We start from the raw sequence: 72,089 nt of genomic DNA on the forward strand, positions 1-72,089 counted from the left end.
TCCATTTATTCCTGGGTGCAATATAAGAGTGAAAACAAGAATTAGGAAAATTGAGAAAAAATTTCATAAAGACTGATTACCTTAATTTGGAAAAAGGTAACTATCTCCTTGCTTTAGAAGGAAGTTAATCATCATGGCAGCTAATCTCCAGTCATCTCTCAATCTTCATGTCACCAGAGGGAAGGAAGCAAGCTGCTGGCGCACACTTCTTTTCCTAACACCGAGCTCTGCCCACGCTGCCATCACACGCCCTGAGGCGTTCAATCTGCCACCATGGCATCTGCCTACCTGCCCCATGCCAGATTTTGGGAGAATGAGGCTGAGCAGGTTAAGTGAGCTAACGCAAACAGATGAACAGTACAAATAGTGCTCAGTAGCTACAGCTAATTATAACTTGTCAGACAAAAACTAGATGCAGTAGAAGTTTTATGAATTGGTTGAAATTCAACAAAAAGGTTTGTTTGAGTTTCCTGATTTCAAAGGTTAAAGGTTCCAAGGACAGCTTTGCCCCATTTTCTCTGTTGGGATCATGGATCCAAGGCCTTCCAGCACCTACAGATACCTGCCATAGGATGGGAGATGGGAACTGGTTCGCAGCTCCCTTCTATGCCGAGACTCCCCAGGACCTCTAGGGACACAGCGAGCACTTTGACTCCTGCAGAAATCTCAGCTCCAGCAACTTCACAGTCCAAATTACCAGCTGCACAGACAGATCCTTCATAATCCCACCCCACTGAGTTCCCAGGCTTCTAACTGTACAGTTGTTGGCACAAACCCCCTGAGATCACAACCCTTGAGCCACCTAAATGTTACCACCAGGGGCTAGAAGTGTCATGGCTTTCAGGTTCCACAGACACCAGAGTATCAAAATTGCACACTGATATAAGTGAAACATCACCATCATTTCTTTACATACCTTTTTCTGTCTCCAGATTTCTAACTAAATGGAGGAGAACACCAGGTATCGCGTAGCTTAGAAACAGACCACATAATAAAGAATTAAACTATGCACAGAGTAATACTAGCAAGGCAACAGAGAGGAGAATTTACTTGTATAATATATGACCACATTTAGATGTTTGAGGACAACCCCTGTAAGCAATTTTGTTTCACGTTGTGAATAGCTTGGTTATTTCTAGCTTGCAAAAAGTACAAGTGGTTGCCTCCCCATTAATGCCCTGTCATGGTTCTTGTGCCCAACATTACAGCCGTAACCGTGGGACCAACCTTTTACAGCCCCTTCAAGATAAGTCTTAGGCTATGTTTACATCAGCAAGAAGCATGACATGAGAATGTGACTTGTAGGGCATGACATTTGGCGCTAAGAATCCAGTTTTCACTCCGAATGCATTTCAAAGGTCCATACTTCAAAGAAAATCTTACCTGGTCCGGTGGGCTGAGCACTTGCCAAGTAGCCAAGAAACACAGGACGCATCCTGCAGTTTATCAGCAAATCACCTCATTTATGCACTGACACCATCATGTGATGCAAACTGAAGTGTGAAAAGTGGGGAAGACTCCAATTTATTTCAAGAGCACTCAACCCATCCAAGATAAAAATGGCAGTGTAGGTGCACCTTGTCCTCCCAACAGCTTTCCACACCACCAGCATCCCTCATCACTGTGGGAACATGCAGGGCTGGGCTAAGATCCATTCAGATAACCCTCACTCCAAGTAAAGTCAGTTTAATTCTTTTCAGGCTTCAGCATCTATCCTCCTATATGTATAAGTAAGCAACAGTCATTAATTTACACACATTTTAGTTAAGCAGGCCAAGAAATGCTCAAACTGTCATCCCCTAAAGGCCTTTTCTCTCTCCATTGCAACAGTGGTCAAATTTTAGTTATATATGATGAAAATCCAGACTGGGTAAGAAAAGTTTTCCCCGATTTTTTTTTTACTTGATGACAAAGTACCCTAAAGCTCCTCAGAGACTTGCACAACACAAGACTACTGAAAAGAATAAACCATGTCCTCTCATATTTTCTTTTCATTCTAAAAATGAATCAGAAGAATGTTAACTGCTTAGTGTTGCAAGAGCCTGAAGCCACGCTCCTATACATGCAACAAGATTGTTTTCACATGCCAATCCAATACCACCTTTGATTTATTGATGCTTACATCTTTTTTACTATCAGGAGCTACAAAACACAGAAAAAATTTATACTAAGCCAAATAATTTGGCTATCAAGAAAGTACAATGCATTCTAGAATGACACCAGAACCCTAACATTTACAAGTATTTTCAACAACGAAAACACTTCATGAAATTCCAAGTTCATCAGTTACTACACATTTGTTATTAAAAAAAAAAAACCAACTTGATCTCTGATCACAGAATTCTGTCTACAGCCTTAACATTGATGTTTTACAGCTCAACTAATAATCTTAAGTGTATCAGTTTTCATTAGAGGAGTGTTCATTTTCTTTTCCTTTTCTCATGTCCAGACTTTTTAATGTAGTCTCTAACAAGAGAGAAGTCCCACACCCCGCAAAAAACCCCACGCATTTGCACACATTTTTAACACTGTTTCAAGACCTGGTATATATTTTAGTACCGATAATCAGCATTTTTCAGGCTATTGCATTTCCCACAGAATGCCACGTCAAAGCTTTATTAATTTGTCTGGAGACATATAGGGACTGCTTGCTTTTCTTGGAAAGTGACAACACTGATAAGCCACTAAAAGAAAAGAACATTTTTTCTAGGCTAATTATAACATGGAATTAATATCCTTTAATAACATTCTTTATTATGAGAATAAATACATGAAACAAATGCAATATATTAGCCACATTTCCTCATATACATTCAGAATACAACAGGAAGCTAGTAGCCATAATCATCAGAACTAATTGAACAAACAAATTTTTACTAAGCCAACAACACTGGAGAAGAGCTGGAAAGTTTATGCACTAGTATCAGGCAAAGAACATGTGATTTCAGCGTTTCCTTGACAGTAATTTAAAGACAAACATGTTGTAGTTATAAATATGAACTGATGGAAGTGTTCAGCTCCGTGCGGTGGCCGTTTGAGGTTGTTCTGACTGCAACTGCTTTCCAAGGTATTCCCTGAAATAGAACAAAAAAATACATTGAGAAACATTCTGGAATGCGGGGAGTAGGATAGTGGTGGGAAGTCTGAAGTAGAGAAAAGAGGAAAAAGCCTTAAGTTTAGAATTATTCCTTGAAATAATGTCTACTAATATTTTACAGTCAACTGGAGCTACTATGAGAGTACCTAAGCTTTAGGTAGCCACCATCTATCCCTCTGAAAATGAGGTTCCAACAAAACTGTTTGGAAAAAGAAAAAGCCGAGTCATAATATTTAGAAGTCCTGGCAACTGTTACAGAATACCCACAAAGCCCAGAGATTTTGCTTGCTGAATAAACATTTTAGAAACTGTGTCAAAGTATTTGAAAGGATCTCTTCCTATAACCCAGCTGCATGAGCACAAGTAATACTGATGGACATACTGGCAATTTAACCCATAGGCCAGCAAAATAGACACTGACTGAAGAACTATATGTTCAAGGTACATTCCCATCTTTCACTGTTTCCTATAAAAGCCCAACACTTCACGGAAACACCAATATGCCGAAAGAGGTCTTTAGTAATATCTGGGTTGTTGCTTGTTACAGAAAATAAACTTCAAGAATTGTACCACTGTATCATCTGAGAGAGAGGGTTTAGGACCTGTGAAACGTAGGCGTTCTTTTTCCATTGTTGATCATACACTTAGCAGCACAGTTTGTCTCACTCCACAGGTATTGCAACCTACTCAGGTTAAACATTAGAAGCCGTTCAGAGAAATGATGTTCAGAATGAAACCTTTTTTAAAAAAAACACCATAACTCAAGAGTATGCACTTTTGCTTTATTTAAAAAAAAAAAACCAAACCCACAGTTCTTACTGCACATTTCAAAAACTAGTTTTCAGCTTAGCGTCCTGTTGAACAGCTATTCCCTATGCATCACAATTCCTATTGCACAATGAAGTTTAGCATCACAACTGTACTGCCCAACAGAACTTTTCTCATTTTTATAGTTAAGTATCTAGAAAAGCAAAATTTCTATAATGTTAACTTCAAACTTAACTAGCAATGAAAATAACATATAGTTTATATGCTGAGCTATACGTTATGGTTTAGCGCCTTCCTTCACAGCTTTATCGGGGGTTGCTGCAGGATCACAGTATTTTAATGCTTGGTCTATACTCAATAGGTATGACTCGAACATAATAGGTAGGTTACCACCCTCAAAGTAGAGGCTCCTGATGGCAAAGAAGGAAAGGAGCTGCTCTCTTGTGGTTTTGCAGGACTCAAAATTGTTCCACCAAAATAAACAAGATTTGACAACCATCCAAAAAAACACAAACAGCTTTTTTTCTGTTTTTCATGCCCGTATGCATGTACTGATTCTAGTGTTTCTTGTCTAACATCCAGCCTTGAAAGCAACTGCCGCTTGCTGCATACACAGCTGTGCTCACAAGCCTGCGAAGTTATTTATTCTTAAAGCGCACATGAACCATTTTGAATGTGAAATTCCTATGCAATTACTTAGAAGTAGGAAAATCAATCAAGCTAACAATCCGTAACAGTACAACTATCACATAGCTTACACTGGTTCAGATGCATGCTCAAGGCTTACTAAAGTCTAACCATAATACAGTGTATTCAGCAAAAATCTCCGAGACGGCAGAGCAGTAGCATATTTTGTAGGTACTTACTGCATTAACAGACACATTAAACTTGTAAGGATAACACAGTAGATGGGACAGTACCTTCCCTACAGAACCTTTTATTTTGGTCATTCATTTGCAGGTGTGAGGTTCAAGTCCAGGGACAAGGAAAAGCTCTTATCCTGTTTCCCCACACAGAAATGAGTGTCCGCAGTTACTGCTCTATGCTGCCACGCTGCAAACCCAGGTGAAAAGCCCACGCTGTCCCTACCTCATCGCTTCTTCAGCCACCACCAAGGGCCACTGAAATGCAAAAAACTTGTCCCACCTGCTGCTACAAGTAACAGTTAATTTTCTTTTTGGTTATGGTTTCCAACTGAGTGCCACTGGTTAACCAAGGACAAGTTCTTGCATGGTCTGTACCGGATGATGAGCGGGATTGGTAAAAGACTGACAGGAGGGACCGACCTTCTCAACATAAAGCTTTCACATGCAGCCTTAGGAGAGAAGTCTGATAGGTTATTCTGCCAGGCCTTCACTCACTTCTCCATCCCATCTTCCACTAAAACCCAAATTACTAAGAGTAGCTTCAGTAGGCTCCTGTTCTCCCTCTGTTAATATACGTACTAAAAGGACAAGATGACTCAAGTATGTTTTTTAAATCCTGGTATTTCATCATAGCAGAAGGTTAAGTAGTACTGTCAGATTCAGTCTTCACACATAAATTGGATGCAGATGTCCATCATTATGCTATTACAAACCAAGCATCTAAGATTTTTTTATTTATCCTGCACTGTTATTTAGTTAAATCTTACAAGAAAACCTGGGATTTTAGAATTACTGTTTACCCCACAAAATTAAAACTACCTTTAAGAATGCAAGCATTCAACACATTGCACTGTAAGAGCATGTATGATGAAAGAAGGATAGATCTTGTCACCAAGATAACAAATCACTGCAGAAAATATTCAAAACAGTATCTGACAGATTAGAGATGCATGCTACAATGGAAAGTAATGAGGTATTAGTCTTCATTTTTAAAATTACAAGCTATAAACACATTAATTGGACCACTTTTCCTTATTTTAAACTTATTTTGTTAGTCTTTCCTTCATAAGTGAAGATGACGACCACCTTTACTGTAACAAAGGCATTGTGGGTGGTCTTTTGCAAGTATATCAAGTTTCTAAGGTGGCTAAACTCAGAAGCAAGAGTATACAACATACAAGCGTCGCCACTACTAGCAGAGATTCATGCAGGCCTGATCAGTTCATATTGGAGACTAAGACAAAACACATCCTGCTATCATTTATTCGACATAGCTGAGCTTTGGGGCCTACATACCCATTGTCTTTCAATACACAATCTTACAAGAAAGACCATTCTTCCCTTCTAACCGGGCCAAGCAGATATGCAGGGTGTCACTCAATATGCATTCTACAAGGTGTACAAAATTCAAGTACAAAGTTGTGGAAAAGGAGCAAAATACTGTCCTGGCCAACAACAAATTCAGTCACCAATTCTTTCCACTGGAAAGCTGCCTTTTACCTTGAGTAGGCATTGTATTATTGTATATAATATTTCAAAAGCCAGTCAGAAGTAGTAAACATTTTCTCAATATAAATACACCAGCTGTCCAGCCATTATATAAGGCTCATTTTTCTTCTAAATCATTTAAGGGGATGAAGGGAAATGAAACTCTATGCACCAGTAGTATTAAGCATCTCTCTATATAATGCTTTATTTCTTAACTGCTTTCCAGAAAGGGAAGGAAAGTTACCACATGCTTAATGGTGTTTCCTCAAGCCAATAAGCATCTGGAAGAGTCTGTGCTCTCCCACATAAATAGACTTAAAATTAAGCACGTCATTTTGGTATACTCCCCATACTGGGATTGGAGAGGTGAACTCCATGAATATTTTTAAGGTACCTTGCAACAGTTCCTAGTAGCAGTAACTTGGAATCAGCACTAGAAACCATACAACAAAGAGCAAGAATGCAAATTTGTCCTCCAGCATTAGTAATCAAGATGTAAAGTTCATTAAGCAAAGGCCCAAGTACCTAGGAAGTTCAAATTTGCAAGTCTTGCAAAGTTTAGAACCAGAAGCTCCACTTTGACCATCTTCCTCACACTAGAACAGAAAGGCCTTTATAAAGGTCAGTTTTAGCCCCCTTCTGACTTCCTTCAACATAAAACTATCCTTATTACAAAGCTGGTCCAGATAAGCTTGCATTTACAGTTAATTGCATTCAAACATGAAACAACTGATGCAGTATAAATTTACAGGTGCTCAAAATATTACCACTACACTGCAGAAAAGCACCAAAAACATGCAAGTTTAGTATATCACTTCTGAGAGTAAATACCAAGTCCTCCATTTCTCAACTACAGCTCAGATCAACAAAACTTCAAACACCACATTTTCTCACTTCTTTGGTCATTCGGAAGTCTGACAGTGAGGCATAAGTAATTTTCATTTGCAAATTAATCTTTTCATTCATATTAGAATAACTAAGTGAGATTCCTTTCACACTAGCAATTTCCCCTTTTTCAGGCTTAATCTTTGGACACACATTTTCTGCAGTATCCAAAATGCTTTTTCCAAGAAGAAAAGGAAACTTGGAGGTGAATACACGACTTTGTTTCATCTCAAATCCTTATTCCAATTTGTTACTTCGTTCAGTTTAATTTAATTGGCTGTGCTGGCATATGAGATACACTGACACCCTCAAGCTGAGATATACTTAAGTGCCACAGTAATTGCAACAAAAACTTAAAGGTCATTTAGGAAAAGGCACAAGAAACTGATCCAACCTGCAAGCCATCAAATTCAGCAAGAATTAAATAAGGAGATAATTGCAAACTAGCACAAGACCTTAACTGAAAATTCTATACTAATTTTCAGATTGAGCAAAGGACCATTGTCAACAACAAACCAACTATGATAGACAGTGAAAGTTTTAAGGTTTCAACAGATTTCTAGAGGTCACATGCTAAAAGAAACAAGCCTTGCAGTTTAAGAACTACTACTTTTAGTGTTATACTCCAAATTCTAGTGCAGTTAGATTTACCTGTCCTTTAAGGAAAACGGAAAATTCTTTTTGGCAGGCAAGGGAAGAGAGGTAGACGAAGCATAGAAGAAAGGAAGGATGGAATTTTCCTATTCTCTCTTTGCTAACAACATTTACCTAAACTCTTTCTCAAATTCAATTTATTAAAGAATTATGTTACCCCAAAAAAATTTGACCACCTTGAACATCTGTAATTTCTAGTTTGTTTTAGCAGATTTCGTTTCCCAAAAGGCAGAATACTTTCCTTTGACAAAGAACAATATCAAAGTATTGATTTTATTTTTCTCTATCTAAAGATAAACCTACAGTCACACGCTTTTGAAAGTGGAAATGAAAAGCTCGTTCTAAGGCAATTTTTCCCTTTATGCAAGAGTACAGACGCATAATAAAACTACAATAAAAAGTCTGCCACATGACTTAAGCAACTCAAAAGACATTGCCAACATACATTGTTAAAGACAAATCGTAAAGATACAATTTAGATTAGATATTAAGAAGAAATTTTTTGCTCTGAGGGTGGTGAGGCACTGGAACAGGTTGCCCAGGGAAGTTGTGGATGCCCCATCCCTGGAAGTGTTCAAGGCCAGGCTGGATGGGGCTTTGAGCAGCCTGGTCTAGTGGGAGGTGTCCCTGCCCATGGCAGGGGGGTTGGAACTAGATGATCTTTAAGGTCCCTTCCAACCCAAACCATTCTATGATTCTCTGAAACAAGTTCGAAGGACATGCAGCAGATGGAATAGATTGGAGAGATCTGACATCTTTATGTTGTGTTTCTACTATGGTTATAAGAACCTGGATTTGTTGACAAAGAGACACTGCAAGAACCTCCTTTTCATTCAGCAGTTTCCCTTCAGAGGGGTTTTGTCCATTTTTGGGAAGATTAATTCTAGTCTTCTGGTTCACAATTTTACATGCAAGCTATAAAGAAACAGCAGATCAATGAGTTCCTATTACAAGGCTGTTACTCAAAGATTTTTATTAGATTTTAAAAGAAAAATCCATGAAAGTCTATATGCCTTTTCTATTATGGAGACAAGTTATAAGTCATTTTTCACTTATAAGATGCGTTATGAGCTAACACTGAGACAGAGGCATTCTGAGAATCAACTTGGGGGTGTTAGTTGACTGCCAGCTGAATATGAGCCAGCAGTGTGCCCAGGTGGCCAAGAAGGCCAACAGCACCCTGGCCTGTATCAGGAACAGGGTGGCCAGCAGGAGTAGGGAAGTGATCGTCCCCCTGTACTCGGCACTGGTGAGGCCCCACCTCGAGTACTGTGTCCAGTTTTGGGCCCCTCACCACAAAAAAGGCACTGAGGTGCTGGAGCAGGTCCAGAGAAGGGCAAAGCAGCTGGTGAGGGGTCTGGAGAGAAAAAAAAAAAAAAATCTTATGAGGAGTCTGCAGGGGCTGGGATTGTTTAGCCTGGAGAAAAGGAAGCTGAGGGGAGACCTTATCACTCTCTACAACTACCTGAAAGGAGGTTGTAGCAAGGTGGGGGTTGGTCTCTTCTCCCAAGTAACAGGCGATCGGACAAGAGGAAACTGCCTCAAGTAGTGCCGGGGGGGTGGGGTGGGGGGTTTAGACTGGATATTGGGAAAAATTTATGCACTGAAAGGGTTATTAAGCATTTGAACAGGCTGTCCAGGAAGTGGCAGAGTCCCCATCCCTGGAGGTATTTAAAAGATGGGTAGACATAGTGCTTAGAGATATGGTTTAGTGATGGTTTTTGTCAGAGTTACGTTGATGGTTGGATTAGATGATCTAAAAGGTCCCTTCCAACCTAGGCAATTCTATGATTCTAACTTAACTGAACCATGCAACTTGGTCTAAAAGTGGTTTTATACTGAATCAGAAGATTTAGTTGCCACAATGAACAGGAAACAAAATGCTTTCAATACTTAAGAGCTTTTAAGTTTGCACAGAATATTTCAGAATGACTGATATAGATCAAGTTTAACTGACTTTTACTTTCAGGAAATCCAATCTCTAAAGTAACGCTAATCAGAAGTGAAACTACCATGAAGTTACTTCTTTGGTGACATACTTTTTCAGCATAGCACATGAAAATGAACAATTTATTTGAAAAAAGAAAATGCAAACTGAGCAGGATGTTTGATACTTGCAAAATATTTGCTCCACACTAACAGAAGCTCCAGAAATATTAAAGTGTGTTTTAAAAACAGTGTAGATCTCATGACAGAGAACACGATCCGAGTGTGAAATCCCAGAGAGCATACACACAATACAAACCACAGTCCCTACTTGTATGGAATGAAGCTTTACAAGAATATATATTTATGTTCAAATAAAGAGATGGAGCACTCATACTAGATATCAAGCGTGCCTACAACTAATTAGATTTTTGCCTAACTTGTCTCATTCTAGCTAGGAACTGTCCTCTTAAAAAAAAAATATATATTTTTTTATCAGGAACACAATATATCTTCTCAGACTTTTCAGTTAGTTAACTTCTGTTAACTACTAAAAAGGAATTGTATTGATGATGAAAGCTAAGAAACAGGGTAAATACATACAGTGGATTGCATTATCATGTAGGCATTGTTTCCTAGATTTATGCCTACTATATTAAGCATTACACATCTGAGCACTGGGATGGGGGGGGAAAAAAAAAAAGGGGGGGGAGGCAGCGCAGCAAACTTCATGGCTGCCAGTTAACTGTCATTACACCTTCACTTCTCACTACGGAAAGCAAGCAGCACACAGAAGCTATCTTAGGAGACACATGAGCTTCAGAGAACAAAGTTTACACCAAAGAAGAAGAGTGACAAATGCTGAATATTCCATGCTAACTCTATAGATGAACAACAGGTTCTAAATACAGCATACTGAAAATCCTAGGCAGTTTCATATTTTTTAACATCTCTCTGCTTTACCAGTCATTTTAAAAGATGGAAAGCAAGTAATTTTGTCTGGAATGTGCACTGTGAAAGCCATATGCATCTGTTTGCATATTCAAAGCTTATCTGCATTTATTGCTTCATTCAGTATGCCGTTTATTAATTTTACTTCCAATACCATACTTGATCATGCATCGATGACGCATCCTAACTCCCATTGTTTAGCATCCTGCAACACACTCATACTCTCCATGTTGGTATCAATTAATTGAATAGCAATTTATTTTAAAAGTCTGCCTATTTAAAGAAGGTTTATAGCTCTGAGCCTGCACAGTTCAAAGGACCCTGGGGAGATGAGGCATCATACCTGAACCCAGAGATGCAACCCCTACAGCACCTTACTACTAAGGCACAAGCAGAAATACGGAGCAACACAGACCAGTAGTTCAGTCAGTGGGAGCAAATGCCAAAAGATGCCACAAGTTCTGCCATGACCCTGACTCAGCCATCGGAAAAATAAACAAGTTTGCAGCGAGATCTACCCTGGTGTCAGTGGCTCTTGTATGAATACTGAAGAACTTTTGACCTATAGAGGTAAAACCACTGCTTTTTACTTTACATTTGCATGAACAAAGAGGACACATGATCCACCTGTGCACATCTCAGCTAAACTGGATGTTTTAACAACATCTCCTCTGACCTATGGTCTCCAACTCCCAACAGCACTGCTGCTAACAGAGCAAGAAAAAAAAAAAAGTAATATGCTGCACTTACTACATTGAGTCATGAGCAAACTTCCCTGGCCGTAAACCAGCTAGAAGACAAACAAGTGGTGGAAACTAATGCACTGTGTTCTAGATTACCAGTAGGGTCATAAATTACATATTAAATGCAGAACATCTAGAATTCACCTAGCTCTTCATCAAGCTCTTATTTTAGTGAACTAATAGAAGGTTGGAATTAACCCCTTTAGCATGAAGCCAGGAGACTATACATTCACAAATCTTAAAAGACAGAAGATTATTCCCACTGCTCAACTTCAGACACTGAAGCTGCTCTGCACTGCCCTGAAAAACAATCTGCTTCTCTCCATTGTTCATACAACGGAGGCACAGACGGTGGGATGGAGTGCACCATCAGCAAGTCTGACAGCAACATCAAGCTCTGTGGTGGTTTGACATGCTGGAGGGAAGGGATGCCATCCACAGGGACCTTGACAGGCTTGAGAGGTGGGCCCATGTGAACCTCATGAAGTTCAACAAGGCCAAGCGCAAGGTGCTGCACTTGGGCTGAGGCAATCCCAAGCACAAATACAGGCTGGGTGGAGAATGGATTGAGAGCAGCCCTGAGGAGAAGGACTTGGGAGTGTTGGTGGATGAGACGCTCAACATGAGCCAGCAATGTGCGCTTGCAGCCCAGAAAACCAACTGTATCCTGCGCTGCATCAAGAGCACTGTGGCCAGCAGGTTGAGAGAGGGGATTCTCAGCACAAGGACATGGACCTCCTGGAATGGGTCTAGGGGAGGGCCACAAAGATGATCAGAGGGCTGGAGCACCTCTGCTATGAGGACAGGCTGAGAGTTGGGGTTGTTCAGCCTCGAGAAGAGAAGGCTCCAGGGAGACCTTATAGCAGCCGTCCAGTACCTAAAGAGGGCCTAAAGGAAAGATGGGGAGGGACTCTTTATCAGGGAGTGTAGTGATAGGATGAGGGGTAACAGCTTCAAACTGAATGAGGCTAAATTTAGACTGGATATCAGGAAGAAATTCTTTACTGTGAGGGTGGTGAGGCACTGGAACAGGTTGCCCAGGGAAGCTGTGAACACCCCATCCCTGGAAGTGTTCAAGGCCAGGCTGGATGGGGCTTTGAGCAGCCTGGTCTAGTGGGAGGTGTCCCTGCCCATGGCAGGGGGGTTGGAACTGGATGATCTTTAAGGTCCCTTCCAACCTAAACCATTCTGTGATTCCCCCCCGCATTCTGCTCTTGTGAGACCCCACCTGGAGTACTACATCCAGCTCTGAGGCCCCCCAACACAACAACCTGTTGGAGCAGGTCCAGAGGAGGGCCACAAAGATGATCAGAGAGCTGGAGCACCTCTCCTATGAGGACAGGCTGAGAGAACTGGCGTTGTTCAGCCTGGAGAAGAGAAGGCTCCAGGAGTCCTTACTGCAGCCTTCCAGTACCTAAAGGGGGCCTACAGGAAAGATGGAGAGGGACTCTTTATCAGGGAGCATAGTGATAGGACGAGGCGGGTAACAGTTTTAAACTGAAAGAGGGGAGACTTAGATTAGATATCAGGAAGAAATTCCTTACTCCGAGGGTGGAACATGTTGCCCAGGGAAGCTGTGGATACTCCATCCCTGGAAGTGTTCAAGGCCAGGCTGGATGGGGCTTTGAGCAGCCTGGTCTAGTGGGAGGTGTCCCTGCCCATGGCAGGGGGGTTGGAACTAGATGATCTTTAAGGCCTCTTCCAACCCAAACCATTCTATGATTCATATAAGGTACTTGGGCTTCTAACCGTAGGTGCTTTGAGTCACACCATGCCAGCCCTGAAGTTCAGTAAAATTTTGTACTGTGAAGCACAAAGGCACATGCTTTATCTGTAGAGATTAACATATTGGGTTTCTTTAAAGTGATATGTAAGTGCTGTCAGTGTAGAACTTAGTGATTTGATTCTTTTAAAGTCTGCATCATTAAAAACATTGCTCCAACCAGCATTACGTTCCCAAAACCATTTCCTAATATTAAAACGGTCAAGGTGGGTATTGCCACTGAACAGCAAAGACAAAGAATAAGAAGATGATGTTTCTCATACATAGTTAAAACACAAATTAAACAGGACATACAAAAAAACATGCACCATCGTTGCCATGCCAAACTCCCCTATCTGCCAATAACATCAGCATGGGGTGCCACGAGTGATATAGTTAGTTCAAGTGAGATTAAAACACAGGATAAATTACCATTTAAAGATATTAAGTGATGCTAAAACGATACCTTCTCTCCCTGCTTCATCATGCGCATGATCATTTAACATGCAAATGTAGCTGGAATATTTCACCTGAACTTACCTCATCTGAAAAGCTGACAGCAGTAACTGCTTTTGCCAACCTAGTTTTACCATTAAACGAAATGCCTGACAGTCTGATTCCCCCCCATTTATCCCTGACTTAAAAACCCCTAAGGAAAAGCCAGTTGAGCAGCCTGTAATGAACTATTACTGTAATGAACTATTACTTAGGAGTTAACTGTCTCCAAGTTGAGTTATTAGCAGTCTAATGACACAACTGTATTTTAAGCAGAATGCCACTTCAGCTGCCCCATGACTCTCCCTTGGTTCAGGTACCACAAGTTTTCCTTACTCTGCTGCTTCAGGCACCTCAACCCAGCAGAGCAAGCCCTTATTTTCTTATCCTTCTCTTGGTTAGCCTCCAGATCAAGGAAAAGCCTGACTACCTCTGTCATGCCTGTGTCACAGATAGTAATGGAGAGTTGTTCCATGTCAATTAAATTCAAGGAAAAAAACAAAAACAAAGGGGGAAAATGCTTATTGTTTCCCCAGCTCTGAAGCGCAAGTTAAGCAAAACCATGAAGTTGCTGAGTAATCCATCTTATAGTAAAGCAAAGCTAAATAAGTAGGCACTTGAACTGCACAGTGCAGCAGTCAGGGGACTCTGCTTTCTCTTCTCCCCACACAAGCTATGAAACGGAAGAGCTCCTGACACACCTCAAACGCCAGATCTATACAAAGACAGATCGAGCTTCCCACATACAAATGATACGTCATTTCCTTAGCTCAAGCTACCTGATGTCCATTCCAGGGGGGAACACTACTTTGGCAAATATGAGCCAAGGACAATGTGTCCCAGAGGTTTGTTCCAGTAAGAATTAAACAAGAACATATTCTCTGAAGATGACAATATGAATCTGAAAATGGCAGTAACTTAAACAGATCCTTTTTATTGACACCTCTAAATATCTGAAACTAGATGTAATTGCAATCTCTCTGTCTCACGTCTAAAGGTTCACAAACTGTGAAAAGCAGGCACAGAAATGTTCATGACATTAAAAAACCAAGACAAATCTAGACCAGATGTGATGTTTTTAAAATTAGTACGCTTAAGTTGAAAATGAGAAAAAGAGAAGTTAGGCATCCAGGAAAACTTTTACTACCAGTGAGGTTTGTGCAGGAGAAAGACTGGAGTTTTATATTTTTATTACCGCATTTTCAAGACATCAGAACACACATGAAATGAGACCTGTCTCCGCTGCATAAAGTATAAATTCAGTAACTAAGCCTTCCACATTGTAAACTTGATTTAGCTATAGCCAGTTTATAATACTCAGAATGCTTCAAATATATCAGAACAGCACTGTGAGAAAAGAAGTACATCACCAAACTGAGAAGCAGGGCAGAGCACAACATACAATATTGCCTACAAATTAGGCTGCACATGACCACACGTTTAGTCTCCATCGCCACATATTCAGAAATTCAAGTCTGAAGTCCTCCTTACAGATGGAGAATGTTAACTCTGGATTTTTCATAGTAGGTTATTTAAACATGTAAGTTTTTCTCTGCTATAGAAGGTTCCCACAGTATGAGAGAGGGAGGAAGCAGGATAAAATTAACATTATGATATGCATGAGAGTCAAAACCTGTATTCTTTGGAAGAAAAGGGGGGAAACTAGCTTTGTTTTACAGAAGATACACTGCAGGGAGAGGGGACAGGAGATTTTTTTTATTAGCTTGCTAGTCTGTCTTCTACAGCAACTAGACAACTTAAATCTTTAAGAATGAGTTCTTAAGGCCCTTGTTCCCCTACAAGTTTTACACTCTTAGCATCACTACTACTCAGCATTTTAAAAAGATCAGAATCTGTCAGAAGCAAAAAAAAATTACAAAAAGCTATAGGTACTTCCAAGCACCAAGCTTTTCAGAAATAAAAGGTTGCTTTAAATTCGAAATTAAATTAGTTGTTTGTATCTCAACATCTATGTTACAAAGTATTCAGATGTACTGTTGCATTTTATCTTACTCTAAGGCAATGCCGAATTGGAAATATAAACTTTAGTGAAATCATAATTAATACTCAGATTAAGAATTCCTAATCAGTATTTTTAAGTCTCCATGCTTTATGCTTAGCATACCTAATTAGTTTGGCAAGTTATACAAAGTTGTCATGTGAACACTGAGGTTTTTCACAACTTCAGCCCTTCAATGCTTAACTATAAAGGTCCTGTGCTCTGTTGGAAAGGCAACGTCACCCACCAGCAAGTTCTGTGGCAGAACACACCAGGACTTCAGGGTTTTTGGAACTTTATTAGAGAAATAATTAGAGAACTAGTCAACAAACAATGAAAGAAAAACCTCATTTGAAATGCTATTCTCAGCAACTGATGAAACAGACACCAGCAAGCAATTTTCAACTACATCTAATCAACCAGTCCATAAGCTTCTGCTACTCCAGGAGCTCAAGAAAAATTATACTTGCATCCCTTAAAACAGCAACAGAAAAATAACAGTATAGAGTGGGGGAAAGGACTAGAGCAATGCAAAAGAACGGTCAGGCATGCAGTCTGCAAAGCAACTGTCAATTAAATACGTGAAACGTCAACTCTTACAACTACATCAAGCTACTGATTCCTTCAGCTGAGATTAAGCAAGCTTGCTAAAACACTTGCACACATCCTTAACATTTTGAAGACTAGTTTTGCAAGCCTAAATTACAGCTTGTATTAAATATAAAGCAGTTCAAATAAGATAAAATACATTGAGTGAATTACTCATGTGACATTCAGTCACGTAAGGTCAAGCTACTCAATTCAACTGCAATAAAAATATACAGAAAACCTAGCTAAGAACTTACACATCAGCATCATATTGCTCTATCATTTAAGAACTGGAGTCTTACCACATTAAAGTGTTATTTGCCCTTAAAAAAAAAAAACCTACTGTCTTGAATCCTCTCTCCACAGCCCAATATTTCTTACTGTTAGTAGTATGTTAAATAATCTTCACATACCAGTTATGAACCATCAGCTTCTGCACAGCCAGTAGTGCATTATAGCGAACTTGCTGGTCTTCATGATGCATGTGGTTCATTACCAGCTGTTTACCACCAAGTTGTTCGATCACTCTGAAAGAGAGGAGGGGAGGAGTTTTTTTGACATTACTTCAGCTTCTGGGTAGCTATCCTATCCAACCACTTCACATTCAAGGCATTAAAAGGTTAAGTCACAGAATATTTGTTTTATTGAAAGTACCTATTTCCTAACATATACATCTTATTTGACGTCTTACAAATGCAGATCTCTCATACTACCTAATGAATTTATTTTTTTTTTTTTAAATTCACAACATCAGAAAGTGTTTGTACTGGACTCCCCTGTTTACTACCCACTACCTACTTCCATAAATTTTGAACTAAACAACCGTCAAGAAAGGAGTGCTTTGCAGAGAGGGTTATTTGCTTTACACAGTTTAGTAAAGAACTCAATATTGTCTTGAGAGGGTTAGCAGGGTACAGCACGATCAATTATCATTTAGGAGGAGGTAGTGCCCTCCCCTCCATAAACCGATAATAACCAGGTCACTCCATTTTTTGCAAGATTAAAGCCCCAATCCCACAGTGAAAAATGCTTGTAATCACACCAACACATATTAAACCAGCCACTTGGTCGTGCTTTTTGCCATTCAAACTGTACTAGAGCCACAGCTACTCTTGCACAAGATGCAGCTAAGTTACCATTTACAGAAAAACAGTATCTTTCATTACAAACTTCACCATAGTAGTCAGCAATAGCTTTTTAATAGCTATACCAAATCCCTCACGAAATACTGATGAAACCTCGTATCACGTCATGTATATATAATTTCAAAAAAAAAAAAACAAAACAAAAAACACCACACAAAAACTGGACAGCAAAACACACTTAAAGCCTGAAAAAGTATCACCATTCCCATGTCTCTCTACATGCAGCATTTTGGTCTGTCATAACAGAAAGTTTGGAAAGAATTTGCAAGGATATATAAACTGATTACTCACTGACTTGCGTATGTTCTGTTTTTTTTTTTTTTTTTTTTTTTTTTACATCTGTTCTCTCACAGGTCACTGAGTAGTTAAACATAATATATTCTGTGAGGAGGCTACCGTTTGCATTACTCTTAACCTGCTGCTATCCTGCCATTCTAAGCTTTCATTAGCTGTCTGTTTTTATTACTGTTCTTTTCATGGCCCAATTAATGCATTACTACTGCACAACACAATATGTTTTTGTAAAGCTGCAGAACAGTATAAAGACATAGCGTGGAGATGAAAAAGAGAATTTCCTATTTCATTTTATAACTCTGTCAAAACCATCCTGAAGACCATAGGGAATATTATTTCCCCAATAGCATTAGAACATATAAGGATGTTACATACAACAGGAACGCATTCAGAAAAGCGCAATTGTTTCAAGCTGGAAAATCCTCACCAAGAAGTTATTACTAATGTAATAGATTCAAAAAAACCCTTTATGTTTGCCTTAGGCTGCCTCGCCTTTTTAATCATGAGTTAAATATAAAACCACTGCACACAAAGACTGTGAAACACAATTTTTTTTTCCTCATTACAGGACTGACTCGTTACAGGAAGGTTCACAGTGAATCCTGTTCCTTCAAACTCCAAACCTGCTCAAAACACTACTGTTAGTTCTCTTTTCCCTCTCCTCAACTTCTGCTTACTTTACAGCAGTAATAGAGCCCACTGGGCCAGTTATGGTACGTGCACATCTTGCGCAGGGTCTGTTCCCTATAAGAACAGTGCACCTAGCCAAAACAGTGACAATTCAAACAAGTTTCTGGATGCTGAAGAGTTAGATCTTAACATGACACGTTTAAACGGAGAAAGAAGATACCTAAGATGAAGACAAATGAGAACAGTTTAGACTGTTAGAGCAGAAAATATTAATAAAAAATCCACACTACATATCTAAAAGCAGACCAAGGTGAAAAGGGGAATGCAATTAGGCTGTTGCTGAATCGTGAGCTAAAGAAGGGAATGGCTCTAGGTGCCAATCTCTTGTACATGCAAAACGTAAAACCTGTATTCACAGCATTCAGGTGATTTAAATTGCTGACCTCGCATAGCAGTGACCCTTGGGGCAAATAGAAGTTTTACTGGAAGCTGATGTTTAGCCTGCATTTATTTTCCATGACAGGAAACACCAATACTGTACTTTATTTATGCTGTTACATTGTCAGAAAATGCATGTTAGTGAGCCTCACTAGAATCCCAGGGTGCTATTGCCTTGAGAACTTGGTCCACAATGTGCAATTTTAAAGGCAAGTTAAAGTTATTCAAGATGACAGCATTAGAGAACAGCCAAGCAAAAATGTAGTATTTAGTTTAACAAACTAGTCTACTGGGAAGTGTCCCTGCCGAGGGCAGGGGGTTTGGAACTAGGTGATCTTTAAGGCCCCTTCCAACCCTAATCATTCTATGATTCTATGAAACACTTCGTCTGAAAAAGGGAAAGGTTAGACAGAATTGTAACTCCAGGTCTCTGCTGTGCGCAGCAGGTAGACCAGGAAGTTTTAGGTTCTAATTCGCCTCTGCAACCTTTGGAGAGTGAAGGATGATCCTGTTAAGAGTTGAGGACAAACACTTAAAGGAAACAAAAAATATTTAAGACATCTGAATTCTCTTATTCTTCCAAACCAACGAATAGCATCCATTCTCAAAGTGAGTCATGCAATGAGAGTGTGAAATGCCAACCAGGCGTGGGAGCAGTAAATGACTACATATCAGAAATGATCATGGTACAAAAAGGACTATTACATGGAAACTCACACACAGTCCTTAGGTATTTTAAGCTTTTAATCCTAAAATTGCTGAAGTAATACTTAGTAAAGATAAACCAGATTACAAAGGAAATTCTTTAAAAGAAAGATTGGGGCATTTTAGTTTATCCATCAGAACCAAAAGCTAAATAAGCCAAGTCCGTAAGCAGAAAGCAGCTAAAGTATTAGAATTTGATATAAGAATGTGGGTTAGAATAGTATCTAGGACCACTGATGCTGATGATCGCTCCTTTTGAACGTTGACACGCTTCTGAATAGGTTTAAAAGCCTGGGAGCTGAGCAGAGCTGTGGTCCCACCAGCAGTACATTTTCCCAGCTACAGACTAGGAGATACAGGTCCTGTTTATCCACTTATCTGACTTCATAGCTTTGGTCCAGCAACTGCATGGCTACGCTAGCTCAAGTATTATGCCACATTTGGGTAGATGTGTGCAGGATGTCTAAAGATCATGGCAAATGCCTAATGAAATGGTTTCAGACAAAGGGCAGATCAAAGCAGGAGCAACCCGTATTACTCCTTCGGATTTGCCACTTGCAGGCAGCAGTATAAGTTTCCACCTACTGGAGGATATCTCGCCTCCCCTCCAAATACCAGTTGTCAAAAATCTCTTTTGGAAGACACAGCAGATGATTAGCCAATAAACAGCACTGCTCAGTACAAGTGGTACACACTGAACACCTCTGACCTTTCTCAGTGGACCTAGAAAACTGTTAATTTGTTCCAATACTCTAAAAACATCTTCAGTTCAAGTTGCTTACAAGACTACAAGGGCTGTGAATCTTTCTGGAGTGAACAAATCTTTCTAGCATATACACAGCATGAAGTTTGTCTGTTCTTTGTGATTCTGCTACTGTCAAGCCAGCAGTCTGAACAAGACGTGTTCATGAAATTCCCAACAAGCCTCATCATCTCCATTAAACCCTATGCAGAAACCAGAAAGACCACCGTTTTGCTACAAAAATTAAGTCACATCCCTTTGAGTGACTGATGAGCATGATTCCTGCAAAAACCAAAGGCCTTTGTCTGCTTCAGTGGTCTCCTACCTGCAAGATGCAATTACTCAGCAAACAAACATCTTTACTCCCATGTTTTTAAAACAAAACAAAGCAAGAAAGAAGAGCAATGTCTGTCTGTATATTTTGACAGAAATTCAGGTTTACAATAAACATTAACACTTTCACCAAAATGTGGATTTGAGTAGCTAAAAGAGTGATAGATAACTGAATCTGTACTAACATCACTGAAATTACAATAGCAATTGTTTGTGAGAAAAATCTTGTCTCAGTAATCTTAAGTCACAAAATACTTAATCGTTGTTGAAATAGTCCATCCCCACTGTAAGCCAAATAATTATAGTCCAATAGTCATAAGAGGCTAAAAATGCTATGTTGATTAAATTCTTGGTAGTTCTAATTTCTTCTCGTGCGTGTCTTCTGCTTTAGTCTAAACAACTTATCCAAAACTTCTCTAGGCATTGGCTCCCTTCACTGTCAAGGGGCACTGCAATATATTAAGTCAAAGACCTAGTTTGTATTTGCTCATCTGATTTAGTTTGTGTTTTCTCACCTTCCCAGGGAATCAAACTTAAGCATAACCTGCTATCCCTATGTAGCATATTTTAATATAAATAAGCAAAAAAGCCACAGGCAAAGTATATATTCTAGCTAGTCTCTTGAGTACCAACATATTGGCATTTTTCTTACCGTTTTCCACGGGGATAGTGTCGTACGTATTCTCCCACATCATGAGCAGCTACAGCCAGCACTTGTGGGTCATCAGAAACCTCCAGAAGTTTTGTCAGGATTCTAGGAAAAGATTTGAAACAATCAAGTCCCAGGTTTTGGTCTGGGGGCCTTTTTGTCTTGTTTTGGGTTTTCTTTGTCCTTGTTTTTTTGTTTGGTTTTTGGTTTGTTTTTTTTTAAATCACCAATAACTTGAAATAACAAATCCTGTAACCATAAAAGTGCTTTACAAGTCACCCAAACAGCAAAGCTAGAATAGAACTTTTTCCAAATGTGCAGTTGCATTTAAAACAATGGAGATCCTGCCCTAATTAACAGAATTATCAAAAGCATTCAATAGAGTAAGTTTAGTGAGCCGCATCTACAAATGCCTATAAACCAAGGTTTACAAAATATTTCTTTTTTTTTTTATACATTGGCTTCAAGACCAACAGTTTTGAGGGTTTGAGTCCGAGATTTGCTGTATGAACCAAACATATAAATATTTACAGACTAGGACAGGGGTGGGACACAAACACAAAAGCCTACCCAAGGTCAACAGATGCTGCTGCTTCTGTTATACAACAGACCCCAGTCATGCCTGCATGCTGTTCCTGCCTCCTGTAAGGCCACGTTGCTCGTGACACAGTGGGGGGGGTATGACAAGCCTGTTATCTACCAGCCTTTCACCAACTCTATTCCTCCCCTCACCTCTCAACAGTAGCCTTGCTCAATGCAGGGTATAAAGACAAAACGGGCAGAATTTTATACAGAACTTTGTTATACAGAGTCATTTAAAAGTTAAAAGGCATACTAGCACTTGAGAACAAAGCGGCACACCGTGTTCTTTGGTCTGTGCAACTATGAACCTCTCTCAGTTCAAGACCATCAATTTTATCTCAACAACATCACCTGTTCAGTCAACTGTTGTGGTCTAAAAAGCAGTTCTGTCCTAACTCAAAGACTGCAATGATGAAAGCTATACCTTGTAATTGACTCTGATTTCATGTACTAGTTATTTTGTTAGCATGACCAGAAATACAGAGCTGTAAGAATTAGAAAACAGATTCTCAACTCTTAATATTGTCTGCATTTTTAAATTAAGTAATTTAATCAGCTTTAGTGGAAAATGGATACCAGCAACACTGTTCTCTAGCCAGCAGTGAGAATGGGGGGAAAAATTATATAGATATTAAGGTTAGGCACTAATAAAAAGTTTAAAAGGTTAAATACACAGATCACTGTAAAATTAGATTCATCTACGCTTATTGAAATGACAAACTTGTTCTAATCACAGAAAGTTTATAACAAGTTGAAATAGGTAGGTTAAAAATTCTATTGGAATTAAAAAAAGAACATTCTAATAAAATTAAGTTACTAGAGCCACCACCTCCCTAGTGGCCAGAAATTGACAGATGAAGCACTTCACCTTTTAAAAGAACTCCTAATTTGGACAAGAAGTAGGAGCAGAAACTTGAACCATAACACTGATCAGAAGACACTGAGGATCCGTAAAATGTTGTTGAACAAAATACTAGTCCAGCATCACTTGCTTAAGAAATCAATAATGATGCCAGGCAGGAATAAACAGTAAGTTTAACAGTAAGCTTAAGTGTATTAGAGTTAGAAAACAAGTTAGCTGGCAGATAATGGAAAATAAAATTATGTGGCTTGAAGGAAAGAAAGGATTGCCTGTCAAACATCTTACAATGCAAAAGAGAAGTTCTAAGGTGCAAGAATCTCTCCACCGCCGTGGGCGGAGAAGGGGGGTTGGTTTTTTGTGGGGTTTTTTTTTGGTTGTTTGTTTTTAGACGAATTATAGTAGATCACTGTCTTGGGGGCAGCACAAGTACAATACATTTATACTTAACAGACCTAGAACCAGAAGAGTTCTAGCAAATATAGCAAAACATTGCAATTGCTACAGGAAATACTAAGCCTCAATATCAATTTCATGTAGCAGTTGGCAGCATCTAAAATTTTTAAGGCTATAATCATACATATTTAGCAATATACCCTCAGGGAAGGATTTATCAGACTTGTTTTGGTAAGGTTTCAAGGCAGACTGAAATGCATATAAAGTTTGGCATCAGCTTGCTCTTGCCACGCCTTGAAACATCTCACATGCTCCACTTGACCTCCTGATTTGTGTTAGGTCTGGCACTTACTAGCAAATACTGAACAGGAAGAAGTCTACGTATTACCAGTTAATGACAATGCAGTTAAACAACTAGGAGCTCTTACAAGCTATGTACTCAAAAGATGTCTAGGTCTTAAATACTTTCAGAAGCCAGCAAATAAACTCCTAACTCCAAAAGGAAAGACGGGCTTCAACTTCACTTCACCTAACAACGTACGTACACCAAGTACAGCCCCAAGACAAAATAGACAGGCTGCAACGTATTGCAGCAAGTCAGATTTCGGATGGAACGGTACCACAACTTTCAAGTCCCAATTACGCAAGACAGGAGTTCATTACTCAGATCAACAGCAACACAACACAAAATTAAGTCTAAGGTATGGTAAAAATATTTGTAATTACATCAATTATTACAACTGTTTTTCAAGTAAAAGCATGAAAGGAGTCAACAGCACAAATTTGCATACATGTTAAGCTAGAGATACTCCCTCTATCTCACCATCATCAGTACATTTTGACCAGTAAGAGCAAATAAACTATTCTGCTTTTGAACAAAATGAACCATACTGAGCAAGGACCATACGTTCTAAAAATGGCAAGATGTTCTGACTTGCTTTCATTCTAGACGTTACTTCATGTTGAAATTTAAAATCTGTATTAGATATAAGTCCAGTTAAACACAGAAAATATTACAGAATTATGTGATTCAAGACTTAAAAAACTTACTTGAGTAGTTCATAATTCTTCTCATTTAGTCTTACAGCATTCTCCCGCCAAAACTTCTCAGACTTGTGTACAGGACTCCATTCCAGTCGTCCTGACTTGAGCTCAGAACTGTACTCATCAAAGGAGCTGCAAAACAAAAGACCTAAATGAAATATTGGCTGCTAAGCATCTATGAACAGAGTTTGAACCACATGCCCAAGACTGTTCCTAGGAAGACAAAGCTAGAGCACAACTTGCCACAACACATTTGGAAGTCGGCTCTCTGCACAGCATGACAACTGTTCCCTGTCTCAGAGTTCAACACTTTAAAAATTAGGAAAGACATAAAAGGCAACAGAAAAACATACCCTTCCATCCACCCCAAAACACAATTCCTGAAGAAGGGGGAAAAAAAAAAGAAAAAAGGGGAAATACACAAGCCACACAACCACATTTTGAAATTGAACTGGTTGGTTTGCCTGTTTTCTAGGTTTTAACTTCCCCAACCAAGGATCCCAGTTCTTGCCTTTCACCCAATTAAACCTTTGACATGAACTACAATATGCAGTTCAATTTATGGACAAGAGCAAGAACTAGGTAAACACTAGCAAAAACTTGAGTTAATTTGGACAGTAAAATGTCTTCTAATCAGGAAGTCTTCAGCTTAGACTGAACTCCCATAAGACCCCTCTTCAGTCCTTTAACAATATATCGGTTACAAATATCACATATCCAAAAGTGAAATTTATTTTCTATTCAGCCTGTAAATATTCACTTAGGATAGGAAACTTTTATATACAACGAGCATCTCTATACACTCTAACTTATCAACTAGCATTTACATATCATAATTCTGTATATTATTTAGTGTTAAAAAAGAAAAAAGTTTTACCAATGTTCGTATAATTGCAATTTTTTAAAGTTCACACTGCAAAGCATACCTAAGGTCCTGCACACTCTCGCCAAGTTTGTCCAGTAGAAATTTGATATCTTCACTTATGTCTTCATCATCATATTTCTGCTGATCCAAATTCTCTAGCTGCTTTAAAACTTTACACTGAATCATGGCAAGAGCATATTCTTGGCGAGTTTCTCTCTCAGTAGATTTCTCTAACAAATTCTAGGGAAGTAAAAATTCATTTATTTTGTTTGTTTTAAGAACAGACTACTTTGAAAGAAAGTGGTATTTTTAAGACATTCTTATTGGCACTTTTTAATTTAGTAAGTGACAGAATTGACAGCTTCCCAAAATAATCTCTCCAAAGTAGTAAAGTACCAGTCTACCACACAGTGGTTTCACACCTACGTTTAGTAGTACAAATTGCCTATGACTGACCTTACCACACAAGAGGAGTATTAGTATCTGTCACTACGGGGCGGGGGCGAGGAGAAAGAGAGAGAGAGAGACAGAGAGAAAGGGGAAAAAAAAAAAAGCCCTCTGTGTTGCAAGGTAGAAGTAATGCAACTGTATGTGCTGAAAAGCATAACCACCACTGCATTCAAGTTTAGGTCACTTCGACCTTTTTCCTCCTAGATGGTATGATACCTTCAATACTAGAAAGTATTCATTCACCTGCTTTGATCATTTTCCACATCAAATTGGGCTTACTACAAAGACTAGTCAAAGGGCAGGCTTACGTCCCAAATCCAGAGCCTGACATAACGAACTACTTTTATGTAGGACCATCATTTTAGCTTTCTGTGCAGCAATAGCATAAAGCAGGTAAGCCTTAAAAAAAAACAAACAAACAAAAAACAACCCGAAGTCATCTGTCCAACTCAAGAGTTACCATCTGGATTACATCAGCTTCTTCTGAATTTGGGAATATTCCAACTAGACATTTTTATTCAAACAGAAGCTTGTTGGTAAGACTGGAATTACAAGCACAGAATGTAACAGTCAAGTTCCAATGTCATTTATTCATTACATTTCTACTCAATTTAATCAGCTTCAAATTATGTTGTTCAATCTGAGCTAGCCACCTGCACTTTTTGATAAAGCTGACAACATGAATTCCATATAAAAGACAAAGTCCTCAACAAACAGAACACGTGTTCGTATAAATAAGCCTTAACATCTACCAGAAATAGCAATGAAACCATATAGAAAGGATCTGACTGCACCACTTTCATTCATGTCACAGAACCATTACACTTAAGGCTTCCAAAATATCAGATATCATATTAGTAAGACAGAACACTGCAAATAAGTGTTAAAACTTGCATACAGAAAATAAGACATATTACTGCTTTTAATGGCCACATACAATTAGCTTTAATGTGCAAAAAAATCCAGTTGCTTTTTCAGCAAGAGAAATGAGAAGTAAAAGGTAATTTACAGAAAGTAATGCTAAATTAAGAGTTATAAATGCTAATGAGAGCAGAACAACAAATAATAAACCTTAAAAGACAAAATTTAACAAGTTCAAGGAGCAGGTAGATAAAGTTTCCAAAGAACTTCCAGTTAAGAGACTTATAGACGGATGTGGAAGCTACTCCAAATATTATTACCCATCTCATACCATAGTGAGATATTCAAGCTTATTACAGTGAAACCAAAAGGATATGTTAGAAAAATACAAACAAGAACATATGATTAAATAGAATGTATCAGTAAACTACTCAGTGATTAAAAAAAAAAAATCTTAAGGTACAAAATGAGTTAGAGGCAGGAAACAGACATAAAAGACAAAAGTATGAAAAGTGAAGAAAAAACATTTTAACGGGTAGAGAGAGAAAGTAATTAATTCAAAGTAGACAGAAGTACCCAGTAACTGTTGCTTTATGGAGAAAAAACTACATTACAATTACATGCTTCAGGCAAGCAATTTGCCAAAGAGGTGCAACAGGTCAAATTAGGAGAAACTGAGTAGTAGAGAAGACGTATGCAAGTTGTCAAGACTCGTGGCACAGCTTCAGTAATGCACAGGCAGTAGGGAAGACTTGGGGAATCATCAAGCCTAGTCCTTATGCAATTCACATATTTATTCCCCCCATGATCTGATACTGTGGCCTCTCACACAGGAAAAAAGGTATTTTGCCTCTGCTACCTATTTTAATTTTGCTTCAGTACTCACAGCTCTGATGTCTAATTTCTAATCTATTATTTCCTGGCTGCCAATTTATAACTACATTTTCGTGACAACATGTCTTTAACATTGGAGAAAGAAAACAGCTAAGTTCATTCCCCCAAAGCCTGTAACAGAACCAACTTATGCTTTCTTTGCCTTTATTTATTAAAAGAACTTGGCTTCATTTTTGTCTCCTCTGTTTCCAAGATCTACGTCTCCTACTGAGGATACAAGTCCTGTTTTAAAACAGGACTACAAGTTGTTATAGCATTGCTGTATTACATACAAGACACTTGACAAACATGCATGTAAAACTGTATGCACATGCACAATTAGCATCCATGAAGACAAATTGGTATTCTCACAATGAAAACAAACCTCGGTGCTCAGTTATTCCACATTATCTTAAATAGGACCAGTGATCTTCAGGTAAAGTGGACACCATAAGTCAACTAATCACTTTTACATGGATATTCTCATTCACGTTGACATAGCCACCAAGAAAAGATTTTTGGACTAGTAGATAAAAATAATTTCTAAGTCAGTCAGTCGGACAAATACGTGTGTTTAATATAGTATTTTTTTATTAAAGCTTTGTAAGGCAAAATTTAACACATATTAGTACCTACAGTGTTTTACACTAGCACCAGCAGAAAAAAAGAATCTTGAACTAAAGAAAGGAAGTCACTAGTGCCTATGCTAACATATTTTTTTTTTAGTGAACTGTATTTCAAGACAACATTGAATAGCAGACGTCTATTACTTGTAACAGCATGTCTATTGCCTGTAGCAAAACTCTGTTCACAAAAAAAAAAAAGGAGAATTAAGCTTTCAATCCAGTTTACTGATACGGTCTAGCAGAAACAGCTGTGCATCAGCAATATTTGAGACCTACTCATTTGAGAGGGAAGCGCAGTGCAATTGCAGTCAACAGACACTTACCCGAAATGCTGCAAGGATGATTCTAGTTACTTTCTCTTTGACGGATTCCTGAAGAATATCTGACAGCACTGGAACAATATTATACCGACGGAGATATTCACACATTTGAGGGCTAAATGCCAGCAGCCAAACACAGAAAATCATCTGATACTGGAGCTGGAAGCCGCATTTGTTGCTCAAGACCCCCATGATACTGAAAAATTAACATAGTTTATATTTAGTTTTTAAGTAATGACTGCACAGATTGCATTTATCTACCCTGAAACATTAAAAGAAATAGTTAACGGGAACTTATTGGAAAGAGCTGCTGAGGATGAGTATATAACACCTGCATCACAGTATCCTGCACCAGTATTTATCACTGTACAAGCAGCTTGTTCAGAAAGCCATTTTTTAAAGATATAGTTATTTCCTCCTTAGCCTTACAGCCATAAAGCAGCTTTTCCCACATGAACTGATGTGGTACTGTATCCATCTTCAGGCTCACCGAGACTCTTTTTACACTGGCATGCTTAGAGCATTATTTGTCATTCTAGAAGAAACAGAGAAACACACAGCGGCTCCTTCAGAGTTAAGAAAGAGAACTAAACAGACAGAACAAAATCTACACAAATTGAACTGGTTTCCTTAATTTTGTCTCTCCGCAGGAGTGTCTGAAAGGAGCTGAAGTAGTCATTATTTAACAAGTGAGTTCTCAGAAAACAGCTTGTAGATAGAACACATCACAGATATACGAAGCACTGCTAGAGAAGAAATAATATCACAAGATCTCCTAGAAGAAGTCATGCAGAAGCTTTGTTCAGCTGAAGTTTTGAAAATTTAATAAGCTATTTACAGGTCCATTACAAAAAAGTTAACCCAATTTCGAGATCATTGCTATCAAAATTAAGACAAATTCAAACCTGTTGAAATGCAGGCTTATTGTAATACTTTAATAGTTTATTAAAAAGCTTCCTTGGTGAAAAAGTTTGCTTCAATAGTGTTATCTTGACACATGTGAACAACTTTTGAACTTTCACTTCACTGGCAACTGACTTTTCTCCATTTCAGAGTACAGAGGTATTTTTTCTTAAAGTTCAAATCATATAGCCACCATCCCCAATAGAGGCACGCATGGCAGAAAAATCATTACAGACAAGCATTTTTTAAATAAGATAAGTGACAACATCTTAGCCTCATGCAGAGCTACTCAAGAAGAGAATCTGGATAAAAGAATTACCTACTTGAAGCCATGTGTAGGGGAAACAAAAGAAGAAAAAAAAAAAAAAATCGAGCTTAGCTCTAGAACCTGGTTCTCCTTTCACTAATATTTTCAGATTGAACAGAAGGAATATTAGCAGAAATTGATTTCATTAGTCTTTGTTCTATTAAATAAAAACCAGAGCATCTTCAGCTGAAGACAAATGGCTGTATTCCTCTTCAGATATTTATTTAAATGGTTCCTCATGAAGAGTAAAGTAGCATTAAAGCCTCAACACCAGTACCTGGATCTGCAAGTTTCATTTGTCTATTTGCCTGTGTTAATATTTGAAAACAAATAGGTTTTGTACTCAAACAGAGCAGCTGTCTTTTGCAGGAGAGTTCTATTGCAAAAGAGGTCACTGGGGAACATGCTATTTTAAGTGCAAGTATATCCATATAAATTGAAATAAATGCTCACCAATTTACTCCATCTGCTTCTACCCATGCAAAGCGATATTCATTGACCCTGAGCATCAGCTGCAGACATCCAGCAACACATTGTACATACTGGGAACTCTGTGTGAAAAGTAAAAGCAGAGTTAGGTAGTAAGTGCTGAAGTGCCGTTTTCCAAACTAGGCTTTACTAGCATACTGCAACACACATTTCTTCAGCATCACTTCCAGGTTAAACAGGCTCACTCTTATAATGCTTTATATCCCTCTGTTTAAAAAAAAAAAACAACAACAAAAAAAGCTACTCACAAGAAAAGGTGAGAAGCAAAATATAAATGGAGAGGAGCTCTGAATAGGAAAGCATTATGCAAGTGATACTATTTTACATTACCGTAACAGACTTCTATAGCCCATTTGAACATACCAACTTTCAGCACCTATGAATGAAGTTTGTCTTCTGTTTGATTATAGTACCAGAGCCCTTTCATCCACAGAGTCAATTGTTATTCCACTGAGAAAACTTTGGGAAATAAATCCGCAAACTGGTTACCAAGCTTGAAGAAGTTTGCTAGTGGTCATTGTAGAAAGAGGAATCTTGAGCTCAGGTTCTTCCCACTCCCATTCTCCAACTTAAAACTGCAGTGGTGTCATTATAATTGTATATTTTCCCACACATGTGCCACACAGTAACATGCTTATAATAATGAGATGGATATTTATACAAAAAAAATTACCATTCGAAAAACAAGTATTCAAAATCATCCTCAAAGTTTAGCTCTAGATTTTAATTTTTTCTTCTTTTCATTAAAAGCTTAGCACAGTATACTGTGCTAAGAACACTAAGACTAAAACTTTCCCATCAGGAAAACACCGAGAGATGCACCACTGAATTCGATTTTTATTCAGACTCCTATACAAACAGTCACAAAAACCAGAATCATTAAGCAGCTTTTAATCTCTAAAAGCATGTATTTTCTGTGCAGTAACACATAAGATGGGCTGCAGTTCAAAAATGGGTTTTGGTCAACACATTGTCCCTCCCACTACAGCAACAGAAAGATCCCAAGGTACAACAGAATGGCAATTTTTTCTCTCTTCTTCCTCAACTTCTGGCATCATCTTCAGTCATACTCAGATGTACCGCTGCTAAAAATGTTGGGGTGGTTTGGTTTGTTTTTTTTTTTCCTATACGACTTTTTCTTTACTAAGTGTCTTGAAAGTCATATGGTACATCACTCAGATAATACAAGGTCAAACCTTTCAAACATTTAATAGAGTAAAGAAGTTAGGCAATTCCATATGAAAAGAGAAGAGACAATAAACAGAATTTAAAATAAAGATTAATTCATTCTGTGTGTCTCAAAGTTAAGGCCTTTATGTAAAAACTGAGTCTGAACATCTAGGCCCAAAACACTATACACAACATTTCATTTCCCTGGGTAGATATTCACTCTCATACACCATGCAAATAAAACAGCTACAAACACATGGCCCTCCCGCCCCGAATAATAATTTATCTGCATCACCAACCTGCCTACTACTGAACTTGGTGTTTTGTTTTTAAAGAGTCTGTCATAAAAGCATTCTCTTCCAATGCTATTATAACTGAAATTTCATAATAGATCCCAGGCCTCATTTCCTGTGTAAAATGCTAAAACTGCATCTCTAATTTACTCTGAAATAAATTAGTCAGGACCTGCTTGGAAATCCTGCACAAGCTAGATCTGAAATCAGAACACTAATGAAGTCAAGACAATACTTACCTAACTTAATTATCCTAGAACATATTGGCACTATCAGTTCAGCTGCTTTGGGACCCTGCAATGGCCCAGCACATCCATGCAGTGCTACAGTACAATGAATACAGACTTCTAAGCAAGTCAGAAGAGCTCACAGCTCTATAATGAGTGCTGGTGTGTACTGCAGAATTATTTACTCTTTAAGGCAGTATAACCGAGGGATGTCAGCCTACCAAAAACCTAACAGTATGGCATGCAGAACTGCACATGAAACACTGAAATACTCCAGCTTCTATGCTCAGGCCATAATTTTGCCAACTATCCATGGTCACGCATAACAGTCTTTCACCTTTTCCTGTTTTAAACCCCAATCAGGTGGTAATTTAAGAGGCACTACAGGAAGCTAATGCTTTAAAGCAACAACTACTTTTAGAAGAAAAAAAATTCCAGGTTCATATTTAAATCTTCTGAAAGACTGTAAACACTTTCAGGTTGCAAAAGGAACAAAAGACCAAGCTGAATTCTACTCCACATTCAAAAGTTATGATAAAATGCCTCATTGTGCCACAACAAAACAGAAAATACAGTTAAAGTGATAATTTGCGTTTGCTATACTGCCGCAGTTTATCTCCAAACTCAACAGACATTATACCTACATGAAATTCAACATAAGTAAATACCAATGCAAAAAGGACAATCCATTTTCCCCTTAATTCAAGCTATTCAAATACGAAAAGCACACAGCTTTGAAAGCACTCCTAATTTCATGCTACAGAGGTTGAGAGGCAATCTCAGGTTTCCTCCACAAATCCGAAAGTTCAGTGCTAAACAGTAGTGTTCAAATATTAAATTAATTGCATATAATTTTTTCAAGTTTTAAAAAAGAGGATGCTAAATACATCTGCAGTTTTAATAACCCAAACCAACTTGTAAAATATATACTTCCACTGCCAGGATTTTCTCTGAAATCACTGTTTTAAAAGTACTTTTGTTTCTTGGCGCCATCACCTGGCACTCTGCTGTTGTACAGTTCTGATTCCAAGCACTTTCTATTACTGACACCAGAACAACTCTGCACCTTAATCTGAGGAGTGGATATCAGCTGCACAAAACAGCACATTGACAGATTGCAAAGATATACTCACATCACTTGTGGAGACTGCTCCTGCTTCCACAGAACCCCCTGTACCACGCAATTTCTAGAAAAAAAAAAAAAAGAAAAAAAGTGTTTTAAATTAGAGCTGTCCTTCACCCTTATAGAATAGTTGTTACCAAGTTTCTTTCAATTCTCCAATGACTCTAGTCGTAGAAAAAAAAGATTAGGAATGTATTAGATACTTTCCCTGGTCAATATATTATGATAATATATTGTATTTATTTCCCACACACACCATCATGTCTGAAAGAATATGCTTGGAGCTGATCCCGGTAAATCAAGTTTTATTTTATTTAATTTTTTTTAAGTGTATATTTACTCAAGACTTTCATCTGTCTTCACCTTAGAATTTGAAAACTGTTCTCTTTAATCTTTCTGAACGGAATGCCAACTTTAAGATTCTTCTTTCAGAGAAAAAAAAATAAAACTCCTTTTTAATAAACCCAGTTTTGAAAACTATGGAAAATACACTGTTACAAAACCTACTGAATGATTCTCTGCTCTCCAGAATCCACTTCTGCTGCAACACTACTTTAGAGAATGACAAATCACTGGGTTTTAATAAGGGCTGAAGGGAAAGTCTCCAAGAACTAATACTAAGAAGAATAATTCATCTTTGATGGACAAGCCAGCAGTAAGCAGTTCATACTGAGCTAATGCCATAAAAATACTGTCCAAATAAGTCAGGTTTCATTTAATTTCAAGAGACAGCACTAAAAATAAAATCTTTGTACTACAGTAAATTGTAAAAAAGTTTTTATATTCACTTCTGCTGCCATGTGTTTTTTCCTCCCAGCAAAAAGCTCTGAGAAACAAAACAATACAGGAAAACAAAACAATGTTAACCAAGAGAAAAGGCAAAAAGCCTTATATTTTATTTTTAATTTACATTTCAAGGACTAGAGTAGAAAATATATAATATTAAGTCAAAAACTATGTGCCTGAAAAAAGGATATTTAGCTTTAAAAATGACAAAGTAAAATTTTTTTCTTTTTTTAAAATGAAAATATACCTCTTGTTTGCACATCTACGTGTGCATTCTTGAAAAAGTTTCCAAAGTCAGTGTAATTTTTAAACAGAAGTAGCTTTTTACCTGTGAACTCAGTTGAGTTTTAATCCAGTTGAAATAGTAATTCAAGTCACTGCCTTCCATAAGTTCCCTCCCCCAAGCAGCCAGTTTGGCAATAATTCTTGCTGCCTGAAAAAGAATGCAATAAACAGATTTTTCAAACGCAACATTCAGAATTCAGCGAGAAGTCCTATAAGCTCTGGAAACCAAGTTTAGGTAAAAGATGACCCCTTACAGAAGTCTACCTGTTTTCTATGTAAGGGGCTCTTCATGCCTAGTACTTACGTTTCTTCAGCTTTCTGCTTCTTCTACTTCCTAGGAACTGGCGTATTTTCACAATGTTATCCGATACCTGTAGTTGATGACGTTCACAAGACACCAACAAAGAACTTGGAAGGGAGTGGAGGGGAGCTATCAATGGGCTACTGCTGTAGGACACCATTAAAGTCAGAAATCCATCAACAGTAAGACCCTTAATGGCGTAACACATACATGAGCAGGCTTACTTTACGCAACTACGGCATATGCCAACACAAGTGATTGCAACATATTAAAGTTTTTTGTACTTCAAATGAAGCAAGTCATCTTCAAGATGGGAGAAGCCCAGAAAAAGAGGAGCAGAAAACCAAAAGGGAAGGTAGAATTTAAGAATGAAGTTCAGGAGTTAAAAGTTTTCATTATGCCTATGGCACAAGAATGTATATAACAAGACTATATTTCTATGCCAGTCTTTCCAAATTATGTTTGAAGTAACTCTACATTGCAGCCTGCAGCTTAATTGCAGAAATATTTGAGCCAGCTTATATATAAAGAGGCCATCTAACCAAGAAACTACTGAAGGAGGGGTTCGTTTCCCTGCATACAGCTCCATGACTATTCCTGGCACCTTTCCACTATACTGCATTCAGATGTACAGCACCACCACCACTGATTTCTAGAGGGATTACAAGAGTCTGGAACAACAATCTCTACACTGAAATGCATCAAATCCACTTCTGAACGCAACCAAGTAACACTATAAAATCCCTTCTCTTTAAAGCATAAGATATTAGATCTCTAGTTTACCGTGCTCCTGGGTTAAAACTGCTACCTGGCCCCTGAATGAGAGACCATTCATGCCTAGCAGAATTTGAGCCTGGACAAAGAGGACAAGTATTTTTATTTGTATATGCAGATGCAAGGATATGGTATCAAAAGTCTTCCAGTGTGCACAGTAAGGAGGGGAAAAAAAAAGAAAAAAGAAAAAAACACCACAACAAAACCAACACAAGTGTAAAACTTTGTTTTGAAAACACTCATGGGCTTTAAAAAGAAAATGCACAAAAAAGTCTAAAAGTCATAACAAGGGAACAAATTTAGCGTTTTAAAGTGGATTCATGTTACATGAGGTTCTGTGTGACTTGTAAAGTGATTGGTATATTTTTGCAGTACCTAAAGAAAGCAATATCCGAATAACACATCTGTGAGCAGAGAAATACTGGACATAGAAATTTCTGTACTACACATTTGAAAGCCACCATTCCAGGGAAACTAATTAGTTTGCACTGCAAGGGTCTAAAAATTACACTTTGCCTGCATGCTTGACAAGTAAATACTGTCCGAGTTTGTTCAGACTGCAGTTTTGCAGACAACCACACACACCCCCCAACCAAAAAACCCTCAACAGCCACCTCCTCCAGCTGCACCAAGTAACCTGATTCCACGGCCGTGCAACGACTCAGGTCATATTAAAAACAAAAAAAAACCACACACACCACAATCAAGCCTGACATTTTTCTTGAAAACAGGCCAGCTCGCTATTCAAGTCACAGCACAGCCCCAAACACAGTCACACTGCCCACACCTAAGGTCAAACACCATGACTTGCCTGGAATTCCTTGCACCAGTACTACCACCACAACATAAGGCAGGCCTGATTTGATTCTACCATACCGTGCCAGCAGAAACATATGCAGTGAAGAACAATTCATAGCCATGCAGTTTTCACCCTCTTCAAGCCATAATACAAGTCTTATTGCTGGAAACTATGGTCTTCATTAGGAATTTACAATAATACAACCATATTTCCCCCCACACTCCCAAGGAAAAAAAATTGCTGAGATGAAATGGCCAGTTTTCATCCCCAGTATCAGAAGAATATTAAGAATTCCAAAAAGTTACTCCATATACACCAGCAGCACCCAGTGGCTCAAAGCACAGCAGATACCATACAATGCACATAATTATACTGGGTTTGGTTGGAACGGACTTAACTTTCTACACAGCAGACCATATGATGCTGTGGTTTAGACTGGTGACCAAAAAACAGTGTTGATAACACACCAATGGTTTAGCTGTTGCTGAGCAGTCCTTGCAAAACATCAAGGACTTCTCTGTTTCTTGCTCTACACTTCCAGTAAAGTCAGCTCGATGGGGGGGCCAAGAGGCTGGGTGAGGACACAGCCAGGACAGCTGACCAAAGAGATATATTGACTAGGCATCAGTCTACTGGTGTGTGATTGCTTTTGCATCACTTCTTGTTGGATTTATTTTGGGTTCCTACCCTCCTCCCTGTTTTCCCCTTCACTTATTAAACTGTCTTTATCTTGACCCATGAGTTTTCTTGCTTCTGGCCTCCTGATTCTCTTCCCAGTCCTGCTGGGGGGGACTGTGCAAGCAACTGGGTGGGAGTTTTCCTGTTAGTCAGGGTCTACCCACTACAACAGCAGAAGTTATTTCTTCCTCAGTATGCTTACAAACCATTTTAAGCAGATTTCAAGTGGCATTATAGTAGTTTGAGCATATGAGAAAATAAGGTTCAAGGTAAAGCTATTTCTCTTTCACATGTTAAGAACTTGAATTCTAATATTTGTACAGCATGGCAGTTGTGACAAAAGTTATTCTTCTAGTTATTTCTTACTGTGTTTAAATAATTCTAAAATTCCTGCTTTTCTGAGCCTTTAAAACCCGCTCTAATCTCCCAGAAAAAACAATGCGGATAAACAATGTAACTTTTCTTTCTAAAATGTGGTCAAGTGAAGCTTCTATTAAGAATGACTCATCTAGACTGCACGAGGAAAACTTTCCAGTCCAGGCAGTAGTTTAGCTTCGAGCTCCAAATTCTCCTAAAGAAAAATAAAACCAGCATTTTTCTTTACCATCTTCACAGACAGGTTCATTTAAGACTTACCATATGCACAGTGAAAAGATCTTGTCGATTCAACATTGGCAGAAAATAGGACCATGCAGTGTTTTTACCACGTTTTGCATAATCAAAGAAGATACAAACACGCTGATGATTCTCCTGTAAAAATGGGGAGAGGGAAAAAGATGAGAGACTTGTAAAAGCATTCAACATAAAACAGATATTTGCTCCTCATTATGTTGGCATACATTATCAGAGTGCACCCTGGCTTGTAACAGCCCATGGAAATTTTTCATTTTGACTGTTACTTGTGGATACAGTTCATTTCAGCATTCCAACATTAAGGCTAGAGATTGGGGCAGGGGGAAATAAACTTTGAAACCCTAGTTATATCTCAGTACTCCAACACCTACTTGAGTAAAACTGGATGTACCCTTTTGATCAAGCAAGCAAAATGAGAGAAATGAAAGACTAGCTAAATACTGACATTCTCCAGAGGAACACTACTCTTCATCCAATCAATTATGCTTGAGTAAAGTCCATACAAAGTTCTCCACACATTGCTACTTCCACACAAAAGCCTGTTGTTCAATTTGGCTGTGTGTGCTACAAGTGAAACTTCAGAGACACAAAATAGTCCTGCCTCTCTATTCCTCTCAATGAGGAGTGAGCTCTTCTCTCCCAGATGAGGATGCAACTGGTTCAGCTGTTACTTCAGGCAACCTGTATACCTAGGAGAGGACACAGTCACCAGAAGTCTGTTCTCCAGGGCTTCTAGGCTGAACCACAAGAGACCACAAGTACCTGAACAAGCACTACACACAGTTTCTTCAAGCATTTCACCTAATAACCACCATGAAAAGTAGCTGTTACGGTTCTCCTTAAAGCAGACCAGAAAAGAGGCCATGCAAACCTGAAGGAGAAAGAGGAGCTCTGCCATTTCCTAATAGCTTAGAATATAGACAGTCTTTCAGAAAATCAAATACCCAGATTCTTGCTTTTCCCCAGCATTTCCATATAATTTCTAGTCTGGTGGACACCAAGCCTTCATTCTAAAGAGATGTCTCCCCATTGAAGTTAAGCTATTACAACAAAGCATACAACTCCTATCAAGGCAGGGAGAACTGTTTTAAACACTATAATTGGGAAACTCGCATGAGAACAGTATCTCAGTCTCCACTACCCAATGAATTTAATTTTCAAACTCCCCTAGCTAAAGGGCTTTCCTCCATCAATTCAGCACTCTATTATTGATTTTATGGACCAAGAATCAGCTAGGCAAGCCTGTTCACTGCAATACAATTCATTACGCACAAGATGATCTGAATGTATCCATGATCCAAACATCTGGCATCTTACCAAGCAACAGAGTTGCAAGCAACCCTTCACTGAAAAGATCAAAGTTACTGCACCACATAGGCCGCAAACTGCTGTCCTGATCACTGACGGGAAGGTCAGGTGTCACTAGTTATCTGACAGTCATAACCCTTAGAGGACCTGGGGCTGTGGGTCGACAGCTGGCTGAATATGAGCCAGCAGTGTGCCCAGGTGGCCAAGAAGGCCAACAGCACCCTGGCCTGTATCAGGAACAGCGTGGCCAGCAGGAGTAGGGAAGTGATTGTCCCCCTGTACTCGGCACTGGTGAGGCCCAACCTCGAGTACTGTGTCCAGTTTTGGGCCCCTCACCACAAGAAAGACACTGAGGTGCTGGAGTGCATCCAGAGAAGGGTAACAAAGCTGGTGAAGGGTCTGGAGAATAAATCTTATGAGGAACGTCTGAGGGAGCTGGGATTTTTTAGCCTGGAGAAAAGGAGGCTGAGGGGAGACCTTATGGCTCTCTACGACTACCTGAAAGGAGGTTGTAGAGAGGTGGGGGTTGGTGTCTTCTCCCAAGTAACAAGTGATAGAAAAAGAGGAAAAGGCCTCAAGTTGCGCCAGGGGATGTTTAGACTGGATAGTCAGAAAAATTTTTACACTGAAAGGGTTATTAAGCATTGGAACAGGCTGCCCAGGAAGTGGTTGAGTCCCCATCCCTGGAGGTATTTAAAAGATGGGTAGACATAGTGCTTAGAGATATGGTTTAGCAATGTTTTTTGTCAGAGTTAGGCTGATGGTTAGATTAGATGACCTAAAAGGTCCCTTCCAACATAGGCAATTCTATGATTAATGTTCTATATGGCATGTGTGAAATAGCACTCAAAAACCCTCTCAAAATTTGTGGTTCAAACTTTGAAATAAATAAATAAAAAAAATCATCTCTGGAACACAGTGCCTTGTTGGAGAGCCTCCACTCTGACGGCTAATTTGATGAAAAATGGCAGTTTGATCAAATAAGTTGCTGTTAGCATCTACACATATGCCACACAGAGTCTAGCTAAAAAGATCAAAAATAACTAGATCAATTAGTTCAGTTTAAAACATAACTAAAGAGGAGACAGGCAGGTCTGGAAGCAAAAAAGCTGAAATAACTTCAACATGCTGTCAATCAGAAGGCTAGCCTGGTTTGCTGTTAAGGTGCAGGGAAGGAGTGGAAAACTGCCAACAGCCCTGAAATATGTAGTGCTGCACCTTCCTAGGCAGCTACTGACTATGCTGATAAAATGGAAATCCTGAAGCTCTCACATCAACAGTTGAATAATTTATTCTGAAGAAGCATAATGAAACTCACTTGGGTGGTATCGCTACCTGCGCCAACTACAGTGCAGGTTCTTAAAGATTTCACAAGTAACAGACCATGCAGGGGTCACTAATCCAGAGAAACTGTTACAAGTATTTATCATATGAATAGAATAAGAAATGTTTCCTCAGGGATTCCAGTATGCTAACACTCTCTACCTTGAGAAATAAGCTATATGGTCACATTCTTCTAAGGCAATCACCAGATTAATTTCACTTCTGACAGCCTCTGAAATAAATCTTTCTTAGAACGATGATCAAACACATTAGTAGAACTGCTGGAATAATGCTAGACACCCAGGTAGGCTTTTGGTGTGCTCACAACACAGCTGATAATGATATTTACAACATCACAAGAAAACCACAGAAAGACAATAGAAGAACCACAGACAGTCATCATCAACAGTGACAAAAGTTGGATACTGTTACCTGCAATAGTTTCTGAAGTTTCATCTATCAAAGGTAGCTTTCAAATACTGTTTGTTTGTTTTATGAAACTGCAGTGAACAGCCTTGCTCAAAACAGTTTTACTGAAAGAGTCAGTAGCACCATGACAGGCCATGCCCTTGAACAATTTCTTGCTTAAAATCTTTGCATGTACTGAATTGAAACTATTTGGACAAAGACAGGAGACTTCATATCCACTACTGTGGATTCTTCTGTCCATGCAGTCTGCAGAGACCCTGCACTAAGCTCACAGTCACAGAGTCAATGGCCTATATGCCGCTTTCCGAATTAACACCTTGAAAATATGCAACTAAGTCCCCATAAGGCATCACTGACAGCATGTTGTACCATCTGAACACAACCAGAAGAAAACAGAAGTCCTGTTTCAGCCTTGCCTAATGGAGGCACGGAGAGTTAGGAAGCCCTGGGATGATGCACACAAGCCCTCTTTACAAGCAGCAAGACATCCCTGAATAATCAAGTCATACAGAGCATTGCAAAAGCCAGTGCAGCCTTTCAGACACTGAAACAGAATTTCTAAAGTGAAAAAGGCATCCGATTTCAAACAAAACCAAATATATACTGTGCACAAACATCTCTATTCTCCTGTATCACTATAAAGCCTGGACAATTTAAAGTCATCATGTTTAACGTTAAGAATTCCACATATGCCACTTCTGTGGCAGGGCAAGGCCCTGAATACAGAAATGTCAGTGCATGACCATAAAGTCAAGAAAACATGTTCATTTAGACACATATGACAGAACTAATAAGGCAGTAAGGGATTACTTAAAAATACTTTCTGCAACCACCTCGAACAATTGCATTAGTTCTAGAGTGGGCCAGTGAAACCTGTGGAGCATTAATTCCACAGCACAGGAGATTATATCGGTTATCGCATATTGCAGCCATAGGCTATGTGCTAATGCCAAAGCACATAAGCAACACAAGACCCACTAACACCCACAAAAAGTTCCAAAGAAGGGCAAACTAAATGATTACCTCTGCGGCCATCAACATGTCTCACACAGAAAAGGAGAACAATTCCTTACAAAAGCAGCCATAATAAACAGACTTCTCTCACACTGAGACAAAGCTTGTCATCAAATGCATAAACCAAAACAAGGTACTCCCAACTTAGTGTCCTAACCAAGGAATGACACTGAGGCTTCCCTTTTGTCTTCTCTGCTTCTTAATGTTTGTGTCACATTTGAGAAAAAGTGGATCTAAAGAAAAGAAGAGAGGGTCAGAGTGACAAAGCTGCAGATGGGCACGAAGAAACTGCTGCCACCAACTATTATTCTAGCAGTCAGGGCACTCACTCATGGCTCTAATGTGCAGACAGGCACCTGAAAGAACACCATAATCCCCACGTTATAGGTATTGCTGGGAGTAGAACTCACATGGTTCACCTCCTAGGGCAATATCCTAAATGATTAAGTTATCATGAGACACATTTCACTGTAACCTTGCATTAAATATAACATAAAACAGCAGAACAGAAACTGTCAAACAGACAGATATGCTATGTGAATACCAAGTGAAAACCTTACACGACGCAACCCATCTTGTTAAATCATTACTTCAACCACTTTCTCTTAGTCTTCAAGAGTGAAGAAATGCAAAAGCAAGATTATCTGATTTAGTAAAGTCTCCCCTTGACTCATCCAAGTCAGCACAGCAGTCCTGACACCAAATTTAACAGCCTACTCTTATAAGTCACTGTACCCCATAGCTACAAAGAGCTATGTATTTCACTGAATCAGAAGTTCCTGTTTTATAATTAAACCATGGAGAATTTCAGAACATGCTGTCCTAAACAGTCTAACTTAAGTTGGAAATCCGAAGCTGCAGAAACTACACCTTCTTGCTGAGGGTGGTCAAATAGGCACTTCTGTAGGAAAAGCTTCAACAACTTCAAGTCAGAAGTCATACCCTATCTACACAACAGGAAAGTGCAGAGGTCACAAATCATCCCCTTAAATCCAAGTTTTGCATCAAACATGGTTGAGAGCCAACAGACAGGCATACAGGTACTTTTTATTTCCAGAATATGAACATATTTATATAAGACTAATACCCATACAACTTTAGTCCTAACACTTAACTTCTGAAGACAAGATCTAAAAATTTAAAAGAATATTTTTAATACAGTATGACAAACACCTGAAGAGACCTGAACTAGGCTATGGAAACATTCAAGCATGCGTTTAAAGACTTAAAAATAAGACAGGTTATTGACCTACTTGCAGCATATCATCAACCATAGTCAGAATGTACTGAACCGTCTGTTCCTTGGAGATATGAGTCATCAAGTTTATAAATGTTTTAGCACACTAGAAAAATAAGAGAGACATTAAAATTAATATTAAAAATTATCTTCATGCCTTTTGATAATATAAAACAGGACCTCATTAATTCACAGTTAAGTCTTACATAAGCATTGAACATCCCAACATCTTATTCAACTGCAGCAAGAGATGAATACATTTGACATTATATTACAAAGAAAATTTTCTGTCACATTGATCGTTACCTTTTTACAAGTTGTTTTATGGCTTTCAAATGAAATAACAAGCACTCGCTAGTGTAAGTCAGCAAGGTGCTTTGTTGAAAGACTGATTAGAAAAATCTCCATCAGTATCTCTTTTTATGGCAGCGAGGAGAACCACCAAGTAAACTAACAAAACAGCAACAAATTTAGACATGGTATAAGACAGTTTCAGCAACTTGAGCAGAGGGAGGGAAGACAAGTCACTCTTACCTGTTCACTTCCTACACCTTGTAGGCAAATCTTTGTTCATATTTGAGCTATTTTCTGCCTCCTGAACAACTCAACTCTACAATTTCAGGAACAAACAGATACAATAGGCTGGAACAGTCACAGCACTACTTTTTACACTTCCTCCTTCCCCTTCACCCCATTCAACTAAGACTGAAAGAAAAATGGAACTCTTGAGCTGCTACACTGTAATTATGTAGTAGCATATAATGTTCACCATATATGCTTTTGCCATTATGCAAATTACGGTCCATTCCATAGCAGTCCCACAATACAGTTTGGGGGGAGGAGGAGCGGGGGGAGGGGGAAATGAAACAGAACAGCCTAAAATTAAAGTAGAAAAAAGGGCTGGAAAGTTTTGTGTCTTGAGTGCACCTCCTACTCTTCCGCTCTGCCTCAACCAATCCTCTTGACGTCTGACATCGTCTGATAGAATCTCAGGCTTCAAGGCTGAGATTCTACTGCTTGAAATATCATTAAAGTGTCTTTGGGGATCTTGCCTAGACTCCATAAGTCAAACGGCATAGGTCACTTATCAATCTTATATCAGCTCTGTCCAATGCAGGTGTCTCTTATCTTACAGTGCCCAAAATGACACCTGTGTTTAAATAACTGAATCTGCCTTAGTAGTCAGTGGGCTCTGTTGCTGGATCTACGTTATAATCGTTCACCTAGCTAAGCAGAAACCTCGCAGGCAGTAGCTCTCATATAAACTCTAAGGAAAAAAAGCTCAAAAAAAGTGACTCAAGTATAACTGCATGATTAAGTAAACTGGGTGAGGAAAGACTTGAGCTAGCTTGTCCCACAACAGAGTCCTTCAAAGTCAGATGACATTTAGTAATAATTTAATAGATTTTAAAAAGAATGTCCAACCTGCATATAGAAAAAAAATGTAATAGCAAGTTTTATACTTCTTCCATAACATCTTAACTGTATACAGCCAACATTAAAATAGAGTTGGTAGAAGAATTTCCTTCCATCCTCCTCAAAAGACAGATTATTAAAAGAAAGTAAAGTTACTTGATTGCCTTCTGTTTGCAGCAACTCCTGTTTTTCTTCTGGATTTCTTTTCTGTTCAAATCTTTGAATAAATTCACAGTCTTCACCTGAAATCATCTGCCCTCTGAAAAGCAAAATACAAAACCATAAGTAACATGAACAGTAAGTTTTCAAACTGTATTAGGTTTACATGGCAACACCTGGGTAGGGGGGTGGCTGCAGGGGCAGATTCTATGAGAAGGCACCACAAGCAGCCCCCATGTCCGACAGAGCCGATGCCAGCTGGCTCCAAGACAGACCTACCACTGGCCAAGGTTGAGCCACTCAGCAACAGTGGTAGCACCTCTGTGTAACACATTTAAGAAGGGGAAAAAGTTGCTGTGCAACAGCAACTGCAGCCGGAAGGTAAGCAAGAGCAACTCTGCAGTCAGTGAAGGAGGGGGAGGAGGTGCTCCAGGCGCCATAGCAGAGATTCCCCTGCAGCCCGTGCTGAAGACCACAGTGAGGCAGGTTGACCCCCTGCAGCCCATGGAGGTTAATGGTGGAACAGATATCCAACTGCAGCCTGTGGAAGACCCCATGCTGAAGCAGGTACATATGCACTAAAGGAAGCTGCTGCCCATGGGAAAAACAAACTAGAGAAGGCTCCTGGCAGGAGCTGTGACCCTGTGGAGAGGAGCTCACACTAGAGCAGGTTTTCTTGCAGGACCTGTGGCCCCATGGGGGGACCTATACTGAAGCAGTCTGTTCCTAAAGGACTGCACCCATGGAACAGGACCCACACTGGTGCAGTCCGTGAAGGACTGTAACCTGTGGGTGGGATCCTGTGCTAGAGCAGAGGAAGAGCATGAGAAGGAAGGAGTAGCAGAAACAAAGCATTATGAACTTACAGCAACCCCCATTCCCTGCACTGCTCAGGGTGAGGAGGTAGAGCAGTCAGGAGTGAAGTTGAGCCTGCGAAGAAGGGAGGGGTGGGGGGAAGGTGTTTTTTAGGTTGGTTCTTATTTCTCATTATCCTAGTCTGTTTAATTGGCAATAAATTAATTTAATTTCCCCAAGTAGAGTCTGTTTTGCCCATGATGGTAATTGCTGAGTGATTTCCCTGTCCCTATCTCAACCTAAGAACTATTTGTCATACTTCTTCCCCTGTCTTTTGATGACGGGACAGTAATAAAGCAGCCTCATGGGCACCTGGTAACCGGTCAAGGTCAACCCACCGAACAAGCCTTATTTTCTTCAACTTGGTATCTCAACAGTATCGCCCTACAAATCCTACATCCCACAGTAGAACGTAAAAAGCTCCTTTCTGCAAAAGGTCTCACATGCAAAGAATTTGTAACTAATGACAGAATAATCTCTCTAAAGCCTTACCTACACGTTGCCTCTGCTAAACAGCATTCTCTAAATAATTCTTGAACTTCCAGAGGCTGAAGGCAATGGTCAGTGGAAACAGATGTAAGAACTGAAATACACACAGCTAGCACATTATGCCAAAATTATAATATATAACATGCATAATAATCTAGTCCTAGCTGAAAGAAGTGCTGAAAAATAAAATTGTTATTTTAAGTTTGCCATAAGCACTGAAGAGAATTTTAAGGACTACAGAGAACTTGGTTCCTAATATATTTTTAGCTTTCACTAATTACAAAGTCTCAGCTTTTCCTGGTAGTTTAAAAACTGATATGCATGTAAGCTCATCCAAACATACAGCAAGGGGGCTTGATATAGTAAACTGCTGTGGACACTTACAAGCTAACAGATCTCTACTTGATCTTCTCTGCAACATTAATACTCAAGGGGTTACTGCCATCATCAGTGCTATTTCAGAAAGCTGTTGAATCAGCTGAACAGCTGGCAGAATATGTTGGGGGTTTTTTGTTATAATATAAAGCTTACTATCACAACAAATAACAAATTTGTTGAAATGGCACAATCAGGTACTCTTCAGGTAAAAAAACTAATTTTAAATCAAGCAGTCCTGAAAACATCCAAGACTTTAGGAGGTTAATACTAGGAGTGCTTCATGAAAGAAGAAAATTGTGCACATCATCAACACAAAAGTCACAGGGGATGAAAGTATTAGACATTGTTCTGTTTCAGTTATTTCCAAGACTCATCTCCTCTCACATTTCCACTGAGTCAAATGCCTCTTCCACTTTGCAAATTTATGTAGCACAGATTCTTTTAATCCATCTTTTCCACATTCCAGGTCCGTTTCCAGACAATCCATGATGAGGTGTTCCTTTAAAATCCTGGTAAACTTATGGGACATGTTCACTTTTCTTTTATTAATTGGCTCATCTGGCTCACAGAAACATAAATAGTAAGACCTACAATGGGTTCTTATCTTTCCTCTTACTTAAATGGTTAAGTCTTGAAGATGACCTCATCACAGAGTCATCTTTTACCTATTAACTTTTCAGGCAAAGAACATAAGTAGTCGGGTACCACATTCCTGTATTCTAGCTGTTTTGTATGAAATATTCTTATGTGCACTGAGGAAAGGCAATTAACACTTACTAGATGGAAGGTTCATAAAGCAAGAGATAGTCCTCAACTAATTTCTACTAAAACTTAACTAATTATAGAAGAAAAAGTAAGTAGCCAATGATGACCATGCTGCTATCACATGCTTTTTAGATTGACTTGTGTTCTTTCTCGCCTATTAAGGGTGGATTTGAGTAGTTGTTGAAAGATGAGGACAATTCATCCACCGCAAATACTGGACTTAACGACCCGTAACTAGAAGCCTCTCATGTTTCAATCAATACTGGCCAAGCCAGGGACTCCCGGATGATACTGATATAAGGTAACCAGATCAGGATGTTTATAAGAATATTGCCATTTAGGACGCACTTCAAAGACGACATAAGGTGAACCCTTAATTTTTAGCTTCAATGCTTGAAAAAGCCTGAGCCCAGGAAAAGATATGCTTCTTTATAGCCAGGCTATTACAAAAGCTCTGCCAACTGTCAAAGAAAAAAAGCTTTCAAGTTTTTGCTTTCATCTTACATTAGACCACAGGGAAAAAGAAAGAAGTGTGTGGACTGATGTTGCCTTGAGAAGAAAAGAAGTCAGAGTTTACACTTTATTGCTTTGTAAGTGCCATTCGAAGACACTTTCCAACCCATACAAGAGTACAAGGGATTTGACAGTTTTGTAAACGAGTTGTTAATATTTTATCAAGGATCTCATGTATCTGATTAATAGTTTTATTAATTTCAAATTCATCCATTTCCACTCATCTCATTTTAAAATTCAAATAACTGATTATATAGTAAACCTTAGCAATCAATACAAAAAAAAAAAACCCAACAACAATGCAAACCAGCCTCAGACAGCAGGTACTGGCTACCATGACACTATTACCGCATTTTCCTTATCCCTTCTTCAAAGAGACAGAAATTTCTCAGCAGCTTTAAGCAAACAATGCAAATAACCAAAGCTTCCCTCCCTCCCTCTTCCTAGCAGCCATTTAATTTTTTATTTTTCAGGATGTGTCTATACTGCCTTTTGTCAACAGATAAGAGTCACTTTGAGCTTCAGCTGTCTGGATATATCAGGTTCAGACCAGGAGCCCTGTAACCACACTTTAAAGTGCTGTGCTTGATACTAAGGCCTGCCTTTGAGAGCACTAGCTACACAGGACAGTAAACTGAAGCCATGTAAGATTTAGAAAGCATGAATTCATAAAACCGTTTTTAAAACCTCTTGGTCTCTCAAGATGATTCACAAACTTGTGATTCCTTCCTTTTATTATGCATTTCCTCCATCAGCTCTTGTTCCTTTTTTTGTTTGAATGACTTAACAAAAGTCATTCCAGAGGTTAGTTGAGTTTTGTCTGGTTGGTTTTTAACTGAGGGGGGAGTTGTTGTTTGGGTTTTTTTTTTTTTTAATAAAAAAAAAATTTGACTACATCTGCAGCAAATATGAAGTTCATATGAAGCCATCATGTCAAGGCATAATTTCTTTTATCCCGTTATCTATATTACTTTGCATGTGCCTAAAGGACATTCATTTGATCCAATTGCTCAACAGCTTTAACGTTGCAAAATTAAAACAGTAAAACAGGCTGAATGTACTCTGCAAGACCGGACCAAATTTAAAAAAAAAAAACAAAACAACCAAAAAAAGAACCCCAAACACACACAACAAGTTAGGAAACTTCTCTCTTTCTTCTAAGACAAGATTTGCTTTTTAAAGTCCGAGATATTTAACCCCACTTTAGAAAGTTCCCCTGCCTCCAGGAAACTAAAATAGATGTTTTAACATCAGAATTTACAAACATACATGTAAAGTACTTGAAGACACATGGGAAACCATGTAGAAATTAGCCATCAGCTATCTCACCTGATTAAATATGAAATATTGTCAAATGCTGTATACCTAAAGAACGTACAGTGCAGTAAGATGCAAGTTAAACTCTGAAACGAGTTCACTTTTTCACAGTACTCATTTACTACCCTTAGAAAGCAAAACCAAACTTGTTTCAAGCAAGCCAACACACCCTCCAAAGGCATTCCGACACCCTGAAGAAAATGCTGAAAGCAACTGCACAGTACACAACAGTGATGCACCATATTTCTAACTAGCAGATGGCATCAACAGCTCTAAACTACAAGCCTCAAGATCCAAAGGCAGGAAAGTCTGTACAGAACTAATGGCCTAAACAATGCTTAGATTCCAGAAGGTAGCTAGACCTACACATCACCTTCCACTGTTCCAAGTTTTGTTACTTTCTTCTCCCTCAGACATTGACCCTAGCTGGAATTCAACACAAAGAAAGCGTAAATTTTAACATTAAAAAAAAAAGTCTTTTTCCACAGCCTAATTTTGAAGTGAGCACTGAACACAGTGGCAAACTAGTACTACATACACTTGTAACAGCTAAATATTTCACTTCCTTGCCAACAGTATACATAGAAAACATCAGAAGTCAGCAGTTCTGTGTTAGTGTAGTTTGACATTTAGTTTACAGTTACAACCTTCAGAGATGGAATAAACAATACGCCAGTTAATCTTTAGCTTGAACTGACTTTACAAGAGAATTCAGGCTACTAGGGTCTGACAAACTATCAGCAACCCATTTTACTTTTGCACTGCAGAACACAGAGCAGAAGAGAACTTCAGAATGCCTTCTTGCATGACCAAGACTCCAATGCTGTTGCGAATGATGCAATCTTTAAAGGATCTTTATACATATAAAACTGTCACAGCCAGATTTGAAAAAAGAAAAATTCATCAGAATTTCTTGTGAAGTTCTTCAACCCCAACTACATAAACACTATCTATAGTTCAAGGAACGCAAGTTATGTCATGCTTGAGTTGATGTGTTAGTTTAGGAAAAACAAACAAAAATCCTTCCTCTAATGTAAAAATGTCTGAAGACTTGAAGTACACCTCCATGTATTTATATGCAAGCTTACCAAACTAAATGCAGACTGCCAGAACAGGAGCTCAAAAGAAAGCAAGAGAAGCGTCCTTCAAAATCATCAACATCCTATCTTCCTTCTACTCTACAGACCAGAACAAACCATCTGACCTCCCTCTAACAGGTGCATCAGAAGCAAGCAGTTTCCACTCATTAATAACGTGCTTCATTCCAGAAGTGAATCAGTATAGCTGCACTAACTGACTTTTCAACAAATCCTCAAAGACACCATCACATCCAAACAAGCCTGTTGTAAAAGAGACATGTCCAAAAACAGGTATAATTTTATTCCCTCTTTAGAAGCACCAGAAGTTGTGCTAATATTTTCCAATAACTAATGATAAGCAAACTCCTCAGCCTTCATGATACTCCACAATCCCTTTGGCACCACTTAAGTTCATCCTTGAAGCTACCTTAGCCAGACAGCCAGGCTGTTATCAGTAAATACAAGACACAAAGATTACATTCATTTTGGAGCAATAATAAACAGGACACGCTGTCACTGACATACAGAGGGCACCACGCATTGAACAGTCTCACAACAGGGTCACAAACACTAGCCAGATGTACTACATACAGTAGCCTACAAAACGTGGCTAACCCATCAAAGAGAGGAAATAACTGGTACATTTTTCTTTCATGGATTCCAGAACAAAAGAGTCAAATTCTACATCTACAATCTGAAAAAGAACCCTCAACCCTGCCTCCTGGTCAGGAAAAGTTGCACAGAAATTTCATGGCAGATCAATAAACAAAACTCCTTCATCCTTCTTCAGCACCAGAGAGAACACCCCAAGAATGAAGGCAAATTATAAGTGGCAGACCATATAAAGCACAGTCAAGCAAATAATACCACATATGCATTCAAAATACAACTCCTCGCCAAACAGAACCATCCCTTATATTAACAAAAGCAACAGATGAATCTCACCAGCCTTATAGCCTGAATCACTGGAGATGCTGTGAAAAAGACTATCTGGGATATTCACTTAGATTGACAGTGAACAATTGTACTCCCACTTTTATCCCAAATAACTGCAAACTGGCTGTTCGCTTGCCACTGAGACAGCACAGGAACAGCTGCCCAGGCTTCCCCAGGACATGCATCCTATCAGATGGATAACAGGGCACACAGTAACAGCCAAAGCCATTTAGATTACTTGACAAATACTTGGTAGCTGCTGCTGTCAAGTTACCACACCAGCTTCTTTCACCTGCAAAGCCACTGTCATGTCTCTCTGCAAACTTAACAAGGAACCGATACATATGAAAAAATAGGCTAGAGCAAAAAAGCCTCCTCAGCAGATCAGTTCCTCAATCCAGTTTACCATGTAGACATACAATCACAAAGAGAAAAAAAAAAACCACAATTGAATGAATGGAATAGACAAGACTGAGCTACACAGCACAGAGCAACGCAGGTAGTTATTGATGAGATTCTACCATGTTAGCATTTCTCAGCTTGCATATGTACAGTTTTGCAACATTATTTTAGCATATAGTATATATTTATGTATCACAGTTACCTGAAAAAACCTTATCTTTTGCAAAGTGGTGTAACGTTGATAATCACAAAGCAGCATCTGCGTGGCTTGTACCTCTAGACTCATCAAGATTTCTGCTAATTCAGTTACAAAGCTACTAATGCTGAAGTAATACGTGGACCCTCAAGAGATAATACTAATTTACACTTTGCCAGTATTCTTCATAGGTACCTGTCACGAGGAATGCATGGATGCAAGAATCCTGCATTTCACTTCAGAATACAGAAGTCTGTTTCTTCTCCTTGTCCCCTACCTCATGCATAAATCTATTTTCCTCAGCTTGTCCCTATATGCCCTCTGGACAACATTTCTCTCACTATTCCCAGTGCCATTATATACTTTCCAAAGTAAACTCTGACCTTATCTAAAATGGCACGCACCGCTCTTCCCACACTGAACATGTTTTGGCCTACTCCCCGATTTACTTCTTTCAGTTGCTTTCCAGCACTATTCTTGCTTTAGCTGAGGTACAGCTTATTTTCCTAGACTACCAGTCAAGTTTTGCTAGTACAACCTGTATTCGCACAACGACTCTTCAGCAATAGATTTAACGTATCTACATATAAGACAACTCTTACTGCAAACTTTTCTTACATCAGTACTCATCCAATAAGGATAAGTTTGAGAATGGCATTTGAAAGATGACAAGAAAAAAACAGACAGTCTTACCATACCTTTGTGCAAACTTATATAATTTGTTATTACGCTATTCAGTTCACAGAAGTAGAGTTCCCTTTCTTGTAATAAGTCATAAGAAAATTTTCCCCAACCATTTCCATTTAACATAGACTTTTTCCAACTATTTTCATGGGACCAAGACAGAATGTTCCTCACTGTAATGTAATGTTCCAATGTAACACAAAATCTCAAAAAGTCTAACACTTAAGAGGGAAGGAAAAAAATAAAAGAAAAAAATTGTGGAAAGTTTTTACTTACTGGAGATACGACTGCCAGTTTACTTTGTTTGCCCGAACTTCAGCAGCTTTGGCAGCAATGATGTTTGTTGGGACAGCAGCATCTACAGCACCTCGGATATCCATCGCGATTGATAATTAAAGTGTACCTAGAAATGCCAAGTCAGATTTGAGACCTCTTATTAAAGAGCAGAGTATCTGTCCACTATTTTAAAGAAATAAAAAGGAAAATCTACTTTCATGTATCCAATTCTCTAAAACTGTACTCAGTACTTTCTGAGAAACCAAAGTTTTACAAAGTATCTAAAATGTGACCTCTCTGAAAAGAAACAAGAAGCCAAACCTACATGCTAAACTTCAACCAATAAGTTTGCTAAAATAGAAGATATATACCTTTACTAAATAACTCCCAGTCTCTTAAATTCTTGAGCAATCGAATAAAGTTATTTGAATAAAAACTACTCTTCTGCAATGTTAAAGTAGCCCTACAGATAACAGAACCTGTCTTCCTTCCACATCAGGGTTAAAATTCAGTGCCATCCCCACAGATTAGGACTGACTTTATCTAGGTATTTGTCTAAGAGTATTTAGACATTAGAAACACATAAACTACAATTTCAGAAGAGAAACACAAGTTATAAAAATTTAAAAAAATATTACACAGCCTAACAGGAAAATTCAAATTATCACTGTCCAGAAAGCAAACTAAAAATTAATACAAAAGCTCTTAATCGGAACATACTACGTTACCATAAGCAGTGACCTTCACCACTTCTCCTTTCTCCTTCCTTTATGGTTTGATCTCCACCTGACTTTGATGCCAAAACAAGAAGTGTGTTTGCAAAAGCTTGAGACCCAGCCAGAGCAGGAATTCCTTACAACCTAAACTGCATCAAGCCTCTCCACACAGCCTGTTTCTGGACTTTTTCAGTTCCCTGTACAGAAGCAAGCAAGAGCAAACTGGCACGTTCTGCCCCATCCCTAACAAGCATACCTCGTTCGTTTGACTGAATGAAAATATGATTCAAAGAAAGAAAAAAAAAAAGGAACCACCCTGAACAAATAGAGCTGCAGCACTGTCCTGCCTTTGAAACTACTTCTGTGCCCACAAAGACGGCACCATTTACTACGGCTTTCAAAGACCACTGAAGGTTTCCTAGCTCTGACGGAACCCAGACAGCGCCATTTAAATACCCCTTGAGGCGCAGAGGAGGGCAGGGTGGGCGACAGGGTTTCATCAGCACCCAAGCCACACAGACAAGCCAAAGAACCCAAGGCGCCTGGGGCAGAGGGGAAGGACCGTGACCCCTGTCCTGACACTCCCTGCACAGGCTCACAGACACGGCCGCCTCCTGAGGGGCCCGGAGGCGCCCCATCCCTCGGGGAAGCCGCGGAGCCCTTCACGCCGCCCCCAGGCCCGCCAGAGCCCCCGTGAGAGGCCGCGTGGCGGCAGGGCCCCCACCCCGGGACCACCCGCCCGCCCCCATGGAGGGCGGCTCTCACTCACCCCAAGGGCACGCCAGCGGCCGAGGGCTGTGAGAGGGAGAAGCCCGGCAAGGCCGGAGAGCCCGCGCACCCGAAGGCCGGCCCCGCCACTGCGGTGCGGTGCCCTGCGCTGCGTTCCACCGCCCTCCGCAGCCTCCCCACCGCCACCGCCGTCACGTGACGCCGTTCACCTGACCACAACGGCGGCCTCCGAGGGACAACTCACCCCCAGAGCGCCCCGCCCGCCGGCGGGAGGCGCGCGGTGGGCGGGGCGGGCGCGCGGCCGTTGGAGGCGGTGGCCGTTAGGGCGGAGCTGTGGCACCCCGGCACCTCTGTAGGTCGTGTGTGCGCATGGCTGTACGTGTTTCATTGTCTGTACATCTTTAGAGTACGTATTCTTGTACGCATTACATACGTGTATGATTTTATGTGGGAAAGCCGGCTCTTCCCCACAGCTGGAGAGCGGGCAGGTGTTCCTGGGCCCCTGGTAGAGAGATCTGACTGCCTGTGCCACGTCGTGTGGCGTCACGGGCGTGACGGCCTGTTGTGTCACACCTCTCCCTCACCTCGTGAGCTGCACCGGGCGCCTTCTTCTGAAGGCACACCTCAGTGGGGTGCAGCACCCCGCACAGCTGCTTCTTTTGTTGTGAAAACATGGCCTGTGTACGTTGGGCTTTGTCTCTACAGGCGAACGGAGCAGGAAACTTTTCAGACCGAAAGACCAAGTATTTCAGAAACTACGGGCTTAAGTTTCCATGTTTATGAGAAAAAAAACTGCTGTCTTCGGCTGCTGAGTGAAGTTTTCCAGTCATGCTGTGATGAAGGGCATAGACGTACCACTTCCTATTTAGAAATTATTCTGAAGAGTGATTCTGCTAACGTATAAGCAGGAAAGGCAGAGGAAAGAGAAACAGGTTAGGGAGTTTTGTGTTTGGGCAGATCACGACAGCCAATGTAGATGCTGGCCTGGAGATGTCTACAGTTAACGTCTTTTTTTGCTAGGGTCTCTGTATTTTCCATGTAGAGGATACGCTGTTCTTTAAATTATACCTGGCCATTACCTCTATTAGTGCTTTTTAACTCAAGGAGGATCTTCATTACTGTGTCGCTGATTAATTATACTTCCACCATAAGATTTTTTTCCTTTAAAATTGATCTTTCTTCATACCACAGTAAAACTTGATTTCTTGGTAATATGACCACTGCACTTAGACCTCAGACACAGGCCAAGAACAGCGTTTGCATTTCTTTATGCTGTGTAGCAGAAGAAAGCTCTTTAAGCTGTGTGCACACTCCGTGTCATCCAGTCTGGAATAAACACAACCATTAATGTGATCCTGCGGATTACCCAGCACATGGCGCTTTGAGGTTTAATCTGACATGTTTGTGTTCTTAAAAGTTGCTTACATACATTGGTAAGAAACGCTTGCACGATTCCTGATCTCTAGCATGGAAATCACGCAATCTTGAATAGAAATATGTTACTTTGAAAGCTTGTTCGAGTCTGATTTTTATTTCAGGGCTGAGAGACAGCATTAGGCCTTACTTTAATCAGTTCCTCTTTTTTAAGTGTTCTGTCCTGTGGCATTCTGCGTTTCCTGCTTCTGCTCTGTCTTTTTATGGCATGTCTCACTCGCCGCTCTTCTTTTGAGTCCATCGGGCACCCGTAATAAACATATTCACCTCTTCCACAGTCATTTGGACTAGATTTAAAGGTCCCTTCCAACCCAACAGATTCCGTGATTTCAAATTACGTTGATGATACATATGACTCTACCCATTTTACAAAGAAACCAAAGCACGAAGGGCTTACAAGGTAATCTGAACAAGGGGTGAAGCTTTTTGAATGGGACTTGCAGGAGGAAGGCATCAAAAGCCTGTGCAGTGATCCCATAAGTTACCATTCAGCCCTTATCTAAGATGGAGGCACATCAGGTTTCCTTCTGTGAAAGTCAATTGTCCACAACGACACTTCTGCCCAAACCCCAAAACGTCCCAGCAGTGAAAACACTGATGACTTCGTGCCTTCTCTTACCTAAGCCAGATATGTTATTCTTCCACCTTCACCCTTCAAAGCTCAGTCCAATAGCCATTCTCAGTTTAGTAAAACCATGGAGACTGGATCAGCGCCTCTGAAGGTGCAGTCCCAATTATCACTTTCGAGACACAAATAGTGTCGTTCCCCATCATGTGCCCATCCCTATGTCTAGTAGGCCAATGGCCTGAATACTTGCCTAAGCATGCGAAACCATTTCTTCTGCTGGGCATCACCTATTTCGAGGAAATCATCCAAAACGCTGGATTGTAGTCTACTTTGCACAGTATATTTCCCCCACCCCTTTAGCACACTTCTGGTTTAACCCAAGCACCAGTACCCGAGTGCTCTGGCTGAACCCGAGTACAAGTATGCACAGGGTTGTGATTCTCTCACTTCTAGCCCCTACTCCCAGTATTGTTCAATACTTTTAGTACACAGTGTTCATGTGAGAAAAAAAAAAACAACATGGTTTCAATTTGGTGCCCAATATGATCTCTGATTTGGAACATCCATTACGTCATCAGTGGTCCTTTTTTTCACAGCGGACTTGTTTTGCCTAATTGCACCACCTGCAAGAATCTAGCGTCATCCATTCAGTCTGGCTAACAGAAGACAGTTTGCTATTTGCAGTCAAAACTTTGATACTACGGCAACATGGTCATTTTTCCATGGAAAAGAACTTTGAAAAGCTGTGATTTGGCATGTTGACTTCATAACGAATGGCAGACTCTGGCTTTATTATTCATTTCACAGGTGATTGAGAGGCTACAGTAAAAATAGTTTCCTGTAACTTTTCTGTAACCTTGGAGTGAGGCGTAATGGCTGAAAGTATGCATCTACTGAATTAGCAGAAAGAGAAATGCAAAAAGAGGAGAAATACTTGTAATAGTAATTAATTACATGGATTTTTTTAACAGCGGTTCGAAGGGTCATTTAAGGAACTACCAAACAGTAAACATAACATCTATGCCAGTCAAGTTAATAGAGTCTCTAGCAGAGGAATCAAATTAGTGAAGACAATGTACCACATTAGAGAATACAAACAATATATTGTTCTCAAGTATACCTGTATAATAATATACTTAATTTACATGGGTTTTTTTCTACAGCATGTAAGGGAATAAATGCAAAACATTAACAAAAAGTCACCACATCTCTGTAAGGGACAGTCGGGTCTCACACCTCTGCTGGAGTTCAGTGAGATGCATCTGCAGGTGCTCTTAAAAAAATAAACTCTGCTGTATTAAAAAGAAAGGTCTGTGCATTGATTGATAACTCGTGGGCCATATGTGTACAACAGAGGGTAGGAAGGAAGGGTCAGCTTTCACCGAGTGCAAAAGGCATCTGGCTGGAGTCGGTGCTGTTCAGCACACTCTGAATCAATGTTTGAGAAAGGAGGTAAATAACGAAGTGAAAACTTTGCCGATGGTAGTGCTACTCCTTTGCCAAGCTCACAGTTAAACTGTGAACCACCTTGCCACAGGATGGTGAGTACGCTACAGATTTACGTGTGCTCTTATCCCCTGCCTGCCAAACGCTTGGGCACATCTGAAAGTTTTCACTCAGTGTGAGTCCCATGAGGCACTCTGTGTGTTAAGGAGCTTCAGTGCATTGCAAAGGTAGGCTTTGAGAAACAAAAACATTATACAGTCATTACAGGAACCTGTCTCGTGTGTGCCTGTCATCACTATGACAGCAAGAGGCCATCCTCAGCAACCAGTACAAACCCATCATGCGCCATCAGCTTGAGAGAGCACCTCATAGTGCCTTATTCGTGCTGGTTAATTCTCTGAAATGGACCTTGCTAAGGGGTTACGATTGGAAAAGTGCTATTCTCCAATTTTTTAGGTAAGCATCTATCCTTTAGGATTCAGGTGCTGTAAAACAGTTCTCGTTTAGCTAATTTTGGTCACGTCAGTGCTTGTCCATTAACTCCTGGCAGCGCAGCTTCACTTTAGGTTGCTATATTTAGATGACTTTATTGATGCATGAAACACAGAGAGAAAAATGAAATGCATATTAGCATGCAGGAATAAAAGTCATCAGCTGCCTGGGTCACAAGAATAAAAATGTTCAATAGTTTAATACTAGAAAAATGAATGCAGATGAGTCATCCTCACAGTAGGACTACAGACAGTTGGATCGTGAGAGTATTTTTCTGTTCTCCTTTCCTTCTTATAATAAGAACAATGTATCATTGTCCCTCATATATTCCGCAAATTACAGAGGTGTTTTGCACGCCTGCCATTTAACCTTTCAGCATTCTGTACATCACCTGCCTGTCTCCTGCATGTCCGCACAAGCTTTTAACATGTGTAAAAGAAACAGCTTGGAAAGTTTATCCAAGCAAAACATACTTAAAAGGTCAAGAAAAGTGAACACGCCTCTTTAATTTGCAAAATTTTCTTGACAAATAAAAAATCAAAAAAGGCAAAATTTCTAAAGGAGGACATATACACTATACACTAGAAAAACACAGAGACTAGCCTCACCTTTAAGAACTATGGTTCCTCAAACAAGTACCTCGTTTTACCCTGAGGCTATTCATACAGGGATTCAGATCAGATCTTCTGAGTTCCTCAGGCTTCTGCTTTTCCAAGGCTTAAAACCCACCCTCCCAGAGCAATGCGGAAAGGAGCAGCATGTACATTGCAGGACAAGGGATGGTTGTGAGATGTAGACATGGGTGCATTGCAAGGGTAGGACATGTTTCTTCTATCACGGAACTAAGCACCGGGTGCACTTCGTCAGCAGACCCTAAATTAAACCTGTTACTTTTTGGCAAAGGGGATTCTACAGCAGGAGGGAGACAACAGCAGAGAAGAAATAACTATGATTCAGGTCTGCTTGGGTGTTGCAAGAGGGAAACATTAGAGGGAATCTAGCGCGTTTTGTAGTGTATGAAACTTGAAGCTTTTTTGAGCATCAGTGGCTAAGTCCATGCAACACTAACATAAAGTAGGAGGGTCTTTGTTTTCTAGATAAACTGACGCAGAGAAATATGAAGAAACTGGCTCAAGGTCACACAAATGGGGAAGACCAAAGAACATGTTGTTGTAAATCTAAAATACTCTTTTCCCCAAAGCACTGCTCCAAAGTATTGAAGAAGACAATAGTGCAAAAAAGAAATGAACCTACAGTAATCTGTCTCTAATGCGAGGTGAGAAGAAATGTGTCAGAATGTGTCCATCATTGCATCTTCCAGCACCTTGTCTCGTACACTATGTCTTAAGGCCTAAAGAGAAAGACTGCTAGTGGTCTCCCAGAAGATATGATTTGCTCTTCTTTTCCGCTGATGGAAATTGTGTGTGTTATGTCTAAATTTCAGAATAAAATAAATAGAGATTATTATTTAAATATTTTAACATTTTGTATTTTATATTTTTATTTATTTATTAATTTAAATATATATTTCAACTACAGGTAAGAAAAAGACAGTCCTTTTGATGCATTTTTGCTAAAAAACTTCACATCTGAGGTGCTCCTTTGGGCTTTTTAGTTGTATGGAACAAAAGAGCACAATGGCTTTTGAAAAATCTCATTGGACATCTAGATATGTCTTTAGGTGCCTAATTTATCTGAAAAAAGAATAAATCTGCCTTTAATTGATACTGCAAGGAAGTATAAAGATTACTCACATAGTGGAGCAAATCCCAGTGATTTCTGATGACCCACTGGTACACAACTAACTTCTTATCCAGGAGAGAAAATGCTGTGACATCTGTAACTTTTGAATGGACTTGACTTATTTTACAGTTCTGGTTTCTCCTTATTTTCATCTTATGGGTTTCCCATTTAATCAGTCTCTTCCAACAGATTTCATGTCTGCCTGACAGGCATCGGGGAGGACCTGTGGGACAGGGGAATGGGGGATGCCACATTGCCATATTCTTTTCTGTCTTGTCTAAAGGTGGAGGGTTGTCATGGAAGAGGCTTCCTTTCATGGACACAGGAGTAGTGACTTTTCAATGTGAGGAGATATGGGGTGCTTCACTGGACATTTTTCTGAGTAATTATAGCAAGATTGGCCCACTGTGAACAGGATTTTTACTGCTTCACCTGTCTTTGTTTTCCCCTCTCACTTTGTCTTCACTGTAGTGTCTGTGTCATTGTGGGAGATCATTATTCTGTGAACATCTTTTTAAACAAGTAAATCCTGCTTCCTGCAACCAATATAGGATTACATGGATTCTAGGTCATAGAACTGGGCTCATTTTTCTTTTAAATCAGTCAGATCCTGGCCTAAAGGTCAGTGACGAGTGGTGTTCCCCAGGGGTCAGTACTGGGTCCAGTCCTCTTCAATATATTCATCAATGACCTGGATGAGGGGATAGAGTGCACCCTCAGCAAGTTTGCCAATGACACAAAGCTGGGGGGCGTGGCTGACACACCGGAAGGCTGTGCCGCCATACAGAGAGACCTGGACAGGCTGGAGAGTTGGGCAGAGAGGAACCTTATGAAATTCAATAAGGGCAAGTGTAGGGTGCTGCACCTGGGGAGGAATAACCCCATGCACCAGTACAGGTTGGGGGCTGAGCTGCTGGAGAGCAGCTCTGTGGAAAGAGACCTGGGAGTCCTGGTGGACAACAGGATGACCATGAGCCAGCAATGTGCCCTTGTGGCCAAGAAGGCCAATGGCATCCTGGGCTTCATCAAGAAGAGTGTGGCCAGCAGGTCGAGGCAGGTCATCCTCCCCCTCTACTCTGCCTTGGTGAGGCCACACCTGGAGTACTGTGTCCAGTTCTGGGCTCCCTGGTTCAAGAGGGACAGGGAACTGCTGGAGAGGGTGCAGCAAAGGGCTACCAAGATGATTAGGGGATTGGAACACCTCTCTTATGAAGAAAGACTGAGGGATTTGGGTCTCTTCAGTCTGGAAAAAAGATGGCTGAGGGAGGATCTTATCAACACTTATAAATACAGGATCTTTTCAGTGACAGGACAAGAGGCACAAACTTGAGCATAGGAAGTTCCACCTAAACATGAGGAGGAACTTCTTTCCTTTGAGGGTGGCAGAGCACTGCCACAGGCTGCCCAGAGAGGTGGTGGAGTCTCCATCTCTGGAGACATACAAAACCCGCCTGGATGCGTTCCTGTGCAGCCTGCTCTGGGTGACCCTGCTCTGGCAGGGGGGTTGGACTAGATGATCTCCAGAGGTCCCTTCCAATGCTATGATTCTATGATTCTATGAAAGGATGTGGTAAAGCTAATACACTACAATTTTGCAAATGTCATACCAGGCAATTTTCTGATTGCTCCACCACCTCTTTGAAATTAAATTTTGCTTGCTCAGTTAAGGAACCACATATCTCTCATCCTCAACAGGAGCTGTGTTTTCAAAAGAAAAATAAACTAACATTTTATTGGAATAAATACATCTTCAATTTTTTCCCCCAGTACAATGGAATAATGCTATATTTTCAGAAAATTGAAAGTGAAGTACTGTGCAGACACAGGAACAGAAAAGTGAGAGCAAAACTATTTATAGCTGGTGTTAAAATAGTAGAGTACATTATTTTAGGGAGTAGGGACAAGTGTTTGTCTCATGAACACGCACTTCTGTATTGAAAGCTGGAGGGTCCCAGAGTCTCCAGCCCCTCTCTGCAGCCTAACGCATCTCTCCTCCTCTCACCATCAGTCTCTGCTGCCTTGTGCCCTTTTCTGGACAAGGGGGTCTGTGGCAGACCTACGAGCAGAGGCCTGCGTACGGCCAAAGACCCAGTGAGCAGAGCACACAGAAACAGGAACACAGGTGTCGATACGGATGGAATGAAGAGGAACTGGTCCAATATAAACATGGAACGAGAAAACAGCTTCGCGTGCTTATCTGAGTGGGACCTGAGTAAGGCGACTGGGTTAGTGATCTGAAATATGCGTTTGCTTGCCTGGCAGGTGCACGGAAAGTTTTAGAGCTCAGGTATAAAAGCCGAGGCTTGAGAAGCAATAAACGATTTCATGCTTATCATAGCTGGAGTCTGTGCCCTCATACACCACAAGTGGCGCCCGAACAGGGTTTAGAAGAACAAGGTTTAAAAGAACAACGATTAAAAGGAACAGAGATATGAAGTACTAATTATCTGGTGGTGTACCTGTGGCTGGATGGAGGAATTCATACTGAGAGCTCTCTAGCAATTACTTTCATCGCCGTTTGCTGGACAAAAAAGGTGAGCGGCCGCAGTAGATATTAAAAATGGGACAAACAGCTATTCGAGAACAGAAATTGCAACTTGAACTTCTGCAGCGCATTTTAACAGAACAGGGCTTTAAAATGGCCCTGTCAAATTAGTAACTTTGCTTTTATGGACACGCGATTATTGCTCATGGTTCCCTGAAGCGGGGGTCCTACGATTTATCTCACTGGCAAAAAGGGCGGGAGGAATTGCAAACGCGGGAGATGCTGCGCTTGTCCTTGCCAGAAGGAATAATAATTACTTGGCGAACTGTATACACTGCCATACAAACACTGCATCCTGCAGAGCAAGCTCTGCAAGGGGTTACTGGAGGGGTACCACAAGCTTCCCCAGAGGAACCTCAGTCTGTTGACTTAATACCCCCAGTTGCGGACCCTGAGCCTGAATCTGCTGAAATTCCCAATCCTGCAGAACATTACCAAAAGCAGAATTCGGGAGGCGAAGAGACAGAAGATCCCTTTGATCCTGGTCCAATAAATCCAGAGACTGAACCTGATTTATATCCACCTGTAACCCCAATTAAAACTATGCCTGCATCTGCTCCAACTGCGGAGGAGGTTTTACAGCAACAGCGACAAAAGTCGTTATCGCGCTTCTTCATTCTTAACCCTCCTCCATTTGCACCAGGTACCGCGTCTGTTCCATCTTATCAACCACTTATACGTGCGCAGCCGGAATCGGGGTATTGCGGTATATTGTCAGAATGTCAGCGGGAGGCTTTGCGCAGGGGAGATGTTCAGATGTTACAAGAGATGCCTGTAATTTATAGACATAACCAACCTCCTCGATATCAGCACTTACCTTATGAGTTAGTTAAAGAGTTAAGAAATTCTGCCAGAGATTACAGATTGCAATCTTCCTTTACAATGAATCTTATTCATGCCATAGCTGACTCGTATACAATGACAGTGTATGATTGGCGTTCTCTTTTGCGGTTAATCTTGACTGCAGCACGATTTGCAGTCCGGGACACACGAGTATCGTGATGCTGCCACTGCTCAAATTATGGACAATCTTACTCAAGGTATTCATATAGGTCTGGACGAGTCGCTGGGACAAGGGCCCTACGCCACTGCGCAGGCACAAGCCCAGTTAGACAGAAGACTTTTTAGTCAGGCGACAACGCTGGCTGTTAGAGCCTTGGGGCGAGTTCCCGATAAAGGAAGAGAAACGTCTCTTGCGGCTGTGCGCCAGGGGGCGCAAGAACCTTCCGTTGCCTCCTGCGGCAGCTCGCAGCCTGCTGTCCAAAGGCAAAGAGACGCCGAAGAGGCGCAGCAATTCTTGCTGTTTCAATTAGCAATTGAAAATGCTAATGCGGGTTGCAAGCGCGCTGTAGAGCCGTTGCGAAACAAGGCCAAAACTCTATCAGAGCTAATAAGAGCCTGTCAAAACGTGGGCTCTGAGTAACATAAAGCAGAAATGTTAGCCACTGCTTTAGCTCAACAGATGGTGGTAGCCTGTGCAGCTGTTAAATGCTTCCTATGTGATAAGGAAGAACATCTTAAACGGAATTGTCCCCGACGCACCAACCATCCAACTTCAAGAAGGCCTGCTGCCCTGACACAACTGTGCCCTCAGTGTCAGAGAGGGTATCATTGGAGTAGCCAATGTCGTTCAAAATATGATAAGCTCGGTAACGATAATATTCTATTTGCTATTAAAGAACGGCACGTTTTAACTTCTTTGTTAACATTTGCTGAACAACAATTGAAACAACATGGTCTGCAGATTGCAGAAGGAAAAATTCAAACCACATCACCTTGGAAGTATTTAGGCTGGAAGCTGCTTGAAACACATGTACAGCCTCAACCTTTACGCATTGCTCATTCAGTTGTCACCTTAAACGACCTTGAAAAGTTATTGGGTTCGCCCCAATTAATTGGGTTCGTCCTTTGCTAGGAATTACTACCGAAGAGTTGTCTCCATTGTTTAATATATTGAAAGGAGATCCAGATTTAGCTTCTCCACGTTCATTAACCTCAACAGCTCAGAAGGCATTACAGCACGTTGAAGATAAGATACAGTTTACTACCACTGCAAGACGCATTGAACACCTTCCTATCAGACTGTTTGTGATATATCAAGAATTTCAACCTTACGCCCTGATAGGACAGTGGGATGATGCACTCGCAAAGAGCCTGACTGCATTAGAGTGGGTATTTTTGCCACATACCTTTTCAAAAACAGTAACTATGATGACTGAAATGTTAGCATGATTGAAATGTTAGCATGATTGATTTCGCAGGGTCATTTGCGCTGTCAGCAGCTTTCTGGAATGGATCCAAGCCACATACATGTCCCCGTCAAAAGAGACGGCTTTGACCTTTGGTTATCACAAAGCCTTAACCTACAAATAGCCTTAGTAGATTATATAGGGCAAATACATTATTATTTGCCCCAGCACAGACCTTTACAGTCACTTCCACAAATTCCTGTACAACCATGCATCCTACTAGCGACAAAGCCTCTTGCTGGTGCCCATACAGTGTTTGTAGACGGCTCAGGGAAAACAGGAAAAGCAGTTGTAGCCTGGAAGACCTCTGAAGGACAATGGGATTCAGTTGTAACTCCAGTTGAAGGATCTATGCAAATTGTGGAACTCGCTGCTACTGTAAGGGCTTTTGACTTATTTCAGCAGGAACCATTAAATGCAGTGGCAGATTCTCAATATGTTACTGGCATTGTTCAAAGGCTTGAAGGAGCATTTCTAAAACAAGTAGAGAACCAATTGTTATTTAAGCTATTACTGCAATTAATGTTGCTTTTACAAAAAAGACAGTTTTCTTATTTTATTGTCCACATATGCGCTCATAGCTGTTTACCTGGTCCTTTAACTGAGGGAAACACAGTTGCAGATTATCACACTCTGTTGGTAACAACTCCGAACATTATGCAGCAAGCTAAAATGTCACATGATTTTTTTCATCAAAATGCGAAGGCATTGAGGAAGCAATTCTCTTTAACACAACAACAAGCACATGATATTGTGCAAACTTGTGCCGATTGTCAGCAGCTGGCTCCTCTGCCATCATTTGCAGGGGTTAACCCGCGAGGGCTTACACCTGATGAACTTTGGCAATCCGATGTTACGCGCATTATGGAATTTGGACATCTACACTATGTACATGTTTCAGTTGATTTGTTGTCTCACTTTGTTGTAGCTACTGCTCATACAGGAGAGAATGCACGTGGTGTTATTCGACATTGGTTGCAATGCATTGCAGTCATGGGAGTACCGAAAACTATAAAAACTGGTAACGGACCAGCTTGTGTGGTCTGCTAAAGTACAGGCCTTTTTACAGACATGGGGTATTAAACATGTCACCGGTATTCCTCATTCCCCGACTGGGCAAGCAATTGGGGAACGTATGCATCATACCTTAAAAAACATGCTTGCTAAACAAAAAAGGGAGAATCCCGTAGGTATGACACCTCAAGAGCAATTGTATAAAGCAACTTATGTTTTAAATTTTCTACACGTCTTCTTTGTCATCCGTTGAATGGCCTGAACAACCAAAGGTGTATTATAAGCACCTTGAATCGGGGCGCTGGGAAGGACCGGTCCCCCTGATAACATGGGGTCGAGGGTATGCTTATGTGTCTTTATCCTCAGATCCATACTGGATTCCTGCAATATTCATTAAGCTGGCTCATCAGCTGAGTCCAGCAGGGGAAAAGGGAGGCCTGGAACCAGTCGAGCTAATCAATGAGTAAAGCAGGCATACCTAAGGATGGGTATTTTTATTAATCTTTCATTTTTTAATGCTTATCTCTTTTCTGTCTCATGTAGATTCTTTTGTATATCGGGTTATATACTGAGGGCTGGCGAATGGGATTTGTATTTGTAAACGGAAGTCTTCATAAGCTAACCATAGATAATACTACAACAAATATAATACTACAACAATACTACAAATAAAATACTACAACAAATAGAAATTGTGAGCAAGAAGATTCTGTAATGATTTGTACTTCTCATGATTTTTGCAATAGTATCTGCAATTGTTATTTTAACTTCAGCTTTTGTAGCCGTTATTGCGCTTACTGAATCTGTCCTGACTGCTAAGGTTGTAGGAGAAACTTTTTCTAATGAATTTTTCTAAGAATTAGTTATGTTTAGTATGCTGTTTGCCGGGTTTAATAAGCATTATACGATCAGTTGTAGGTGCTGCTTTGCATCATACCCTTGTACGAGTTGTAGAATATGTTACTGTAAAAACTGTGTGTGTATCCATGAGAACCTGACCTTCAAAGAAGAAAATAACAAGAAGGGAGTACAACAAGGTAGTCACGTATCAGACAGCCGCTATTAGCAAAGCTGGATCATGAGCCTGGTGAGACTTGCTACATACACTGGCCACGCATGCAGCGACTCTAGCCTGTACTTCTCCACTCAATCCGATGCAGGATATAAGGGGGCTGTCTCGGGCTAGAGAGGGAGAGAGACATGAGCACGCTTTGAAGACACAGGGGATGCCCTGAAGCACTGTGACTGCCTCCCCCTCCCATAGGTATGACACTGATATGCATGAACGCATAGATGAAGAAATATTAACCAAATTACAAGCCTTAGAAGCAGCAGTAATATGGATAGGGGATGAGCAAAATGCGTTAAAAACATGTCTTTCTCTGTATTGTGTTTGGGAGTACAACTCTCAAAGACTTTGTGTTACATCTCTCCCCTGGAATGCATCGCTACATGGCTGGGAAATGGTTAAATACCATCTCCAAGGTGCTTTTGACATGTCATTGCAACAAAATATTCTTCCTTTACATGGTCACCTAAAAGCTCAAATACTAAAGATTCAAGACTTAATGAACCACAATGGATTTGAAACATTACAAAAGGATCTCTCGTAGGTAAATCCAAAAAAATTGGCTTTCTGGGCTGAATTTAGGAATCTGGGTATTTATTGCCCTGGCAGGGTTCTTTTTGATTCTGTTTTTAATTGTGTTTAGTATGATATATAACCTGCTAAGAGCGTCACGATGACTAGAAGCACAAGTCATGGCGGCCTTGTTAATAAATGGTCTGGTGTTAAACAAAAAAGGGGGAGATGTAGCAGATCTACGAGCAGAGGCCTGCGTACGGCCAAAGACCCAGTGAGCAGAGCACACAGAAACAGGAACACAGGTGTCGATACGGATGGAATGAAGAGGAACTGGTCCAATGTAAACATGGATCGAGAAAACAGCTTCGCGTGCTTATCTTAGTGGGACCTGAATAAGGCGACTGGGTTAGTGATCTGAAATATTCGTTTACTTGCCTAGGAGGTGCGTGGAAAGTTTTAGAGCTCGGGTATAAAAGCCAAGGCTTGAGAAGCAATAAACTATTTTGTGCTTATCACAGCCAGAGTCTGTGCCCTCATACACCGCAGGGGTCAGCACCTGAATGTGCAGAAGGAGCACCTTTCTCTGTGAAATTGCTGCAGTACCAGGTGAAATAAAAACCATGCCTGACTTAAAATAAAAAATATAAAAAAATTAAAAAATCCTCTAACTTCATCCTTTCCGGCAAAAAAAGAGTAGGTCAGAGCAGTACCCTCTTGGAGGAAAAAGGAAGCACTGAACAGACAGTAAGCCTGGCCAGAGGACAGAAAAGAAGGTGGTTACCTAAACCCCAGCAGTAACTCTGCCAAAGTCAGACTTATTACCAGTGCTTATGCAACAGCATTCTTACTATACGATGACTTCTAGTGCTCATCAAGCCAAATGCTGGAAGAAAGCATTCTCTCATTGTTCTTAATTTTTCTCCTCAGCACTTACTGGATTTCTCTGAAAAAAGACAGAGATGCAACCACAAGGTCACTCACAAGAGGTGCTATGGGGACAGATGATGTTATCCCTACCTTATATCTGCAATGCTGAATTGTCAAAACTTTTGACTCTTGGCAGAAAAAAAATGTTGGTTTAAACATATTGTTCAACTTGAAAAAAGACTTAAACTTTCAAAAGAGATAGAATATCCCATGAGACACTTTCAAAATGGAAACTTGTGTCTCGCCATTTATAGTAACATTTCATTGGACGTTTCAGCTAATTCTAATAAAAATACTAATTTAAAGTATAAAGTTATTAAAACTGGTAGTATTTTAAAATGATTAATAAATTAAAACATTGATTTGTTTTGGTGAACACTAACATATGTATGAGCTTGACTTTCTGCTGTCTCCAGGATAAGATTTTTTAAAAGGCTCCCGAATGCTTTCCCACAGAGGGAACACTATTATTTGTCTAGCTCTCATTACAACAGCATTGCTAATGTCCAGAACTATAAACGATGTTTAAATAATTATTTGATTGGAAAGTTCACAATAATTTAATATTCCTCCTAATTTTTATGTGTTTCTCCCATCCCTATTTTGAAAAGCACAAAAAATAAGTAGCGCGTGAATGTTGACAAACAGAAGGCAAAAGCCTGGCAGCCCTCTATAAAGTTAAGAGAAATAATCTATTAATAATCTACCTGGAGTCTTAGCCTTTATATTTAGCTTGTCTCTATCCGCAGACAGGGCTGCTGCTCGTGTGGTGTTTTCACTGGGGCTGGAAGGATTACCAGTAGACCATCTGTTCGGTCGGCGAGAAAAAACGTGATTGACAGGTGCCACTGACCTAAGGCAGACATCTCCATTTGGCGCTGCCTGCAGAGTATGACTACGTGCTGGGTTGCTTCTTCCTTCAAGTTGCAAGTGTAATACGTTCACTCTGAGGTGATAAAACATGTTTCATGATTGTTACAGCCTGTCTCTCTGACATGTATTCTACCACTTCTTCCTCCTTTTCAACTTACTAAAACCTACAAAGTCGTAAATCTAATCTCTAAGCTGGCGCGGTGCTGAGGGGATGAGGCACTGCGGATATTTGAGGGCAGATAATCCTGTTTGTCTCCAGAACTGTGGAGGCTGCAGGAGGAAGTGGCAAGCTGCAAGAGGCCCTGACATTTGCCCATCGGTGTAAGGACGAGCCATCTCTATGTTGTTGTCATTCAGCCCCATGTCTGGGATCTGGTTTTGTTTCATCGTTAAATAAAAGCTGTGCTTTTCCAAGAAAGGTAATTTTAAAATTGGATTCAGGAACAGCCTTTTCATTTCTCGATGTGGAGGCAAGTTTTGCTCTACTTCAGGACGCGCAGCTACCATGCAGACAACTGTCAAGCAAAGGAGACCCTCCAAAATGAAGATGAAGAGGATATTAAAGCACCACAGTGGATTTTCAAGGTAAGACAGAATCCCGGGTTATCCAAATGTCCTGAGGGAGGGGGGAAATGGTGTATCTGGAAAGAAGCAGAAAGAAAGCATTAATGTCATGTATAACAACCGTAGACTATTTGTCACCAAGACACCCATATTCATGTAGTTTTCCTTTATTCCTGAGCATCCTCCTCTGCTCTCTGTTCCTCGGTGTGTTACAACCACAGTGACAAAGGAGGTGGTGATCCGCCTTCCTGTTAAGTGTCTGTTTTCAAACAACGTATTAAACACTTGCATCTAACTCATAAAAATGATTCATATCTTGCGGAGCTCATCTGTGTTAAAAGGGTGAGGGAAAACACGTTACTTCATGGTGTTTAGACACTGAAGATGTCTCCATTTTTTACCGACGCTACCTCAGATTATTCTTATTGGTAGTTAACAAAAGAAGATATCCCAAAGAAATCAAACAGACCATAATACTAAAATCTATTAGGGTCATACAGTAAATCCCCTCTACTGAACCTACCTTCCTTAGTTGAAAACAGCAGTGATCTATTCTCTAGATTTGGTCAAAAGCCCGAAAGCTGCCTGAGGGGTGAACCAATGTTATTTATGGTGAGCAGCACTCTCCTGTGCAGCTCAACAGAGCAAGAGAGACAGGTGCAAGAAACCGTATCTTATGAACACTTGCAGAAGTGGTGCACGCTGGTGCATGGTACAGAAGAGAATGTGGCAGCTGTCACGCACTCTTGGTTTGGGTTTTTTCGGACTAATTTAGCACCACAGTGGAGAAGGACTAAGGCAGGCAGTCAAGGTTGTTGGCAGGGTTGGGGGAAGAAGCCGTTCCCCATTCCACATCTGCCCTACAGACATTCAAGTTAAAGCAAGAATTGGCTTCTCCATCCCATCTCCTTAGTCAATGCACGTCCATTTCCAGGAGGCCATTTCATTTGAATTACAGGAATATGCTTATCAGAAATCCTAAATCATTTTTGCTGAGAGAAAATAATCAGCCTGCTTTGCCACTATCAGGAGACTGTTTCTGGTAATGAACCAAGTACGATCCTTTCAGAATTTCATGTCATTCTGTCTCGTTATCTGTCCATTTAGCACACCAGCCTGGGGACTTCTTGGCCTTCTTGAAGGCAGAGGAGGTTTTGTCACAGGCATGATGGCTCCTGAATTTAACCCTTGGTATTCATACCTGATGGAACCCATATACCAAGTTCTTCATGAATCCATTCATCCTGGGTGAACTGTTCCTTTCAGCTTGGTGATTGCTTTTACAGCTCTCGCCTGAAATCGTAGCTTGTTGACAAGTCTCTGAGAACACGGTGCCCAGGACTGAGTCAGGGCCTCACAGAGGACAACATATTGTTTCTCTGCTCTGTGAAAGGATTTATCTGCAGCGGGACCTAAATGACACTGCAAGGTTCAGGGCCACTTACTGTCCGTAGTTCCTTAAACACCAGTGCTGCCAGCTTCCCTTCTGCTGGCTATCTGTCCCATTTACTTTGTTCTGTGCTTATGTTTCAAATTGCTGCTGCAGCTCTGCTGATGTGACTCTCATCTCTGGTAGCAGGGACAGCCCAGGAGATGCTCTGTAACCAATTCACGAGCTCAGCTGAGGTGAAACTGCTGATATGTGGAAGCTCTTGTATGAGGCTGTATCCTCTGGGGCAACATGTCTCCAGAACTTCATAAACCCTACCAGCAAATGATCCTTTCACACATGTAACGTAAGCAATGTTACTGTTAGTAACGAGTATACAAGGACTGTGTTAGTGATAGGAAGTTAGAAAACTTACACATCTAGAAATGCGTACAGCTCTAAGGCTGGAGAACTAAAATAAATTGCAAGGTTTACTTCACATAGGAAAGACATACCTTTCTTTTTTACTGATAGGGAGCCACGGCACAGAGAGTTTACATGATTTCCCAGGTCTTAGGAAATAAACTTGAAGTTCATAACGTTAAGACCGGTTTGTCACTTACACTTCCAGAATAGACAAGATCATATTAAAACTTTTTTTTTTTTTCTGGTGACATTGAAGCCTGCAGAAATTCAGATTTTTTTCTTCTGCAGATCCCTGAAGAAGTTCAGATTTTTTCTGTTAGAATTTTTCTATGTGTGACACTGATTGCTATAGACAAACTATGTCTTTAGACCAGAAAATTTGCTTGACAGACAGAGACTTTGATCAGACTGATTTCCTGGTCCTCATTAATTCCCATGTTCCCTTCCACATTAGGTGAGGTTTTGAATTTGACGCTTCTGAATGTGAGTGGTGGCTGCTTCTGAGTTGCCATCTAATTGAACATGCCAAAGTTGAAATATTGAATAAAATAGGATTTAAAAAAGAAATCTTTTAACAGAACATTTGAATTAGGCTTATTTATCCTTGAACATGCTTTCAAAGAGAAACTGAACTATAAGAGAAATGTTTTTGAAAAGTGGTAGGCAGAATTTAAAGGCCTTTTAAATTCTCTTCATGACATTTAAATTAACTCAGTGAGTTGTTTATTTCTAATCTCCATTTGCATTACTTAAAAAGCATTTCCCTCTGACATGTTTGCACCTTGATTTATAAAAGTGTTAAAAAGCAAAAGTGAACAAACTTTTTGCAAGTCTCAACACAAAGATGCAAGGGCTTAACTGAGCCAGAGCTAACACAGACCCATTCCCGTGTGCTCCCAATGTACTTTTTGTTAGTTAACAAAATAAACACCCCAGAAATGTTACACCGAGCAGGGAGGTAGTGAGAGGTTACACAGACATCACAATATTTTCCTAATGACAAAATTTGGCCAAAGTCCTGTTACACAGAGCTCACTGCCATCATTTCCTCAGAAGAGGATGAGAATGTTCTCCACAAAGATGCTCCATTTTAGTTCACACCCAGGTTAACATCTGAATAACTTCTATAACATAATTATGGTTTCTAAGCATACAAGCTCCAGATTTGATTGCTTTTGCATGAATAATACACCTACAGACAATAAGCAACTGGACAAGCACAGATATGACAGCAAAGTCAGGACTCTGAGGGCACTAATAACTGCTGGTCAGGTTAATGGCCCTGACCAGCCTCACCTGTGGCCTCCATGCTCACCCAAGGACTCAGCAGCTGTACTGAAGCTCAGCCCTGGTGACCTGCTCCTTCCCTGTCTGAGCTGTGCTGAAGGAGTGCTGGTCTCAAGCTGAGGGACAGCCATGCCCCATTTGGTGATGGAGCCACCTGGTTGAGACCTCAACCCCCACCCTGGGCTGACTTCCTGGCTTCATCTTGGCTGTCTGTTGTTGGTGTGAGCGTGCCTGGTGATTGGACCTGATCGGCGGGGGGCAGGAGGAGTTGCTTTCCACCTTGCTGTGATACTGCATTATGATCTAGACCTTGCTTGGGCCATCTGCATGTCTGTCCTGTTTGCCTTGCTCAAGTTCTGTAGGATGGGCTGTGGGATCCCCTTGGCTTCCAGTTCACCTTGCCTGAGGGAGTGGCCCTGTTTTTGCTGCTCCCTGGCAAGCAGAATGCTCTCCAACTCCTATTGAGATTTGCCTTACCTGTAAGGGCTTTCTGTCCTCTGTTCCCTGAGGCATGGAGCAAAGAGGTGAAGAAAAGCATAGTGTG

The 72,089-nt window shown here is 40.1% G+C and overlaps 1 protein-coding gene across 1 annotated transcript; it reads right to left on the minus strand.

Annotated features, from left to right (window-relative positions):
* Positions 1-2,090: 2,090 nt before the first annotated feature.
* ATP6V1H (ATPase H+ transporting V1 subunit H) lies at positions 2,091-53,289 on the minus strand. Its single transcript, XM_074577030.1, has 14 exons — positions 53,064-53,289; positions 51,579-51,705; positions 43,686-43,788; positions 42,130-42,219; positions 36,806-36,919; positions 33,661-33,765; positions 32,557-32,610; positions 29,698-29,795; positions 28,038-28,230; positions 24,966-25,144; positions 24,046-24,171; positions 21,162-21,263; positions 16,636-16,749; positions 2,091-3,074 (listed from the first exon to the last, which is right to left on the minus strand). The coding sequence occupies exons 2-14, from the start codon at positions 51,680-51,682 to the stop codon at positions 3,014-3,016; spliced, it is 1,443 nt and encodes a 480-aa protein (XP_074433131.1). The 5' UTR covers positions 51,683-51,705; positions 53,064-53,289; the 3' UTR covers positions 2,091-3,013.
* Positions 53,290-72,089: the final 18,800 nt, after the last annotated feature.

Source organism: Larus michahellis, chromosome 2, assembly GCF_964199755.1.
Source record: "Larus michahellis chromosome 2, bLarMic1.1, whole genome shotgun sequence".
Taxonomy (NCBI): domain Eukaryota; kingdom Metazoa; phylum Chordata; class Aves; order Charadriiformes; family Laridae; genus Larus; species Larus michahellis.

Bases quoted from the DNA above. Each gene is read 5' to 3' on its own strand.
- ATP6V1H (XM_074577030.1), bottom strand. From the start codon at position 51,682: ATGGATATCCGAGGTGCTGTAGATGCTGCTGTCCCAACAAACATCATT. The intron at 43,789-51,578 runs GTAAGTAAAAAC...TTTGCTTTTCAG, and splicing joins AACTGGCAGTCGTATCTCCA to AGGGCAGATGATTTCAGGTG. The intron at 36,920-42,129 runs GTAGGTCAATAA...CCATTTTTACAG, and splicing joins TGGTTGATGATATGCTGCAA to GAGAATCATCAGCGTGTTTG.